The following is a 60,948-nucleotide window of genomic DNA, read 5'->3' on the forward strand; positions in this document are numbered from 1 at the left end:
TCGCGCTCGGCGACCGCTCACACCTCATGTTTGCGGCTGAATGTTCGTAATTGATGGATGGACATCTATGCCTGGGTATAGGACATCAGCAATCCGGCACAGAGAAAAAGAAAACTAAAGAAAATAAAACAGGCATAAAGTTGTCTTGACATTGGACTTTCTAGAGTCTCAAATTTAGGGCCGGTGTCTCTAAAGTTACATGTGATATTGTATATACACTTTCTAACGTCAGTAGCATTTGAAGAGAATGACTTACAGTCATAAAAACAACTGTAATTGTTCATCTAGGTGACAGCTATAATGCACAATTAAATTGAATGTTTGATATTTATTACAACAAACTGTAAGTCATATGTAAATTATGCTACTTTTTTCACATGGGCTCAAATGCAAATTTGAAGCTCAATAGCATTTGAGAAGAAAGACTTGCAGTCACAAAGCGATTGTAATGTGTTCATATAGGTGTCAGCTACAATGCACACCTTATACATTTTTTATAAATATTAAAATAAAGTGTTACTAAAGTTATTATATATTGTTCTGTGTATGTGATTTCAAAGTCTAGATTGGTCGGATTAACCCTTTAACTGCCGCATCCCTTAAAACTGATTGTCAGAGGGTTACTGTAAATGCTTATGCCCGCTGGGCACAGTTATCCTGATGCCACCGGGGTGGGGTTGCACTGATGGCTTGAGCCCGACATCGCTGCTTGCAGCTATATTTCTTATTATTATTATTATTTTTTTTTATTTTTATTAAACCTTCCGGGGGTTTTTGGGGGCCTTAACATGCTCAAAAACTCTTGAAAATTGGCACACACATTGGAATCTGCGGCCATCAGGACGCCACAGAGACTGGGACCCGGGCGTGGCACAGGGGCTCTACAGCGCCCCCTGGAACACAGTCAGAAATCTTGAACCATAGCTCACACACACTTGCATATATTTATATGAAACTCAGTACACTTGTAGATCTCATTGAGCTGAACAACTTTCGCGCTCTATGTCAAAGGCTCCGCCCAACAGGAAGTCAGCTATTCATGGCTGTTTAAAAAAAGCATGTTCTGGAATTTGATATACTTGTCATAGGTTTTTTACATGATTGCCACCAAACTCGGTGAACATGATCTCAAGACATTGGGGATGAAAAATTGCGAGGGGATTTTTTATATCTCGAACGGTTTGCCCGTGGCGAGGCGTTGAAATTAGGGCAAAAAGTGAGAAACAGGAAATGCCTAATAACATCCACATACATTGCCTGAGTTTGATCAAACTTCATCGGTTTGTTCGATGTATGATACCGATCGTATATATGTGATTATTAAGAGTCAACGTTATAGCGCCACCAACTGGCAGCAGGAAGTGAGTCATTTTCAAAATGCTTTGAATTCAGCATCTTATTTTTACTCGATTTGCTTCAAACTTCATCAGAATAATGACAAAACATGGCCGATGTAAATCTGTTGTGGGGATATTGATATCTTATATATTGTTGCCATGGCAACGTGTCAAACTTGAATATTCTGTTATGGTGATTTTGAGGCAGATAACAACCTCAGATTTACATGAAACTCAAAACACATATCAGTATTCTTGATAGCTAGACAATGGAAAAAGCTTTTAAAAGGGCGTGGAAGAGGCACTCTATAGCGCCACCTTTTGTCAAAAGTGGGGGGGTTAGTTTTAGCTACAGACACCAAACTCGGTACAAAAATTGTTCTTATCAACACGGACAACTTTCTAATTCACAGTCATCAGCTACGATCAACAGGAAGTCAGCTATTTTGATTTGAATGTGGATTTTTTTTTTTACATTTAGCTGTGAATTAATGCATACTGCTCAGAGGAGAGTAACACTATACACACCAAACTTTGTCTACATGATGCCAAAACATTTTAAACAACTTAAATTGCCAATGGATTTTGGATAGCTTGAACGGTTTTGTCATGGTGATTTTTTTAAATGACAATAAAAATGGAATTATTAATTGTCCTGCATTTTTAAATTCCAAACACTTCAAAACCTTTTTTCATACAGAAAAAAAGTCATTCTGAGTAAATATGGATAGTTTCACGACTTTACAACACTGTATGGATAACAGAAAATTAAAAAACTGTCAGACATCTCATCTCACTCTGTCCCTCTGTTTGAGTATATGTGCTTCAGACTTCCATTGTCTGAGAGAAATAGCGCCCCTACAGGTGCAATTACCGGACTTTTACTTTCACTTTTAAATCGGTTAAAAATACAAATACATACTTAGATTTAATTCACACTGACAAGCTAAACCAACATATCTGATTATTACCGGTTCAGGGCTCATGGATAAATAATTTCTGGCCAGAGATACGTGAGAAATAGGAGAGATGAATCACCGCTGTGATCACGAGCGTCTGGAGTAAAGAGCTCAGAAAAAACGAATTTATTCCTGTTTTAAAGCTTTTAAAAATAAATTATTACAGCGATATCACACAATCAACCAATTAGAACACACCAAGAGCTAAATTCAGATGTTTTTGAACTGTTTGTGTGAAAATTAAATATTTGTGGCTGCCTATCTGAAATCACCGCTCCGATCAGCGCTTACAGTGTCGAGCTCAAAACAAACGAATTTATTCTTGTTTAAGAGCTTTTTTAAATAAAATATTACCACAAATGCACACAATAAACCCATTGTAACACTGCAAGAGCTAAATGCAGGTGTTTGTGACTCGTTTAAGTGTGAAAGACTATTTGACACCGCCACTGGCAGAATAACATATATCTCTCGAGCTGCAGGATTCTGCCTTTCGTCGTACGAACGAACACATAACGGACAAGATTATTTCAAAATAGCTTGGCGAATATGAACGAAAACAGCCAATTGAACATAAAACTGTTGAGAAATAAATCTGAAGTGGATCTACTGGATTTGAATATTAAGTGACCGCATATACCAGCTGCTTCTGTCTTCAATTTGAATCTATAAAAAAAATGAAACTCATTCATCTTGGCTGCTTTTTTAATGTGTGTACGTATGTATTTATTATTTTGCTCTAACAAGAATTAATCTATATTTAATTAAATCAATTACATTTTATTTTACATTTTATTTGTCCATTTCTGCATCTAAACGCCTAAAAACATAAAACATGATCTATTATACTATTGTTAGCAATTTCTTTATCGTCCAATTTTTCTGGTGTACACACTTTTATTTTCATAATAAACTTGTTTGTTAGATTATACACAGTTACAGTGGTCTATAATAAATATTGACAGGTTTTATTCAAGCTGTTTAGAATGATTGCAGTAGGCTAATTTTTTTAAATGTAAATCAAAAAAAAAAAAAAAAAAATTAATAAAAAACATTGGAAAACAATAACTGTTGTACTTTTTTTATACATTTTGTATAATTTCATAGTTTATGCATTATAGTTATAAAAACAAATAAATGTAGCCACTCACATAGAAATAGGCCTTATCCTTTTCTGACAGTTTTAGGGATTTTTAAAAATCCTAAAAAACCTTATTTGTGCTGCAAATAATAATTTCAAACTCAAAAAGTAAATAGTCAGTTCATGCTTTATAAAGCCTTGTCCCAATATTAATAGTCAGTAGTAAGCAGTTTATAAATACAGCTATAAATAGCTTGTTTTTGGTTTATAAGCACATTTGTTAAAAAGGAGAGTAAAGGGTCAGTTATCTTCCTATGAAAAATAAAAAAATAAAAATAAACAAACAACAACACAGATTGATACAGAACTCAGAAATTCTATTGTGGATTTATGATAAAATCAGCCTGTAAATGATTTCATACTCCTCCAAGAAGACACAAGTAGTTCACACCAAACTTTTTTTAACATGAAGCCAATATACTTGAAGGAAGCACAGTAAGTTTAATAGCTTTATCATTTTCAAGAGCCAGCATAAAATTAAAACTATCATAACTTATAAATGAAGCTTGCAATTCTTAGTACCAATAATGGCCACCAGATGGAGGTATAGGATTACTTTTAAATAATTATTGTAGAAACAAGTATGATTTAAATCATTTATAGAAATCTTTCAAAGAAAAATAATATGAATTTTATGTATTTACTGATAAAATGACCCTCACTTTATTAGAATAACAAGCTGAAATATTGTGAACTGTATATTAAGAATAATTCTTTATAGGCTTTATGGACAGACACGTTTTGAGTGACTCTTGAAGGATCAGCACCACATCCTCTTTTACCACTGTTTAAAGAATTTATCTTACAGAACAGATGCAAATTAATTTTGGATAGCTTGAATGGTTTTGTCGTGGTGATTTTTTGAAATAACAGTAAAAAAGTAACCAGTAAATGTCTTTTATTTTTTTAAAGTGCAGCTTCTAAACACTTCAACAAAATGTACACATAGAAGTCATGCTGAGGAAATATGCATAGTTTCATGACTATACAACACTATATGGATGATAGAAAATTAAAAAACTACCATACATCTGATGTCACTCTGTCCCTCTGTCACTGTGGGTAATGTGTGTGTGTGTGTGTGTGTGTTTGTGTGTTAAGTGTGTGTGCTGAGTTTGTGTGAATGTGTGGGAGAGGGGATGGGCTTGGTGTCAGAGAGAGAGAGAGAGAGAGAGAGAGAGAGAGAGAGAGAGAGAGAGAGGGAGGGAGACTTAATCATCTCTTTAATCACCAGCAGAAAAAAAAAGCAATTTTGTGTTGTTGTTGTTCTTTCATCATTACAGCTTAAGAAATATCTTAGGCCTCAACATCAACTGTTGCTGCTTTATATAGCCATCTCCCAAAATTAATAGTCATTAGTAAGCATTTTATAAATACAGCTATAATTAAATTGTTCATGGTTTATATGCACATTTATTTTGAGGAGATTAAAGGCTGTAATCTTCCTAAAAAAAAATAAAAATAAAAAATAAAAAATAAACAAACACAGAACTCAGAAACATTTATTTCAAGATGCAATAAAAGAAAACTGTACACTATATATACATATATATACAATTGCATAAGTTTATATTTAATTTTTTTTATCAAGTGTACAGCTAATAATAATAATAATAATAATAATAATAATAATAATAATAATGCATTTTATTTAAGGCGCCTTTCAAACCACTCAAGGTCACCGTACAACAAGTAACAACAGTAACAATATTAAAACAAAAAATAACAGCAAATAACAATGTCAATAAAAAACCACAATAATATTAGAATAGCACAACATATTGTGGAATACTATATTAAGACTTTATATATAGGCTTTATGAACAGATAGGTTTTGAGAGATGCTTGAAGTACTAGCATCACCTCCTCTTGTACGACGGTTTGAGGAATATATCTTCCAGATAGTACCGCCGCTCCCTATATGCAGAATACGCAGTCTTCGTAGGGCACCAACTCCCAGAGGAGGCACCATCCCAGTAAAATAAAACATGCGCCATTCTCCCATCCGCGCTCGCGACCGCTCGGACATTTGCGGATGAATGTTCGTAATTGATGGATGGACATCTATGCCCGGGTAAAAGTCATCAGCAATCCGGCACAGAGAAAAGAAAAATAAAGTAAAAAACAAAACAAAAACAGGCATAAATTTGGCTTGACATTGGACATTCGAGAGTCTCAAATTTAGGGACCGTCTCTAAAGTTACATGTGATATTGTTATACAATTTTCTAACGTCAGTAGCATTTGAAGAGAATGACTTACAGTCATAAAAACAACTGTAATTGTTCATCTAGGTGACAGCTATAATGCACCATTAAATTGAATGTTTGATATTTATTAAAACAAACTGTAAGTCATATGTAAATTATGCTACTTTTTCACATGGACTCAAAAGCAAATTTGAAGCTCAATAGCATTTGAGGAGAAAGACTTGCAGTCATAAAACAATTTTAATGTGTTAATTTAGGTGTCAGCTACAATGTACACCTTATACATTTATATATATATTAAAATAAAGTGTTACTAAAGTTATATATATTGTTCTGTGTATGTGATTTCAAAGTCTAGACGGGTCGGATTAACCCTTTAACTGCCATATCCCTTAAAATTTGATTGCCAGAGGGTTACTGTAAATGCTTATGCCCGCTGGGCACAGTTTTCCCGATGCCACCGGGGTGGCGTTGCACTGACGGCTTGAGCCCGCCATCGCTGCTTGCAGCTATATTTATTATTTTTTTTATTTTTTATTAAACCTTCCGGGGGTTTTTGGGGGCCTTAACATGCTCAAAAACTCTTGAAAATTGGCACACACATTGGAATCTGCGGCCATCAGGACGCCGCAGAGGCTGGGACCCGGGCGTGGCACAGGGGCTCTACAGCGCCCCCTGGAACACAGTCAGAAATCTTGAACCATAGCTCACACACACTTGCATGTATTTATATGAAACTCAGTACACTTATAGATCTCATTGAGCTGAACAACTTTCGCGCTTTATGTCATAGGCTCCGCCCAACAGGAAGTCAGCTATTCAGGGCTGTTTAAAAAAAGCATGCTCTGGAATTTGAAATACTCCTCTGAGGTTTTCAACCCGTTCGCCACGAAACTCGGTGAACATGATCTCAAGACATTGTGGATGAAAAATTGCGAGGGGATTTTTGATATCTCGAACGGTTTGCCCGTGGCGAGGCGTGGAACTTATGGCGAGAAATGAGGAACAGGAAATGTCTAATAACATCCACATACATTTCCTGAATTTGATCAAACTTCATGGGTTTGTTCGTTGTATGATACTGATTGTATATATGTGACTATTAAGAGTCAACGTTATAGCGCCACCAACTGGCAGCAGGAAGTGTGTCATTTTCCAAATGCTTTGAATTCAGCATCTTATTTTTACTCGATTTACTTAAAACTTCATCAGAATAATGACAAAACACGGCCGATGTAAATCTGTTGTGGGGATATTGATATCTGATATAGTGTTGCCATGGCAACGTGTCAAACTTGAATGTTCTGTTATGGTGAGTTTGAGGCAGACAACAAGCTCAGATTTACATGAAACTCAAAACACATATCAGTATTAGTAATAGCTAGACAATGGCAAAAGCTTTTAAAAGGGCGTGAATGAGGCACTCTATAGCGCCACCTTTTGTCAAAAGTGGGGGGGTTAGTTTTAGCTACAGACACCAAACTTGGTACATAAATTGTTCTTATCAAGACGGACAACTTTCTAATTCACAGTCATCAGCTACGATCAACAGGAAGTCAGCTATTTTGATTTGAATGTGGATTTTTTTTTACATTTAGCTGTGAATTAATGCATACTGCTCAGAGGAGAGTAACACTATACACACCAAACTTTGTCTACATGATGCCAAAACATTTTAAACAACTTAAATTGCCAATGGATTTTGGATAGCTTGAACGGTTTTGTCGTGGTGATTTTTTTAAATGACAGTAAAAATGAAATTATTAATTGTCCTGCATTTTTAAATTCCAAACACTTCAAAACCTTTTTTCATACAGAAAAAAAGTCATTCTGAGTAAATATGGATAGTTTCACGACTTTACAACACTGTATGGATAACAGAAAATTAAAAAACTGTCAGACATCTCATCTCACTCTGTCCCTCTGTTTGAGTATATGTGCTTCAGACTTCCATTGTCTGAGAGAAATAGCGCCCCTACAGGTGCAATTACCGGACTTTTTCTTTCACTTTTAAATCGGTTAAAAATACAAATAAATACTTAGATTTAATTCACACTGACAAGCTAAACCAACATATCTGATTATTACCGGTTCAGGGCTCATGGATAAATAATTTATGGCCAGAGATATGTGAGAAATAGGAGAAATGAATCACCGATGTGACCATGAGCGTCTGGAGTAAAGAGCTCAGAAAAAACGAATTTATTCCTGTTTTAAAGCTTTTAAAAATAAATTATTACAGCGATATCACACAATCAACCAATTAGAACACACCAAGAGCTACATTTAGATGTTTTTGAACTGTTTGTGTGAAAATGAAATATTTGTGGCTGCCTAGCTGAAATCACGCCTCCGATCAGCGCGTACAGTGTCGAGCTCAAAACAAACGAATTTATTCTTGTTTAAGAGCTTTTTTAAATAACATATTACCACAAATGCACACAATAAACCCATTGTAACACTACAAGAGCTAAATGCAGGTGTTTGTGACCCGTTTAAGTCTGCAAGACTATTTGAAAGCGCGACTGGCAGAATAACATATATCTCTCGAGCTGCATGATTCTGCCTTTCGTCGTACGAACGAACACATCACGGACAAGATTATTTCAAAACACATAATAGCTTGGCGACTATAAACGAAAACAGCCACGTGAACATAAACTGTTGAGAAATATATCTGAAGTGGATCTACTGGATTTGAATATTAAGTGACCGCGTATACCAGCTGCTTCTGTCTTAAATTTTAATCTATATAAAAAATGAAATTCATTCATCTTGGCTGCTTTTTTAATGTGTGTACGTATTTATTTATTATTTTGCTCTAACAAGAATTAATCTATATTTAATTAAATCAATTACATTTTATTTTACATTTTATTTGTCCATTTCTGCATCTAAACGCCTAAAAACATAAAACATGCTCTATTATACTATTGTTAGCAATTTCTTTATCGTCCAATTTATCTTCTGTACACACTTTTATTTTCATAATAAACTTGTTTGTTAGATTATACACAGTTACAGTGGTCTATAATAAATATTAACAGGTTTTATTCAAGCTGTTTAGAATGATTGCAGTAGGCTAATTTTTTTAAATGTAAATCCCAAATAAAAATTATACTAATTAATTAATAAAAAACATTGGAAAACAATTGCTGTTGTACTTTTTTATACATTTTGTATAATTTCATAGTTTATGCATTATAGTTATAAAAACAAATAAATGTAGCCACTCACATAGAAATAGGCCTTATCCTTTTCTGACAGTTTTTTTTTAATTTTTAAAAATCCTAAAAAACCTTATTTGTGCTGCAAATAATAATTTCAAACTCAAAAAGTAAATAGTCAGTTCATGCTTTATAAAGCCTTGTCCCAATATTAATAGTCAGTAGTAAGCAGTTTATAAATACAGCTATAAATAGCTTGTTTTTGGTTTATAAGCACATTTATTAAGAAGGAGAGTAAAGGATCAGTTATCTTCCTATGAAAAAAAAATAAATAAAAATAAACAAACAACAACACAGATTGATACAGAACTCAGAAATTCTATTGTGGATTTATGATAAAATCAGCCTGGAAATGATTTCATACTCCTCCAAGAAGACACAAGTATTTCACACCAAACTTTTTTTAACATGAAGCCAATATACTGAGATGTTAAATTGTGAATGGGTTTAGGATAGCTTAAATGGTGTGGCCATAGCGATGTATTAAAGTAACATAAAAAATACAATAGTTATTTTACTATATCTTTAAAATGTTTCATTCTAACTCTTCATAATTTTTTATATAAGTAGAAGTCATCATTTGAAGGAAGCACAGTAAGTTTCATAGCTTTATCATTTTCAAGAGCCAGCATAAAATTAAAACTATCATAACTTATAAATCAAGCTTGCAATTCTTAGTACCAATAATGGCCACCAGAGGGAGCTATAGGATTACTTTTAAATAATTATTGTAGAAACGAGTATAATTTAAATCATTTATAGAAATCTTTCAAAAAAATAATATGAATTGTATGTATTTTACTGATAAAGTGACCCTCACTTAATTAGAATAACAAGCTGAAGTATTGTGAACTGTATATTAAGAATAATTCTTTATAGGCTTTATGGACAGATACGTTTTGAGTGACTCTTGAAGGTTCAGCACCACATCCTCTTTTACCACTGTTTAAAGAATTAATCTTACTCAACAGGTGTGAATGAATTTTGGATAGCTTGAATGGTTTTGTCGTGGTGATTTTTTGAAATAATAGTAAAAAAGGAACCAGTAAATGTCTTTTTATTTTTTTAAAGTGCAGCTTCTAAACACTTCAAAAAAAAATGTACACATAGAAGACAAGTCATTCTGAGGAAATATGCATAGTTTCATGACTATACAACACTATATGGATGATAGAAAATTAAAAAACTATCATACATCTGATGTCACTCAGTCCCACTGTCACTGTGGGTAATGTGTGTGTGTGTGTGTGTGTGTGTGTGTTGTCAGTTCTTCTTGACCTGCTTTTTTCTTCTTCTTTTCTTACCTCATGACCCAGTCAGCATTTTTTGTACAATGGTCAAGTCTTAACTTATCAATTTCTGTATTGCATTTGTGTTTGATATTTCTCATGGGTATTTCATAATTTTCGACCTTACAGTTTGAGTTAAAACTCTATTTTAGCGCATTTCATCTGTAAAAGAAAACATGCCTAATAAATCTGCACACATGAATATAAGGGCCCTATTTAAACGATCTGAAACGCAAGTGTCAAAGCGCGAAGCGCAAGTAACTTTGTGGGCGGGTCTCAGCGCTGTTGCTATTTTCCCGGCAGGATAAATGGCTCTTGCGCCCGGCGCAAATCTAAAATGGGTTGGTCTGAAGTAGCTTCATTATTCATAGGTGTGGTTTGGGCGTAACGTGAAATAAACCAATCAGAGCGTCATCCAACATTCCCTTTAAAAGCAGGTGCGCAAGTTCCATTATGGATTGCTATTATGGCGTATTTACCAGGCGCACGCCAGGAGCGGTTCACAGCCGAGGAGACTGATGTTCTTGTAAGAGCAGTGAAAGACAGAGAAGTTGTGTTGTATGAGGATGGGAGAAACCCACCCAAAATAGCGTCATGATTTCCGTCATCTCATGTGTTAATATTTTTTTAGTGTAACAATTTATGATTTGCAAAAATAACTGTTGCATCTGTGTAGATTACATGAGCAAAGTGTATGCGCGTTGTGCACGCTATACATTATGGTCAAGCTTGCGCCCTTAAAACAGCATAATGAACAACGCGTTTGACTTTAGACTAGGTTTTTCCTGGTTAGTGGCGCAATTGTTTAATGGAACAGCAAAATAGCACCAGGGATTGTTTGCGCCGGAACAAGCCTCCTTTTTTGCGCTGAACCGCCCAGGGAGCGCAAGTTCATTCACTAGTTTAGCGACGTTCTTCTGTGGAGGGAAAAGCGCGCTTTGCGCAGGTGCAAAATAGGAATGACACATGCGTCGGTGTACAAAGTCAATTGCGCTGGGTGCAAGATAGGGCCCAAGGAGTTTTTCTCTTCCAGCTTTCCTGGACTATTGTATAGCACTCATAAATGATTAAATAAAAAATAATGGTAGTTATTAAGATTGATATGGTTTGGAATTGGTAAAATGTACTTGGAAAAAAAATCACAATAAAACTATGTTTTCATGTTTAAGTTTGGAATATTAACTGACATGAATGAATGCTATATAAATATTGTTCATGTTAACATAATGTTTATAAATAAAATCTTATTGTACAGTGTTACTAAAGTTATATATATATATATATATACATATATTTACATATACATATACATATACATACATATATATATATATATATATATATATATATATATATATATATATATATATATATATATATTGTTCTGTGAATGTGATTTTAAAGTCTAGATGATTCGGATTAACCCTTTAACTGCCGTATCCTTTAAAACCTCACTGCCAGAGGGATATTGTGAATGCATGTGCCCGCTGGGCACAGTTTACCTGATGCCACGGGGGGGTTATGGCATTGGTGGCTTGAGCCCGCCATCGCTGCTTGCAGCTATATTTTATATTTATATTTTCATTGTCTGGCTATCTGGGACTTCGGTATGGAGTTAAAGGTTAAGATTATAACTTTTTCGCTAATATTCTATCACATTGTGAGTTTATATTAGCACCTTTTGTTATTTTCTCATGGTAACTGATAGAGCGTTTGGACACGGAAGCGCTGCTACGTGACGTCAGACTTAACAAACGAATACTTACAGAAAACCTTTTTCTTCAGTATTTTAATTGCAACATTTCAAATCTCAGTGACATCATGGATAACAGAAATTTGCAGTGCACGGTGAAGAACTTTGGAGAATCAAGGCTCAGTCCTGGGACCAGTTCATCTCTGGACTTAGCGAAGAAACATGGTTTAGATAAAGATCGGAAAAGTGTTGAAGTGTTGTCAATGTGATTTGTTTCTACACCTCCAGCTTGGTTTAACTCACACCATTGTATTTGTTTCTTCAGAGGTCCAAATAGAAAGACAATGTTGATCTGCATTAATATTTTATGTGACACTGGGTTCCCCTCTGAATGTCTGCAAGAACTCTACACTTCTTTTTTTACACACACACGCGCGCCAGACTGCTACAATCTTTCCCCTCTTTCGATTTTCACTCTCTGAGCCCTTATGACAGCTTTTAGTTTTTTTCAATCCAGCTCTCTGCGAATGTTAGATTATGAAGCCTTGTTTCTAGTGGAGTTGAAAGCGATCTCGGATGGCTGTGAAAGGCTAGTGCCCTCCCTAGAGCCCTGCGGTTCTCCTCTCACTCTAGCTGCTCCACAATCAATGAGGCACACCACTAACACACATTATCACTGTACACTGCAGACCACTAAAACAAGCAGTGTGTGAGAAGGTAATAACAACTCAGAATCTTCAATACACTTTTCCACAAGAGCCTAAAGCCAAAGCCCCAGCACTGAGAAAAGTAGACATGCTGGAAATGCATTGAATTTGTTTCAATGTTCATATCACATCAGTCACATTCGTTCGGCTAAATGTGGGGAAAAGCGCTAATCCTAGAGTTGATGTTGTAGGTTACTGTTATAACTGAAGTATCTATAGACAGAACAGAATTAATGTATTCACGCTGGCATTTATATGCAGCAAATATGTACGAGTTGAAATTAGGTTGTGGAGGAGTTTATTAGTGTTCTAGTATCATGAAGATGCCTAATGGTGCTGCTGAAACCTGATTTTCCAGACTCTCTCTTTCTCTCAGTCGCTCTTCCCTAGATAGACTGCACATCCTCTCATTACAAGGAGAGAATGTGAGATGTGTATTGATTTAACACACACACACACATTTTCCTTGAGCTTAGAGGATAGCTGAAGGAAATTCTCAGGGCAAAGCTTGAATTTTTATCAGCAGTTTATTCTGCTGTGGTGTGGGATTTTTCTTTGGCTCCCAACCAGTCCCACAGTGGATGGGAACAGGGCTCGGCTGTGAAAAGCTACTCTGCCACCTGTCTCTATTCTCTTAGCTTCACATTCAATCTTGCTCTCATTCTTCTTCATTAGTTGTCCCCATAGGGCTTACCTTTCAGATTAATCGATGTTATGGCAGATGATTTTAAACCAATGACTATAATTAGGTGCAAAATTACATTATTGTAACAATGTTTGTAGCTACGAGGCGGTGGGAGCTGGCGAACATTTAAACATAAAACTTTAATGATCAAATAAACAAACACGAAACTAAAGTAAAAGCAGCAGCCCCTCACAGACGACTGCTACATAAAACAACAACATAAAAACTCGCTCCGTTCCCATGGCTCTCGGCTCCGCCCAGCACGTCACAATCATATTTCAATGTTACACCGAAGGCTGTATGAGCAACATCTCATCCAACCAGCAATCTCGAAAAGAATCGCAATATCTTTGGGTAATAGTGACAAATAATAATATATTGCAAAATAATGAATCGACTTTAAAATCTTTATTTTATTTTATTATTATTAATATATATATATATATATATATATATATATATATATATATATATATATATATATATATATATATATATATATATATATATATATTGTGTATATATATATGTATATTAATTGTCACAAGACATAATCTTGATCTAACTGTTGTTAGTAAAACCTATTCATGCAGTACTTTGGATAAAACAGCAAAAAAAAAAAAAAAAAAAACCTGATGACACTTTCTTGAATCAATGCATTCAATCAAATAAATAAAATGTTTATGACTTAATGATTTTTTTTTTTTTTACTTTATACTGCATCACTCATTACTGCAAGCTTTAGATGTATAATTTGTTATTTTACATTACTTATTTGTAACCACAGACACAATCTTTAGATTTTCCTTGCATTTTTTACATCTAACTCTATGGAATATATTTTAAACGTGGTGAAAATTCTTAAACCGAGAAGATAGTACAGTTTTATTGGTACCTTAATTCATCAGCATTTATCCAAAATACTGTATTTGCACACATAAATTGGATAAAATCATAGGCTAAATGAATGCATGTAAATGCTGTGTGATACATTGTTCATAATAATCTTAGAGGACCTGATGCCCCCTTCCTGTCGGGAGGGGAAATAATAAAAGCTTAATGATATTCCCAGTGATAGTGCTTTCAATGAAACGATCACCTTTAGGCATTATCTCCATTCTCTCCACCTAATCGGACAGAATGGACTCTTGTTCGGTCTCCCTCCCAAACTGGCTGCTTATTGAGACAGAGTCATACATCATGGTGAGAAACTCTTGAGGAGCTCTGCCATTGATTTACAGCACACGCACGCCCAAATGGATGAGCCACTAAAACAATCCCGACATCACTATTGTTCAGCTTTTTTTCTTGCAGTAACGATTACAGCACACACTCATTATTCCCTCTGAGCCACTAAAGAGTCGAAACAGCCATTCCACTTCAGGTTCTACAGCACAGTGATGCCCATGTATACTGCAGGCACTAGGCTATTTTGCATTGCAGCTGTCATATTGTATGTGGATGGCTGCTGTTGTTGACGCTCATGTTGTGATTTCCATTTGACTTCATGTCTGTTCTGTGAGTTGTCTAAACCTCGTACATCAAACTACAGTTTTAGTGCAAGCCCTCCGTATAATACCTGTGCATTTATTCAGATGGTTACATGCATACAGCAGCAGAGTACAGTTGCCATTTGGGAGTATACAGTAGTTGTGCATACACAATTTTAGGTATCCCTTTACAATAAGGATCTGCATTAATTAGCATGAACAGTATATGAACAATACATTTATAACAGTATTTATTCATCTTTGTTAATGTTATTTAATGAAAATTCAGTTGTTCATTGTTAGTTAATGTTAGTTCACAGTGCATTAACTAATGTCAACAAGCGCAACTTTTGATTTTTAATAATGCATTAGTAAGTGCTGGCATTAACATAACTAAGATTAATAAATGCTGTAGAAGGATTGTTCATTGTTAGTTCATGTTTACGTAGTTAACTAATGAACTTTGTTGTAAAGTGTTACCCGATTTTGTTTTCGAGACAAACTTAAGATGCAGTCACATTTGCAAGCAAAAAAGGCTGCATTTTCTATCGTCTATAAATTTTTGAACCAGGCAGCTTTCTTTATTCAGTTGAGTTTAGTGTTGATTGAGTTCAGCTGAATACCAGTGTCAATGTTGCAATATGTGCTTTAGCTGTGAAGCAGTTATACAGAAGACAATATTGCCATCATCTAGCTTAATTCAGTTCAAGTTTTATCCTCATCAGAAAGTAGGAAAGCATGAAGGTAGAGCTGCTGTTTAGCCAGTAGAAAACAGCTGGCTTATAAGTGGGCTCAAGCACAATGAACGTCCTGGAATGACACAATCATAGCTTGCCATAGGGATCTGCACTGGGGCATTGTCTATTCACTGAGGTCTTTGCTGAAGATCTGTTCTGAGGGCTTGTCTCATTGAAGTATGAAATGCTGATATGAATGTAATCATTTTAAATCCTGAAAGTGAATCGCTGAATGACATATCATTTGGTCAAATAGCTCACTCCATTTCCTGACATGCTGGACTGCTGCATTGCAAGTGAAGAGATAAATGTATGTAATTTTTGTTTGGAACTTTTACATTAACATTCACACCAGACAGACTCAATAGCCATAGTATTGACACTTTGGAAATTTAATTTTTCCCTGCAAACATACCGCAGTTCTGACCCAAAAATACAGAGTGAACACAATCAATTTTGCCCAGTCTCTGGTTTGGACCACACATTCGACCGTGTGAAGTGTGAAGGTAAATGTGTGAATGTCCTGAATGTATATCAAAGACAGTGGCTTCGAATCCTTGAGTGTAGAGTGAAGCATTCAGGAGTGACCCAGACACAAAACGGATGACGTCTCGGTTGGAAGACAACTACAGGAATGGCTCATAAGTTACCAGTACCCCACAGGAATATGTGAAATATACACATCAAGTGTGTGTGTGTGCATTGTAGACTGTCTGTACGGTAGCACTAGGTAGTTTGTTTTTCAGTGTGATTCCATTAACCCAGTGCAGCTTAACCAAAATATAAAATTTGGGTGTGAGTAAAGATAATTTAAAGTCAGTTCATAACTCAACTGTGTAAAAGTTCCTGTGGTTCAGTGGTAGAGCATCGCGTTAGCAGCGCAAAAAGTTGTAGGTTCAATTCCCAAGGAACACACATATTGTTAAAAATAAAAACATGTATAGCCTGAATGCACTGTAAGTCGCTTTGGATAAAGGTGTCTGCTAAATGCGTAAATGTAAAAGGAAACATCCATAGCACTGTAAATGTGACTGTCTGCTGTATTCTGCTGCTGTGTGAATAGTTTCCTAGTTACTGATGTCTTTCATGTCATTGTCAAAAACAAAAACCTGAAAATTACTGAACATTTCTGCACTGTGTTCAAGAGAATCCACATTGACAATGATTGTATGTGAATAAAAGCTTAAATGAAATCTGTTCATCATACAGTGATCATGTCTATTCAGAAGACATTCATTAAACGGCTTGATTCTTATGGATTACATTTACAATAACTTTAATTGCTTTTTGAAAATGTTGAATATGTAGACTTTCAATGCATGGACAAAAAAATGAAAATATATTAAAATATAGCATATTAAAAAGATCTTCATTTGTGTTTCAAAGAGTAAACAGTCTAATGGGTTTGGAATGACATGAGGCAGAGTAAATGCTGACAGAATTTTTATTTCTGAGTGAACTAACCCAAAGTTAACCTCACATTTCTGTTTTTCTCCCACACTGTTTTTATCTTTGTTGTTCTGTAATATTTCAGGAAAAACGTCAGTGAACTGTTTTTTTTTTTTTTTTTGTAAGTGCTGCTCTAGTTTTTGCTGCGGCATTCAAAACCCCCATCTTCCCTGAAAGAGGTTTTGTTACAGCAATGTAAATCTAAGCAGTTCAGCTGTTGCTTAATTGAAACACAATTTTATCATTTAATTAGGAGCATATTTCCTCTGAGAGACAAAAAAAGGACGCAGAATGTGTGTGTGTGAGTTATTTACTGCCTCAATTGTATCCAGATCGCGAGGGAGCAGCGAGAGAGCATCTCATAGTGATGTATTAAAAAGATCACTCCTTAAGCTGGCCTGATTAGACTCTCTCTCGCCTTTCCTCTAGAGATCAAACTCAGCATATCCTTCCCTTTAATACTTTGGACCATTGTGACAATGTATTACATACCACAAAAAGTCCTGAATATTTGGCCTGTTCACTTTTCATACAGTCATTACATATCCCAATCGAACTTGATTGAACTGCAAGTAGGGTGAATTTCAATCAAAAGCCCAACCTACTCCGTTACTTGAAGTAAGAGGCTATTACTATCATAAGTGCGTTTTTTGAACACCCTACACAAATCTGTACATATTGCTAAACCTTGATTTTAAATGGGAATGTTAATTTAGCAGCAAAATTAAGATTGTTGTGGAAAATAGATTTTTTGCTTCAAATATGGGCTCTTTGCCATTCTAATTCTCCTGATAGTCTTTGGGCACATGAGAACAACTGAGAATCTTAAAATCCTTGGTAAAATCATGTAAATGGCAAACAAATATTTCCTTAAAGGGATAATTGCTTGTAAAGTGCAATAGCCTTATGATAGAGCCCTTTGTGAAGTAATTCACTTGAAGGTTCATTCCAAACGAGAGTGAGCAAGTCATGAAAGTATCATATGAGAGCAACAGTGGGGTACTGGATGTTAAAAAATCAAATTTCTCAATAGAGAAATAGATTTTTCTACATAAAGCTTTCAAGACGGGCTAATATACGAAATATGCTTCCGTTAAGTCCTAACTCCTTAGTTTTGTTTTATTTTAGTTTAATAAAAAAGACCAAACTAATTCCAGGTAAAGCACTACACTGCCAATGTCACACATGACCAAAAATCTCTAACTTCTGCATATTTCAGAATTAAACTTCTCCAACTGTATATATGTATAAACATTTTGGTAACACTTAATACGTTTCCATTAGTAATGTAAGTTAATGTGTTAACTAGTTAGGTTTAATTAATTAAAATAAATACCTTCATATACATACATAAATAGTAGTAGGCCTAGTAAACACTGTGGTATTCATTAAGTTTCAAGTTAGCATTGCTTGTGTTATTTCTATGCTTTATATTCTGTCATTTAATATTGGAGGGTTGTAAAATTGTATATATTTTTAATGGATTTGTGTACATATTCGTATTTTGCCAGCCAGTGTATATTGGCCAATTTGAACTGGAAGTGGCTTTGAATCACACCTATGCAGGAATCAGTTTCAGTTTCTCAGTCTTTCAGGATTTCCAATGCTAGGCATTTTATTCAGTAGATACACAGAAAATGCTTGGTATTAAATGAAATGCAGTAATTACGCATGGCTGCCTGAAAAATACAGTCCTCTCAGTTCTGCTCGTACATTTGTGTTTTAAGAGGAAAGTGGGCTTTTAATTCAACATATTTTATTCAGTTTCAGCTGGTTCCAACATATGTCAGTTGCCAGGGATGCCACAACGTACTATTATTAAAAAAAAACATTCTCAGACTGGTAAATAAAAACAAACATGAAATAACCACAGTGTTGGTTTTGATGACCAGGTGGCTGCAGTTATTGAGCATCCAATGACCTACCGATGCACACCAGGTCCATGAAGCCATACATGGCGTAACAGATCTGGAAGAGCAGGTCCTGCCGTTGCCACTTGGCCGAGGGGCTGAGGGAGGACCAGACCAGCCAGGAGATACTGGCTATCAGGAACAGTGAACCCAGAACAGCTGCAGCTATCTGTACTTTCTCTATCACTGTCAACGAGATGGCCTGCCACTGGAGACACACAGAAATATGAACTAATAGATAGAACAGTACCAGTATCACATTTTAGCACACATGAAAAACACACAAATCACTGCAAAATACAGGCAAACGATAATAAAAGTGACTTATCAATTCATAATATATAGAACGATAATATATAAAAGATACAGTACTGTTCAGAGGTTTGGGCTCAGCAAGATTTAAAAAGAAATGTTTTATTAATACTTCAGTAAGGATGCATTAAGTTGATCAAAAGTGACAGTAAAGGCAATGCTACAAAATATTTCTATTTCAAAATAAATGCTATTTTTAAACTTTATATTCATCAAAGAATTATGGAAAAACAATTTATCTTTGTTTACACAAAAATATGAAGCAGCACAACTGTTTCAACACTGACACAAATAAGAAATGTGTCTTGAGCAAACAATCAGCATATTAGAATTATTTAGATTGATTAAAGTGATTAGAATGACACCGGAGACTGAAATAAAGGCAACCGAAAAGTCAGCTTTTCATAACAGGAATATATTACATTTCACAATACATTCATGAACAACGTGTCACACACTGTGTCCGAAAGAACGTTGAAGACTTCGGTCAGAAAAACATTTTTTAATAAATCCAAAAACAAGGGGTAATCCAATCTAGGAATGTGTTAGGATTATGGACTGTTTTGTGTTGTTTTCTCTCTCCACATGCCCGTTAACCAGTTTCTCCTGTGTTTCCTGCCAGTATGTGGTTTTCCTGTTCCTGGTCACGTTTTGTTTCATTAGTCATTCTGTACACCTGTGTTCCTCCCAATTCCCTTTTTTAGCCTGTTTATGTAAGCTGTTCAGTCTGTGTTTGTCGGGTCTACCAGATGTGTATGTGTGTCTTCTTTCCCTTCCAGGTGTGGATTTACCCTGTGTGTTGGATTTAATAAATGACTGTTTTGTTTATCCATGGCTCCTTCATTCCTTCCAGCAGTGTACCGTGACAGAAGACCCGACCTAATACAGTAACTTTATTTGCATTTTGCCCATTGTTTGTTTTCCGTGTTTATCCAGTGTTTTTTGTTTCCGTTGTTTTCTATGGATCCCCTCGCCTGGAAGTTTACCTTGACAAAAGAACAAGAAGACCTTTCCCTATTTTAGTATGTGGTTGAGTTCAGCCAGCATGCAGTTTTAACAGTGTTCAAATGATGATGCTATGCTGAACTCGCTGTTCTGGATCGGGGCCAATTACCATCGCCCCATCGATCTCCAAGACACCACTGGACTGAGCTGGAGGGAAACAATCATCCGGTGTCTGGAGAGTGTCTACCCCAATCTGTAACATGGCCAGACTTAGAGTGCAGAGAAGAGCTCCACCCCCTGCACAGTGGCTGAGGGTGAGCTGAAAAGGGATTTGGGAGAATGCAAAGCAAAGGAAAACTTAACTGACTTGTTTACCGATCTGCCCCACATACCTTCCTCCTCCATCTGTGAACTCTGTTCCTAACATTCCTGAGTTTAGCCCAAAGAAAATTCCTGTTCCCATGCCTAGCCCAGAAAAGGCTCCTGTTCCCAAGTCCAGCCATTAGAGGGCTCCTAGTCCCAGATTAAGCCCGGAGGCTCACTAATGTATGCCAACCCTCCCTCTCCTGCATCTTCCACCACTGTCGTCTGGCAGCTCAACAGCTCTGCCATCCTCCATCTTCACAGTGACTGCAGAATCCCTGGTCTCTGCCTCCAGCCTCTGAGACCCAGACTCTGCTCCCTTCTCTCTGCAATGGCCCATCAGTCCACTGGCTCCACTGGCTCTCCGTCTCTGCCTTGGGCATCTCTGCCACCTGCTCCACCGCAGTAGCACTCTGGAGTCGTCAACCCTTCCTCCTCCATGACTCCTTCCTCTGTCGGCTCCACTGTGGGTCGCTATTATCGCTGTGGTCTGGGTCCCACCTGGCGCCACATGCTCCAAGTCCCTCCTACTGTCTCCCTGGCTCCTCCCTCTATCTGGGCTACCTGGTTCCTCATGTTGTTTTCCTGGCTCCTTCCTCCACCTGTTCCGCCATGGCCCCCTGAACTCCCTGCTCTGCTATGGCTTCCCAAGCTCCCTGATCCGCCTTGGAGGCCTTCCTTGTCCCAGTCCTTCACCAGCCTCTAGGGCACCCGCCCTCCTCCCTGGTGGAGTTGTTATAGCGTGGGACACCCCTTCCAGGCCGGCGGAGTGATGTCAGGATTATGGACTGTTTTATTTAGCTCTTAAAAAAATCTTACCAACCCCAAACTTTTGATCAGTATTGATTGTTTTATTATTAGTACTATGGAATATCTTTGATGTAAAGATGAATGCAATTCCATTACTGATCAAGTACTTAAAAAGATCAGTTTTCAAAACACTGTTCTTGCCTTCATGATTTATATTTTGATCAATTAGCGTGGTTTTTACATTTCAGGTTTACATCATATCAATAAACACAAATTGGTCTGGCTACTTGCTCACACTACATATTCTTTCACATATGCCCTGTAGTCATTCTTGTAGCTGAACTTGATGCAGAATGAGAGATCTAATCATAAGCAAATCAACTATTGCTGGGTGGTATGACAGTATATATCATTACCCTGAAATAAAGTGTCTATCATAAAGAGATTTTGCTACATTGTGTATTCCATGGTATGCAGATATATCTGTGTAACACAGTACTGCTTAAACATTATACACTATTTGAGTGATAAGGAAACATGCATGAATAAGAAAATAAAGAGTGGGACGGACTTGGTAGAGTTATTAAGTGCAATATGCAGTTAAAAAGAATGCGGTGCTCACGCTGACGAACACACAGCCGACACACACTGAAAGCCCTTCTCTTGACAGCATGCAATGTGACGACAGATCTCTTTCATGTTTTATTGTGCATGAATGGTCAAATATGTGTGCCTGTCGTGTGAAGTATTCAAGCAAACACAGTCAGTTATATGTTAAATAAATTTAAAACAGTTGGATGAAAACCAGATGTGTTTTCAGTATAATGGATCCATGCATTTGGTCTTAAATGGACAGCAGCCTTATTTACCTGCTGATGTCTGTCATTATTCATGTTAACCTTATTTGATTGATACAATGAAGACTATGCAGCGTTTTACTTATACACTTCAATTTCTGTAATATTTCTTACTACCTATTAAATTAACCTAGACTACAGTAGCTGAATACATTAAAAGTTTATTTCATATTTATTTGTTCTGTTGTGCTTTTAATTTTCTAATTTGATTTAAAAATAAAATAAAAATAGCTATATTGAAAGTAGATATTGTTACTGCGAAATAAAATTTCTCATACCATGAAATAAGATTCTGGTCATATTGCACACCCCTAAAATCAACCATCGAAAAATAACTAATGTTAAAAAACAAACTCTGTGTGGGTAATTCGTAACTTTATGTTTCAACCAGAAATGTCAATAGAGAGGCCAAAGTTCTGTAGTGCACCTTTAAAATAGCCTATTTATCATCTGATGGTCAGATCAAAAGAAAATCAAAAGAGACTGAAAGTAAAATCAGTGAGAGCAGAAGCTTTGAACCCAGATAAGCATATAAACTAACAGTATGAAAGGAATAAGACAAACACAGTGCTACTGCTCTCAGAATTGTGGTGGTGCAAGGGCACAGGGATCATATGGCTATATTATGGTGCTGAATGACTACCGTATTCATATTTTATACATGGTAACCCAAGATGCAATATATGTCCAGAGTGTGTGACCTCACTGATGCTCTGTTGTCTGAATGAGTGCAATGTTCCTTAATGCCATGTTCTGTCATATAGCCTTGCCAGAAGAGTGGAAGAACGGACTGATGTCGTATGAATGCCCATAGTTTTGAAATGTATTGCCCATGGCGTTGCTCAACAGATACACGTGGGTGTCATGTTCAGATGTCCACACACTTTTCCGATTGCATTGATTCACAAAACACTTATTCAGTGATCTGAGCTGATCAAGTCTCAAGTTAACAAATCACTGAATCGGTCTTGTCTGGATCAAAATGAGCCAACCAGTAGTAATATGATCCTCAGAGCTCAAGTGTTCTGACTTTCTTAAAATGCATAATGTCAGACTAAGCTCTACCCACTCTACCTTATCTAAACTCTATCCTATCTGTGGGACAGGGGCATTAGACCCATCTCTTTTAAGAATTTTGAGTAGGAGAATGAAGTATATGAAATAAAATAATAAATAATATTTTTGCACCATACTTTTGCACTTTAGTACTAAATCCACATAAGCCCAGGCAGGCAGTGAGTTACCTGTAGCGGGTTCTTGGTGCTGATGGCGATGACCTGGTATTTGTAGTAACAGAGTTCACAGCTCCAGGATCCTCTCTCACTAATCCACTTAATAAGACAGGGCTCATGAGTGCAGCGTACAGAACCACTACAACGACACGGGCTCAGCAGCTCCCCCTGCAGGACACAACACATACTCACATTAGCAGTAGCTAATCTTCCGATTTTTCTAACAATCCCGGGAACCCCTGTACATGAACACCAGGCTTGTTGATAAATAAGATAAAATGCAACAATATATTTTCCTTACACCTTGAATACGCTTGTTTCCACTATGGGATTAAAACATAAAAAAGGGTAATTGCAAGTTTTAACGTCACAATTTTGACCTTTTTTTTTTTTCTTCTTACAATTGTGTCAGAATTTCAAGATATAAACTCAGACTACAAACTCAGAATTCAGACTTTTTCCTTGCAATTCTGATTTATCTCTCGCACAACCCCCCCCCCCCCCCCCAAATTGTGAGTTTACATATTGCAATTTAATAAAAATTTTCATTTCTAGCTGGCATGAAGATATGAAAACTTGTTTCTGCCACATTAATTTTTTTTACAGTTCCCTTGTTCTCAGAATTGCAAGTTTATTTCTCACAAATTTTGACTCTATATTTTGCAATTTTGCCTCTTTGCAATTAATTTTTTTTTAAATCCTTAATTAATAATGCATGTTATTGATCTTCAGTTGTGCATATGTTTGTTTCTTTTTTTTTCAGGACTCCAATCATTTAATTTCCTTAAACCCCACCCATGCAAGCTTGTGTTGATCTCAAAATCAACCAACAACCAATGCACAGAACCAAATCCCCAGCCTTCATTTTCTTTATTTTTCAATAATCCGTTACACCCTATTACACTCTATTCAAATATCATGCAAAAGTTCTCTATTTTTTGTAATATAAAATAAAGCAAACTTTCTCATATTCTAGATTCATGCACACAAACTGAAATATTTTAAGAGTTTTTTTTTCATTATGTTTACGACTTACAGCCATTAGACCTCTAGAATATTCAATTTTGAGCTGGATTAGTTTGATTAATTTTGAGTATAAATACTGGGTACCTCTTGGGCTTAGAACATACAACCTCAATTATGGGAAAGATTACTGACTTGGCAATGGTCTAGTAGACAATCATCAACACCCTCCACAAGGAAGGTAAGCCACAGAAGGTCATTGCTGAAAGGGCTGGCTGTTTGCAGAGTGCTGTATCAGAATATATTCACAGAAAGTTGACTGGAAGGAAAAGGTTTGGTAGGAAAAGGTGCACAAGCAACGGGGATGAACACAGCCTTGGGAAGATTGACATGAAAAGCTAATTCAAGAATTTGGGAGAGCATCATAAGGAGTGGACTGAAGCTGGAGTCATCGCATCAAGAGTCACAACACTCAGACAGCTTCAGAAAAAGGGCTACAGCTGTCACATTCCTAGAACCAAGCCACTCCTGAACCAGAGAATAATGTCAGAAGCATTTCACCTGGGGTAATGAGAAAGAGAACTGGACTGTTGCTCCGTGGTTCATGGTCCTCTTTTCAGATGAAAGTAAATTTAGCATTTCATTTGGAAATCAAGGTCTGGAGTCTGGAGGAAGACTGGAGAGGCACAGGATCAAAAGTCTAGTGTGGAGTTTACAAAGTCAGTGATGATTTGGGTGCCATGATGCCTGCTGGTGTTGCTCCATTGTGTTTTATCAAGTCAATGCAGCCTTCTACCAGGAGCAGAGGTGTCAAGTAACGAAATTCAAAAACTTTGTTACTGTACTGAAGTAGAAATTTGGGGTATCTATACTTTACTTGAGTAATTATTTTTCAGCCGACTTTTTACTTCTACTCCTTACATTTTCAAGCAAGTATCTGTACTTTCTACTCCTTACATTTTAAAAATAGCTTCGTTACTACTTTTTCTTTCCGGATTGTCATCATTAAAAAAAAAAAAACCTATCCAGATAAATCGCGCCATTCGGATGAAGTGAATTTGATTGTGGTTGGATGAGAAGTATAAGCATATACCATTCCGACACCCTATTGGTTTGTATGCGATCCATCGCACCACATGACACAAATCACATCACATTACAGCAAGGACATAGCCAGTTTTGGGTTTGTTTTTCAAAAAATAAATTTCTTAAAAATAGGGTTTGGTATGGAACCGATCGCCTCAGAGTCAGTCTGCTTAAATTTCAAATGAAACCGGCGTTAGACCGGTCTCCTCTCGTCTTTCAGTGCGCTCTTCAATCCGCTGACCTCGAGAGGAGCAGCGCGAGCTTAAACAGAGACGGAGGACACAAGGTATGTGTTTATCGATAAATTTTTTTGAATATCTGTATCTTTGCAGTTCTTTGTCATAAATACAGTTTACAAAAGGTCATGAGGGAGCAGTCGGTTTCCCATCTACTGTAAAGTTTTCGCTTGTCACAGCCGTTTCCTCCAGCGAAAATCTAGCCCTTAACACATATGAACGCATGCTTTAATTACACTGATTTAAATATACTTAATTTAATCATACATACTTTATACATACACTAGCTACTGTGCAAAAGTCTTAAGCACGTTAGTATTTTCACTTAAAAGAATGGTGTTCGGCCAGTTATTTATATATTTTGCTGTAGTGTGTCAGTATAAAATATCAGTTTACATTTCCAAACATTCATTTTGCCGTTGTCAGGCTGCTTGTGCATTCAAAATCGCACTTAATTATTATTAAAATGAATGGCAAACTGATATTTCCTATGGACACACTACAGCAAAAGATATAAATAACTTGCTTAAAACCCTTTTTTGGGGTGAAAATGCTATTTTTTTCTTTTCCATAAGACTTTTGCACAGTACTGTATTTTGAAAACAACATTGTTGCTACTTTATAAAGAATGAGCATACAGTAATTCACAGAACTGATTAAAGACAGTGACAGACAGCACTCATCTTAACTAAATATCAGAGTGAGTGACAGAGATACAGTAGAAACATTTTGTGTGGTTTTGTATTAAATAATGACCCAGATTGTGAAATACATTTATTAGTCTTAGAGTAAAGAAAGCACAACTTCAGAGAAATGAGAGCATCCAAGGTGAAAGCTTGGGATTTATTTTAAATATTTGTAATGTTCTTTAATGTTATCCATACTTTTTTGGAGGTTCTTTTTTTTTAAGTATTGGTTCAGGCACCGGTACCCTTTTAAAAGTATCGAAAAGGCATTGGCCCTACTTAAAAGTTATTATTTCTCAGTACTGGCTCATTTACCAAATGGGTGCTTTTCTCTTCCTCCTCCACAAATTAAGCTTCTGTAGGTAGTTCGGTAGCAAGACATTTTAATAAATTATCGTTTGCGATTGATGACGCGATTGACAATGTTGTGATAACTAGGCTTTACCAACTTTAAAAACTCATTACCCCCCGAACACTGGACATATCAGATGTATGTACCGAATACAAGAAGCTATCAATCAAGAAGGTATCAGGATTATGAGTTTTTTTTTTTTTTTTTATCACTTGGATTAATCATTTGTTTTGACAGCACTATAATGTTTATTGTATATAGACAATCATACAAATGTAATTGTTACTAAGCCTGCACCAATGTTCTTGTCCATTGCCCTCGCAGATTCCGGCAGCTAAGCTTGGGTGTACATTTACATTCCATTAAAGGTTATTCATGACATGCCTATGAAGTTTGACTTTTTGCACCATAACAATACTTATTGGCAACTAGTCATCATATCTCTAGCTCTTTAATGTATTTGCATTGTACTAAAATGAGTTCATTTTCAATGGGCATATATGTGGCTGAACAGGTAGCCTACTGCATCCCAAATTTTTCAACATGAACATTTTAATATAACATTATAGTCATTATGGCCTTTAGACATGGCCCAAGCTTTTGTTCTTAATGGCATTTTTCCCTTACATTACTTTTTACTTTTATACTTTAAGTAGCTTTATAAACCAGTACTTTTACACTTTTACTTGAGTAAAAAGCTTGGGTTGATACTTCAACTTCTACAAAAGTCTTTTTAAACCCTAGTATCTATACTTCTACTTGAGTAATGAATGCCAGTACTTTTGACACCACTGACCAGGAGATTATGGAGCACTTTATGCTTCCACCTGCGGACAAGCTTTATGGAGATGCTGATTTCATTTTGCAGCTCACCTGACCTGAACCTCACATAGAATCTATGGGGTATTGTGAAGCGGAAGATAAGTAACATCTGACAAACAATACAGAAGAGCTGGAGGCCGCTATCAAAGCAACCTGGGCTTCAATACCACCTCAGCAGTGCCACAGGCTGATCGCCTATGTGCCACGCCGCACTGAAGCAGTATTTCATGCAAAAGGAGCCCCAAGCAACTACTGAGTGCATAATTAAACCTGCTTTGGAGGTCTTTTGGAGATCTTTTTTTATCTCTGAGAAAATATTCTAATTCTAATTTTTAAGCTGTAAGTGATAACCATCAGAATTAAAACAAAAAAAAAACTCTTGAAATATTTCAGTTTGTGTGCAATGAATCTAAAGTTAGCTTTTTTTTTATTAAATTACAAAAAATAAAGAACTTTTCCATGATACTCAAATTTTTTGAGATGCACCTGTACATCACAGGATGGAAGATCTTTCGCTATTTCCATTTCATTGTGACTTTCAGAGGCGGACACGTTTACAAAATCCAGTCTTTTTAAAAGGAAATCCATGCCATTAGTAGTCAAAAAAATCGCCCCTTGCACAATTTGATTGTGTTCAAGTTAGTCAATTCGTCAAGTTAAACATCTACATTACTGAAAATAGACAATTTCAACAAAAATAATATATTACAAAATCATAAATATTAGACATTTCACAACCTAAACTAACCTTGCCATTTTTGCGAAAAGGTCAAAATAGCAAGTTTTTCAAATAATAATAAGCAGTGAAGCAATTACAACATCATAATTATTATGGCATGACAGTATTGTATCATCCTAACATTTTAGACATTATGCCCCATTGCCCCTTAAAAATGTAAATACTTCAAAAACATGCGTATCATAGAAGAGGTATATTAAAGCCACTGAAGGCATGTATTGCATTATTAATGTATTTTCAAATAATGAGAACCACTTAAGAGTTACTTGGGACATGCCCTAGTGACCTTCACATAAACCATACCCAAGGGACATTCATTTGGGAAAGATGGTTTAACAGTGTAGCTTGTCTTTTTAAAAAACTGTCCCCAGTTTGACTTCAATAAATAATGAAAACTCCAGAATCTCTTTTCAGCGGCAAAGGGACATAATTTGATTGATTACCGCTTTGCAGTCCATGTGACTCATGCATAAACTGAGACAACAAACCTCCTGCCTCGAAATCATACGTCCACTGCAGGCTGAAACATTTCAAGTGCTGCATGTCAAAATATCTTCACAGAAGCCTTACAGCAGTAGTTACGATGTTTCAAAACAGCTCGTGTTTCAAACGTGCCTCTAGTGAGATTTGTGTGGGTGAAAAATAGTTGTCTAATCCAGTATGTGTTTATTTTGACTCATTTAACTAGTATGAGGAATATCTTTACATCCGTCGAACTGGTTACATCGGTAAGATCGGTACTGTCAAAATCACAAAATTAATTGCACAAGTGTGAACATTCATCACAGGAAATTCCATTGTTTTATAAATAGGAACCACAATGACGGCATCTATCATTTGGCCTTATATACACATACAAGTACACGTACACATGCACATACCGTAATGAGGGATGATCAGATAAATGGTCACTGGCAACAGTGAGTCGGGACTTGCTCACTGTTTGGAGCTGCGTCAAACTGACCCCTATGGCACTAATAGAAATTACCTTCCTGCACTGATTAGAGTCAGTGAATTGTCTGTTTTATATTGCCTCAGCTTAGCACCTATAAGGGGTACTGGATTTCCATCAGCATAAAGTATGAATTATTTACCCACAGCGTTCTCAGAAGGAGATATTTAAGGAGAGATCAGGATGTCAACTTAAATTCCCTTCAAGTTGTGCTGGGAAAGAAAACAGAGATCACTACTTTGCCCTGGAGCTCTGAGGAGCGGCGCTAATGAGCGTCGTTTCCAGCAGTCAGCTTGATGTTCCTCACTGAACTGACAAACTCATTTAGCTCTGCATGCGCAGGGTTTTGTCCAACTCTTTAACATGACGCTTGTAACCGCTCCTGAAGGTTTTCTTCTGATTAAAAGGATCACACTTCAACTGATGTGTTAACGTTTAATGTTTTTTTTTTTGTTGCAAAGAGTAAGCATCATCGTCATTACGTCATCTTGATCATATTTCGGCACCGCCTTTGGATATCATTCAACAACTTGACATCTTATGTCATGACACTGTAAAAAACTGAAATAAAATAAAATGACATTCCATCCATGTTACAGTTTAACCAAGTCGGTAGCTTAATGAACAGTAACAGTCAATAACACACTTCATTAACTTGCAAATGAACAGATGAAATCCAAAGAATAAACAAACATACGGTGTGCATCTTCTAAGCAGAAATCCAGGAGACATTAGGAGACATTTAGGCATTCTTTCTAACCAATAATCTTCTTGGTCAAAAACTTAAAAAATGACTTAAATATTTAAATAAATACATCTTTTCCTGTGACAGCTACAACGCTCGTTCACAAACCTCTGAAAACTCAGTCCCGATCTGGCTCACATCTGAGCAGCTGTTTATCCGGTCTCATGGGAAAAATGTGAGAATGTGAAACCTGAAATATGTTGCACCAGGTACAAACTGCAGCACTTTTTGCACAGTTTTATTCTTACTGACACAAATCAAGACCAAAGGCGAAAGTAAATCATAATAATTTTTTGTCTGTTCCTTACATAAGTGTGTTGCATGGCTTGAATATTTATTTATTGTCAACTATTCCAATGCAAAACTTTTGTCATAGACCTAATTTAAGATTTTAATGTAGTTTTCCTAAGTGAGCATGGCACTTGTAATGGAAATGCTAAGGTCATGGGATCAACTTCCATAAACACATAAACTGATCAAATGTAACTTAAGTGACTTAAATGCAACAGCAGGTGCTGTGGTGTCTTCTGAGATTGAATTTTGTATTGCATTTGTTGGCGGCATAATGTCATTCCGGCTGCCTCAATTGAGAAAAGTATTATATTCCAAAGTAAGAAAAAAAAAGTCAAATATTTACACAAGTTTTATAATGGTTTCTTTTCTGAAATGTCACATTCTCAATGTCATATGCAGCCAACATATGAGACGCTTATAACATATAAAATATGCTTATAGTCGCTAATAACGCTACAGTTTCGCTGGTGAGGTGCAGAAACACACCTACCAGAAAGTCAATCTTTTTTTAATGGCCCTCCAATAGATTTTAATGAAACTGTTGTTCTGCTCGATACATCAGAGAACTCAGCGAATTTCAACAGCACACTGAGGTCATCAATTAGCAATCCGCGGCCCAGATCCTGACTGGAGTGAGCATGTTCAAGATACAGTTTAGATGCACTAGTTTTCTCAAATACATTTAGGTCCACATATTTGATTCAGTCTTATCCAGTCAAATGTATTTATGCAAATGTTTGAGCTGTAAACAAATAGCCTACTCAGACAAAAAAAAAATAATAATGATATGAGACAGCAGATTGCCAACTACTTTGGATGAGGACCCAGTGTCATTCACAAAAAGAGAAATCTATGATGTGAATGAACAGAAGAGTTTGCTTTTATTGTCCCTGATTAATAAGTAAAAAGTGTCTCATTTGTTCAGTTCATTTCTTGTGAAGTGATAGGCTGTGCTTTTGTAAGAAACAAACCATGGTTTTATGGAGGAAGTGTTATTATGGATTATGGACTGTTAAAAAAATTACAAACGCAGCTTTTCACTTCACAAGACATGAATTGATGGACTGGAGTTGTGAGCATTGCTTCTGGATTAGTGTGACGTTTTTATCAGTTGTTTGGACTCTCATTCTGACGGCACCCATTCACTGCAGAGGATCCATTGTTCAGTAAATGATGCGATGCTACATTTCTTTAAATCTGTTCTCATGAAGAAAAAAAAACTCATCAGCATCTTGGATGGTCTCAGGATGAGTTCATTTTTGGCTGAACTATTATTTTAACAATTTACAATGAAAGTTTTCAAATAGAACAATTCCTCTGGAAATGTTGATCCTTTGCAAGTCTTTTGGCCCCTGCAAGAAACTTGCTGAAGAGAACAGGTGTTTAAGGTCATATCAGTATGTCTGCATACCTCTTTATTAAAACCAGACTGTTTTCCAGTCTAGACTTGGGCCAGACTATTCAAGGCTGGTGTTAATGTGAAGAGGATCTGATCAAAAAAATTGTCTTTGTGTTCACCCAGACTGACCTTTATCGCTGTTTTAAAGTCCATTTTAAAGTCCATTTAGTTACAGAAACAAAAGGCAACACAGCAAACATTCTCTGTACTTTCAGAGCTTTGAATAAACTTTCATTTATTTAATGAATATATAAAATATTGATTTGCTGATTAGATTTTTTATCCTTCCTCACTATTTGATTGTTATTTCCCTTGCAGTGGATTGCTCATAACTCATGGTGTTTTTTTGCAGTGGATCTTGCTTCAGGACCCAGATTTAACATTTGGATAATTAGCACTGACACAACACAAAAATAACTGGATACGTCTATAAGGTAAACTGGCTGTTTTTCTGAAAATATTTTGTAGAGTTTGACAAAGTCGCATACTCTTTGGCGTCAACTTGTGAAGGGTTATTTTCCTCCTGTTTAAAAGTTGATGACACTATTTATTTTGCCATTCTTTATCTTCTTTTTCTTGCATTTTCTCATTGGCCTGTAGCATTGCTCATTTCTGCTTTCTGCAACCCACTAGTTGCAACACACTAGGGCTACACACTAGTGTTCATCCACTGTTTGTACCAGTGGAATCTACTAGATTTATTTACTCCCTGTGAAAAATGATGCAAATTTGAGATGTGCATCTATTCTTAATCTCTAGTACAGGAACAAATTGGCTCGTAACACACACATGCGTTCCCACACAAGCTCACACATTCACTCACACATCTCCTCCCTGCTCATACTGTGGCACCTAGTGCAATTCAGTGTGGCAAATGATCCAGGTATCATTTGACAAGAAAAAGCAAGATTAGAGGCAAACTACCCTTTTACTCAGTGTACCATGCCATCCTGTAGTTATAGCACAATATCAGAAAAAAACATGTATTTCTCACCATTCAAAATCAAAATCATTCAGTATTAGTGTGGTTTCCTAAATGACTGATTTGAAATATCTAGAGTGTGGCCTCAAGAGAGTCCTTGGAAAATGTGAGTAAAACTTTTATTTATAAAAAGAAAAAGGCTGATGTTTATTGCATCCAGAAGAGAGAAAAGTCAAAAATGAGATTTCTTTAAAATCTCGAATCGAATGGAGATCTCCTGCTTCTCAAACTTGTCCCCTGAGATAAAAACTCTAGCACTCTCACATGTATCTCCTTCAAGAAAAGTATCTCCTTCAGAAAAGATCTCATCATCATCATACACTGTGCTCAGATCGTTCTCCTTAGCTATAGACACTGGATCTCTCACATATAAATTAAATTAAAATTGTATGCGTTTAGCAGATGCTTTTATCCAAAGCGACTTATATTGCATTCAGGCTAACAATTTTCTCCTAATATGTGCTCCCTGGAATTCGTACCTCCAACCTTGTGCTTGCAAACCCAATTCTCCCAAACCCAAATTGAGCTCAAGGAACATTTGTCTCTTTTGTCTCATTTGTCTCTCAACAACGTTACAAAGTGTGTAAATGTCAACTGTCTGATTATGAACTCAAACATTTCTACCATATAATTTGATTAATAATACAATTTGTCAATTAATAATCAAGACGGAGTCATAAGCAATTTATGTGCCTTTCAGTAAAGAAAAGCTCCAGGATTTTTTCTGTAAATCAGTAATCATCATAAAGGCATCAAAACTGATTACTATTCTGCACTATTACTATACTATTCACACGACTATTTCCAACAACAAATTGTGCCTAAGCACATAAACATTATCCTATTAAAAGTACATTATCCTTATTTCTTCATGATATCTATTTTAGGCTTAAACTCTGAATTTATGCCCCCCCCCCCATATTTAAAGCCTTTCATTTACTTGACTTGGTGCACACTTTGCAAAGTTGAGATATTTTATAGAGCTTTAAAGGATACACATGTGAGGGATCCAGAGTCTCTAGCTAAGGAGAAAAATGATGATGATGATTTAAATGAGACAAAAGTGAGAGTGTTAGTGTTTTTGTCTCAGGAGACAAGTTTGAGAAGCAGGAGACCGGAACTAACATTAAACTGGAACTTCTAAAGCATTTATTAATCTTAGTTAAGTTAATCTCAACATTTAATAATATATTTTTAAGATTAAAAGATTTTATTGATGCTATTACTCCTTTTTTGTTGTTAGAAATGAGTCTTAAAATATAGATGCCTTTGCAGTTCACACAATACAAAACTGCAGCAACATACTAAGTTGTCAGTGCTGCCCTGCAACTTTATTAATAAAATTGTTTCAGAGCTGAAAAGCTACATAACATTTCTCAAAGACAAGGTGGTAATGGCGATGTTCTTGAAGAAGTTAAACAATTAGAAGAGACACTGTTGCCAAACACTGTTGAGAGACACACAGACCCAAGTAATTCACACCCACAAGAGTGTTTTAAGGACAAAAACCTGATAAATGTTTTGAAATACATCATCTAAACAGTGTCTTGAGGTGTGGTTATAGTATATCCATATTATATGTATTTGGAAGTGAGTGACAAAGGGAACACTTAATCGGTTAAACAGATATGCGATAATCTCAAAATAGTTATATGTAAAGAATATATGTCTATCACTATTCAACATTAAAATCAAGATTTAAGATTAAAATCAGAAACATTTACCCTCTACAATAAAATAGTAGTTCATCCTCACCTCTTACCTCCTCTCTGTCAATCCGCACTATCTCTGACACATTGGCAATGTGTGAACATTTAAACTCCAACTTCTGTAATGTGTTTCTATCCATCCGGACAGTATCAGCACTCCTGCTATTGCTGCTACTGCCATTCATTTCCTTATGTGTTTTGAAGCTGTTTATACTTCCATTAAATTAATGAGACAAGCCTGTAATGATAGAGAGATATCTCACACAATCAGTACAACTGTCTACCTTCACGAAGAAGAGTCAAGTTTCCCGGTATTCTGAAGCACATATGTAACACACTTGAAGAAAGGAGTTAAGTGTGTGGATCATCAATACTGTCAGTCACGCTAAACGTAATGCGCACAATGGTTAACCTTTTCTTTTCCAAGTCTGCTTTGGGGTTCTGTACCTGGTGGCTGCCTCCTACTGGATACCCACCACAGCTGTAAAAATACTACAAATATACATAAATCAATCTGTCAATATATTCTATATTTCCCCACATATAAGTGTTCACATGTGAATTTGAGAATCAGAGTATGGATGTATTATATGCAACCAAAGTACACTTATCAAAGGTACAGTGGTCATCCATGCTGGTGTTGTCATTGAATGTACAGCTAAGGGTGTGTGAGTGTGTGTCATTCCAGAAAAACACCATTATAAACATTTGTTGAAATGTACTAAACAAAAAAATTAATTATTAAGTGCTTTAATATATTTATTATGAATCAATTATTGTTTAAAAACAAATAACTTTGGATGGTGGTTATTCTTATAAACATTTTACAAGTATATGTATATGCATTTTTTAATTACTGGTCTTTTGCCTTGTTATATAGGACAGTGGAGAGCTGAGAGAGAAGGGAGAGAGAGGGGAATGCGTTCGGGACATGACCCAGATCAGGCTTGATCTTGGGTCCCCATGAGCTCAATAGTCACTTAAACATCATGAGTGACCTACACCTCTGCCTCAACAGTATATGTATCTTTAGATGTCTGTACAGCTATGCTGTAGAGATTCTGCTTAAAGGAATATTCTGGGCTCAGCTGACAGCATTTCTGGCATTTTCATTACCACAAAACAATGATTTCAAGCTGCTCCCCTTTTTATAAGCAAAAATTGACATTGCAGTGAAGCACTGTAAAAATGTGAATCTTATAATCTAATAAAAGCACTTTGATTGATTAATGCTTCTGTTAAATTACTGTCATTGCGGAAGCTGCATAGAAGACATTAGTGAAATCATGTTAACATGCATACTGTTTATGTCTTGTAACTGTGCCTATTCAGTCTTATTCACACTTAACATTATAAATGTTTCCCTTTAACACACCAAAAAAGTAATGTAAAGAAAAGGAAGGCATTAACTTTGTGATAATCAACATTATGACAAAAAGTGTTTATTGAAATGTACCTTTAACATTCATTTAAAATATATTAAAAACAAAAGTATCATGGCATAATGGCAAAATGTCAGCAGGCTTACCATTTAATAAACGTTTGGATTTGGTCTTTTTTTTTTTTTTTATGAAGAAAACAGTAATATTGTGATATAAAGTTTCTATGTGAATATATTTTAAAATTTCATTTATTAATGTAATGCAGCATTGAATTTTCAGCATCCATTACGCCAATATGCTGATTTGCTGCTCAATAAATATTTCTTATTATTATCAGTGATGAAAACAGTTGTACTGCTTTACATTTTGAGGAAAAGACAAAACCTCTCATTTGTCTGATTAGTCTGATCCCTAAGGTTTTGGCCTTAAAAATTCCTTAGGACCTCCCAGGATACAGTGGCAGTGACTAAAACTTTAGTGACACTTTTCTAACTTTGGAAACAGCCAATCACAGCATGGAAATGGAGAAGCGCCAAATTGAAATCTCCTCATTATCCAAAAGAAACACCTTGTTCTGAGTCTCAGTCCTGTAAGGAGAGATACAGATACCAGATACTATCACTTTTAATTAATTTAATGTGTCCTTGCACAATAAAAGTATTAATTAAAAAAATCTTACTCGTCCCCAAACATTTGAATAGTAGTAACATTCTAAACATGAAAAGATATGTATGTGTTAAAGTGAAAGTCAATATAAATAAAAAGGAGTTCTCAACTTAAATTTGGTAATATAGTGAGCATGCATTCACATTTATGGATAACAAATCAATAAAGCATCAGTGCATTCACATTACTCCACAACAAACTGCTGAAGGTTTTACAATGAAAAAGCTTGATTTTGCTTTAAAAGATTCAAGTTACACTCTTCTGGTTATTGGCCCACTTATCCAATCACTGCCGTGTTTATATGTGTACTGTGTGTTCTGTGTCAAGGCCATCACTTCCTCTCTTTCTGAGAGGATTAGAGTTTCTTATGAGGCTCCAGGTTGACAAGCACAGTATGATTGTGTGTGTGTCATTTCATCCGTCATGAACAAACTTCAATTAACAGGATTATCATGTTAGGCCTTAATCTCAGCACGAGTCTCTGCTCTAAACAGATTAAATTAGCTTTGGGGAAATCTGTGTCTTTGGTGCAGTTTAGTTCCACAGTTATGAAACCTGTATCAAATATGGACACTGCTATTCAGATTCACTCGACTGATTCATCAGTGATCAAATATCCATACTGCAGGGCAATTAAAACTGAATGCGGATATTTCCCAGCATAAAGGCCCTCTGATTTCATTTGACATGCATTATCATGAGTCTAATCCAAGGATGTGGAGATTTTGGAATTGAATGTACATCCATTTGTATGAAGAATTTCAGTCAGGTTTCAGGCCCCACTATAGCACAGAAACTGCACTTATAAAAACTATAAATGACTTGCTTCTTGCGTCAGATCAAGGCTGCATCTCATTGCTAGTTTTACTTGATCTTAGTGCTGCATTCGACACCATATATCATGACATACTCATAGATCGATTACAAAACTATACAGGTATTCAAGGGCAGGCTCTAAGATGGTTTAGATCCTACCTGTCCGAACGCTACCATTTTGTTTATTTAAATAGGGAGTCATCTCATTTATCACCAGTAAAATATGGAGTGCCACAAGGATCCGTCCTAGGTCCCCTTCTATTTTCAATATACATGTTGGTAATATTATTAGAAAATACAGGATTAGTTTCTACTGTTATGCTGATGATACTCAGCTTTCTATCTCAACGAGACCAGATGAAACTTCTAAATTATCTAAGATAAACAGAGTGTGTTAAAAATGTAAAAGATTGGATGTCCAATAATTTTCTCCTATTAAATTAGGATATAAGACAAAGATATGAATTATTGGACCAAAAAACAGTACACAGAATCTAGTCGACTACAGTTTGCAACTAGACAGATGTACTGTTACTTCCTCTACAGTACAAATCTGGGTGTTATTAGACAGCAACTTGTCTTTTGAAAACCATATTTCCCATGTTACAAAAACTGCATTCTTCCATCTTAGAAACATTGCCAAGCTACGAAATATGTTACCTGTTTCTGATGCAGAAAAGCTAGTTCATGCATTCACGACCTCTAGACTGGAATATTGTAATGCACTTCTAGGTGGCTGTCCTGCACCTTCAATAAACAAGTTACAGGTAGTCCAAAATGCAGCAGCTAGAGTCCTTACCAGGTCTAGAAAATATGATCATATTTCCCCAATTTTACAGTCTCTGCACTCGCTACCTATTAAGTTATGTATCAGTTATAAATTATCATTACTTACCTATAAGGCCCTAAATGGTTTAGCCCCGGCATTCCTAATTAGTCTTCTACCACATAACAATCCATCATGCTCCCTAAGGCCACAAAACGGTGGACTTTTGGTAGTTCCTAGGATAGCAAAGTCCACCAAAGGAGGTAGAGCTTTTTCACATTTGGCTCCCAAACTCTGGAATAGCCTTCCTGATAATGATTGGGTTTCAGACACACTCTCTCTGTTTAAATCTAGATTAAAAACACATCTCTTTCATCAAGCATTCGAATAAAGCATCTCATAAATTGTGACTGCAGTTGTATCTGATCAAATGTGCATTCTTACTCTTTATCTTTGGTTAAACTAATTATTTTTATTTTGTTGGAACAGCAGCTACGTTAATTATGTCTCTATTTGTTTCTCTGTTTTGCCACGGAAGCTCCAGTCTGGATCCAGAACACCTGAGAAGAGATGATGCTAGAACTAACTAATATTGTGATTGCATCATATAATAATTGCTGTTAATAATGTTCATCATCTGGTTGAATACGTCTTGTATTAATTATTTTTTTTAATTCCTGTCATATGCATGTAAACTGACAGTCACCACTTATAAGCTACAAATAAATATTGTAGAAACATAATTTTCTGTAAAGTTGCTTTGCAATGTTTTGTATTGTAAAAAGCGCTATACAAATAAACTTGTATTGATTTGAATCCATTTGCCGAATAAATACAGATTCACTTTCTACATTAATTATACATGATGGTTTGCGTTTTTAATGATATGTTGTGCAGCAGAGATGTGTGATGGGAGATCAGAGTGCAACTCATAAGAGAGGAAGAAGAGGCCAGTTTATCTAATTGTGGTATTAAAGCAGAACTATCAATAAAATCTGAATGGCTGATCCTTTATACATAACCCCTAACAGCCTTTGGCGTTGAGTGCAGCTTCAATTTATTGCGCTGGATGTTAGGTCAGCATTACACAGCAGCAGATTCATGGGAGCAGAAAGAAACAAGCCGTCAGTAAGAACCGAGCATGGTGTTTTATAATGAGAAGGATGCAATACCTATGCACGACTTTGTGAGTTAAAGAGGCCCAAAGGGATAGAAAACAAGGAAAAGAGAAACAGTAAAAGAGACAGCAAGCCTAGGCCAGAGTGAGAGGCAGAGCAATGAAAGAGAGAATCCTTGTAAACAGCCTTGAGCGGCGATAAAATAAATCGTATTTCCTGTCATTAGCATTCTTGAAGGGTGGTGAAAAAGTGAGACAGCGAGAATAAAGGGAAGTGCAGTTCTCTTGCTTTTTGCATTGGACTATGTGTAATGTGCTTTCTAAAAGCATACTGCAATGCAAATTTGAAGTGATTCTTTTTAACCAAGGTCATTTTCTATTAAACACACACACTGCCAGAGAAAGATGCAGTGTTGGTAGCTAGTAGAAGTGGCTGTAGTCAAGGATGGACTGGGACTCAAAAACAGCCTGAGATGTTTACTGGCACAAAACAACCCCAAATGTATTAGATATTGCATGATTACAATGCAAACATGCCGCCTGTATTACAATGTCCTCCAAAAGTTTGGAAACACCCAAGACCATGTACAATATCCAGCCTGGGGCATTTCACAATATTTTACTATATTTGAATTGTAGCACTTTGTTTGCATTAGTGATGGGGATTTAAAGTGTATTTCAAAGTTACTCAACAGATTCCTCCAAAACCTCTAATTCCTTCAGAAACAAATCAAGTGGCCGTTTTTAATAGTGAGTCGTTGAATCATTAACTCAGTTAGGTCATTCAAAAACACTGATTCATTCAGGAAGAAAGTAACAAAGATAATTCTGCTCTGACTTAAAAGAAAATGGTTTTGCAGGCAGAGTGTAAATATACAAAGCCCCACATGTGAAACAGAAAAATTATAAATAATTGGTGCCCCTGACTTATTAGTTTGTGGCCTTTTGTCATTAGTTCACATCCTTTGCACACAGAATTCCAGCTTCTACCCTCTGGGCGTAGGTTTATAATCCCCAGGTGTAGAACAAAAAGACACAAAAACAGTTTTGTTCCTGCAGCCATTACTTTGAGGAATAAGTTATAGCTTATAGTGTACTTGGTTTTTATGTATTTTACTTCCTATTTTTTGTATGAGGAGACTACTGAAACAAACAAAAAAAAAAACAACAAAAAAAACAAAAAAAAACAAAAAAAAAACAAAAAATATATATATATATATATATATATATATATATATATATATATATATATATATATATATATATATATATATATATATATATATATATATATAATGTATGTATGTATTATTTATTCTGGACCGATAAGAATTTTTTGATGATGTAGTTTTTGATGATGTGTGATATGTGCTCTGTTTCATATGTGTGTATGTCTACTGCAAACAAAATTCTACCTTCCAGTATAAATAAAGGAACTTGAACTTGATTAATTCTTTCCCTTGTTTTAATTAAACTGTTGCCATTGTAACAAATTCTTAATCTTGTAAATGTGCATCTCTCACAGTAACCTTTACTGCCATTATTATGTAGGGTACAGCTGTAATGGAGTACAGTTGTAAATATTTAAACATTTCTCATGCAAGCTCAAACTGTCATCATCCATGTGCACGTATACATCAGCATTCTTTCTCTACATGGAAAATCTGAATGCTGCATGGTTTTTTAAGCATGTACTCAGTCTAAACTAAATAAAAAATAAAATCTTTAATGATATTCTTTTTCCAATGATTTACTAAAAATAATAATAATAATTTAAGGTGATACTTTCCAATACTCCACTCTGCCTGAACTGAATCTAGTTGATATTTCGGCCTATTGACTATATTTTGATTTAAAGACTTTAATTATAGCAACACGAGGCTTAAAGTCGAAACTTGCATGAAACTGGCATATTTCCAAATGCAAGGGCAAGACTTGATTTTATTCACTGGTGACTGATTGGATTGTGAAGAATATGTGTGCATGTACAAATGATTAATTTCCAATTAAGACCGCTAATATGCAACAAGAACCTTTTCATGGGAATGCCAGAACTTTTCTTCCTTTTTAATTATTGCATGTTTAATTAAACTGGTTTCGACAGCTTACCCACAAGTTGACCGGGCCACTGAGAAAAGTCCTGGTGTTTCCTATTGGCCAGACTTCGCGATAGGTTTATTCTGGCACAGACACTGACTCTCATATTGGGGAGACACAAAGGCACAGCATGGCCACACTGTTCTACATTTAGTGTCTACATTTAGTGCACAAACAATCAATTCTTTAAAAGGAATTTAAGTCATGCTGACTATGTCAGTTTCAGCTATTTGTCACTTCTGTTTATTAACAACATATTAAAAATACTGTAAATGAATGCTTTTATACTTCTTCTGGTAACACTGATGGGACCATGTTTCATGTGAATGACAGATCAATGTGGGTCACAGGGATTTTACCTTGTCAGCATTCTACAGCACCAAAGCACTGCACAGTAATTCTGAAAGAGCGAGAGAGAGAGAGAGAGAGAGAGAGAGAGAGAGCAAATGGGAAAGGAGGAAAGAATGTGAGAACATTTGGAAGAGGCTGTTCTTTCTTGTTTCTTTCTCACCTAACCAACCCCTCCACCACGTTTTATTCTACAAATACCCTTTAGATTTCTTTGAATTAGTAAACAACATAATAAATGGTGATATATATGATATAACTTTGGTCAAGTTAAAATGAGACCTGACTACTTTTGGCAAAATATGGCCAGAAATGCCACTTTATTGGCATCGTCACAAGGCGTTTTGTTAATTTATATTTCTGTAGTGTCACACTTGGTAGTCAGTTGGTAGTCACTTAGTTTGTTCAAATAATGTCAGAAAAAACATAGTCCACAAAGAGTGGAACATTATTTTGAAATCAGTATAAAGCCAAATATGCCATGTGCCCACTTTCTCCACTTTAATAATGCTACACTAAATTAATGATTTAGTCTGTGTCATGTCCAATCACACGGACATGTTGCTCATTTATTCTCTCTGATGAAGGTGAAATGATGTCCAGGTAAGTGGCTTCTCACAACATGGTGTGAAAAAGAGTTAGGCTACTCAAATAACCTCCAGCATCTGTGACGATCCATTTCTTGTCTTCACACCGATTAAAATGAGACCATAGGAGGTCCACAGCATTTTTCCTCAGTGGTTTGTGGGTGAGAGAGACCAAAAGGACAAGTGAAGAAAGAGAAAACTATTATTTTGTGTCCCAAGCATGAAATTGTTCCTGCGTGTTCTGTGTACACATGAGAAAAGGACCCTTCTCGCCCTCCCTGTGGTGTTTAGGGGAACAGGAGGCCTTCCTTATCTACTACTTGGGCTTCTGGAAGTGAGAGAAAAAGGGAGAGGCAGCTGGTGAAAGTCAAAGCATGCAGTTGAGAGGAGGGTGAGAAAGAGAGGGAGTGTGTGTCTGGATTTGAGACATACACACAACTCAGTCAGAGCGAAGAGAATCTCCTCAGTCCCATCTGCTCTCTGCACAGTTCTCATTACACTCACAGGCCCATCCATCAGCCCGCAGCCACACAACTCTGCCACAGCCCACATTAATGGAAAGAGGAAAGAGAAAGAGACGTGCATGGGGAAAGTGGACAGAGCCATAAACTCTCTAATACTAAAGATGCAAAACTGTGTTACAGCATATGATCTTGAAACAGATGTAACGAGGGCAAAAATATATAACCGGTCGACAGAGGTGTCCATATGCCAGTCATATAATGTTCTGCTTAATATTTGATCGATGTTTTTTGTTCAAACCCTTGACCTTTCAGTCATGTGGTGCATTCCATTAGAACAAATCACCTAGCTGTGGATAAATGCCACTGTCATAAAACCACTGGGGCAGAGTAACAGTAAGATTTATGGACAGTTCTCTCTTCAAGAACAGCAGCAATGATGTGGAATCTCACATGCAGTATCCAGACACATTTGCTAACAATATCAAGTGCTGGCACGTGCACACATAGACATTTTATACAGCAGTTCAATAAACAAGAATTTAATATTAAGATACTTACATTTCATACAAAATATTGACTGCTTTTGTTCTATTTTGCCAATTTGCATCTCTGAGCAACATGATGGTGTTTCCATCCTGAATGAATCAACCGTTTAAATGATTTGGTTCAACTGCAATGACTCGCTTATTAACAGTACCTTGCTTCCACCTACTGGAAATTTTAATTTCACAGTATTATTATTATTTTTTTCTTTTTTCAAATAATTTCAAATATCATTATTCATTGTTTTATATTTGAAATATCAAAACAGTATTAATGCATTTTTAACTGCAAGTCCAGGCAGATTTGTGTCCTACATTGAACAGTGTATAAATGCATCTGGGTCAAAGAAGAAAAAGTGTTTAAGCATAAGAAAAAAGTGTAATACTGCTTTAATCTGTTGTAGCCCCCCCCCCCCCCCCAAAAAAAATGCAAAAAGTTTTCTGTTTTATTTAATTGAAATCTTGTTTTTGTTTTTCTGAGCAAAAAATAAATATCATACATTTTCCCCTAATTTACAGAAGACACCCAGTAAAATGTCATTCAGTGTGACAATCTTGTCAGGCATATTTACAACAAAAATCAATTTATGACAAATTAAAAGACTAATTACTTTCACCCCAAATACTAATGAGTTGTAATTTTACATTTTTAACATTTGCCACTATCCTAGGTTTTGCCCATTTATCAGTAAGATTTTTTTTCCTAATTTAAAACAAAATAAAATTTAGTATGCTCCATTATTCTTTTAGATATTTTAATAGGTACACGTCAGAATAAGCATGTTGTTTGAATTTTTGCATAAATATTGTGTTAGACTGAATGACAATGTAACATTATTTCAACCACATTTTGACATTTTATTCTCCAAAAACTTATTTGAAACCTAAAAAGTAGACATTTTACTTAGATTTAATGTGCTTTCTATGGACACAAAATCACTTTTGTACATTTCTTTTGATGCGGACATCTTAAAGGGGGGGTGAAATGCTATTTCATGCATACTGAGTTTTTTACACTGTTAAAGAGTTGGATTCCCATGCTAAACATGGACAAAGTTTCAAAAATTAAGTTGTACGTTTGAAGGAGTATTTCTGTTCCAAAAATACTCCTTCCGGTTTGTCACAAGTTTCGGAAAGTTTTTTTCGAGTATGGCTCTGTGTGACGTTAGATGGAGCGGAATTTCCTTATATTGGTCCTAAGTGCGCGCTTTTCTGCCGGAAGAGCTCGCGCTCCCATATAGCAGAGCACTGAGAGGCTGAGCACAGCCTGATCAGAGCGAGAGCGTCGCGAAAAGTCACAAAAGAAGTGTGTTTTTGGTTGCCAGGGCAAGACAACCCTGCACAGATTACCAAAAGAGAAACAGCATTAAGGGACCAGTGGATGGAGTTTATTTTTACAGAGCATCAACGGAGTTGTGCAAGTGTTTTTGTTTGTTCCCTGCATTTCGGATTGCACATCGTTTATTTCTTAAGGATAATGCAGTCCCAACGGAAAAGGGTCACGATCGTGTGTTGGAACCACATGCGGTGAATAAAACTGCTTCAAATATCTCTGTGTTGTTAACTTAGCTATCAGTGCGTAAGCACATCAAGTAAACAACAAGCGATGTTGTCATCAAACTGCACTTTCCACATGTACAGCTTAAAAAAAAAAAAAAAAAAAAAGACGACATAAAGTGGAACTTAGTCATTTTCCAAAACCGCTAAGCAAATATATACAGTTTCAGTACATACCACATAGAGACGTCGTTTGCTGATGCTGCTCTTGTTAAATTTCAGCCTCTGGATCTGTGTCACAGCTTCCACATGCGCTCAACTCAAAAGCCTACTGGTGCTTGTGATTCTTTAGCTCCGCCCACACGTCACGCCTCTAGGCGCTCGTGTTTTTCCAGGAAAAATCGGTACAGACTATCTTTCTCTTATAAATATAATAAAAATAAAGACTTTTTGCAGTTATGAAGGATGCAGTACTACTCTATAGGTACTCAAGATTAACAGGATATTGAGTGAAAACAAGCATTTCACCCCCCCTTTAACATCTTTGACCCATCTACATGCCCCTTTTAATGCAGCCTCTGTGTTTTCTCTGCATTGCAAAGATACATTTTGTCAATACTGATTTAATTTGCTTGTAACAGCCCAAATGGCTTATTAAGCAGTCGACCTAAAATATGATGCACATTTTTAGAAAAAAAAGGCCTTTATAGAGGTAAAACCCTTAAAAGTAAAAAATGTAGAAAAATTTAATAAAATAAAAATCTATTTAATATATAGGAAAACATTAATTTCTATCACTGCTGTGAACTGATCACCACACAGATTATGCAGAATATCAAAAACTTTAAGAGTCAGCTGTCCACGGTAGTCCTTATGATACCAGCACAATAACACACTCAGCAAAATATCGTCTAATTATCGTTATCGATAAAATCCCTGAAAATATTGAAATTGTCAATATCGCACACCCCTAATATTTTTTATGTTTTATTTAGAAAAGAAAATCAAATAAATATGAGAAGTTCCTTTTTCCCACTTGAGCCCATGTCCCTCAAAATGTCTGAACATGTTCCTGATAAATTGTAAAGGAATAAATGGAATATAAATCATTGCTAGAGCTGAATGCTTTTCTCAAAGCTCCACTTCTCACTTTTTCCATTTCCTCTGCAAACTGCACTTTTGGTGATTATATTTATGAAGTCATATTGTTATTTATGATGTCAGATTTGACCTTTTTTCTTGTGTGGAAAAAAAAAAAAGTATATTAAAAATAATAATAATAATTGTGTGATTTTTTTATCCATTCAATGAAAGTCAATGGGATCCAATGTTGTTTGGAGACCACTGACATTTTTGATCTTACAAAAACTAAATATTTTATTTTTTGTTCTGGAGAAGAAAGGAATGCATACAAATTTGAAACATTACGTGATTTCGAACAGAATGGTTAAATATGGATGAAATATTTGTTTTCAGGTGAACTATCCATTTAACTATTAACATTTTCAACAAAGTGACCACTGAGAAAGTATTTAAATCCATTTGCACTAGTTTTGAACAGTACTGTCTACTGTTTTGTCATATAAAATATTTTATGAGGTACTTTGCTTCAAAATGTGCTTGTGTTATCTTTGTGCAAAGTAAATGCTTTTGATATAATATTGTTATGTACTGCGATTAAATTACTGTATACATTTTGAACATCTTTTATAGTGACTTGAAAAGTGTGCTTGTGCTTTCTGTCTTTAAAATAAATTTGTTCAAACATTTTTAAGTGTGACTTAAGCAATAGTTTAAGTCTGCACTATTTTGAATATCAATTGATTATTTTTATTTTTTATTTTTTATTTTTTATACTTTCTTCAAAATACACGTCGCTTGTTTTGATGATGTATCATGTAATACAATGACATACATCTATTTTGGTTTAGGAGCAGTGTAATTGTAAATGTTCTTTTATATTAAAACTAAATCTTTGTTTTCATCTAATTCATGTGACACAATAATTGCAGTCATTCTTCTTCAGTTCCTTTACTTCATTTAATTTAAAGTTGTTTTAAAGTGCAATGAACTTGCCACTGCACGTTGTCACTTGCACTAGATTGAATTTTTCACAGTGTAGAATGTTGTATATGGAGCAAATATGTGCAATAAACAATCGACATTGATTGCCCCCCCCCCCCCCCACCAAAAAAGTGTAGCAGTATGTGGAGTCCCTACCTGCTCTGGGCCCTGGAAACAGATCCGACATAACGGAGTCCTGACTCCACTGTCCGTGCAGCTGTTCAGAGATAACCTCTCGTCCAGCTTCTCCTTAGAGCAATCTTCAGATGAGCTGCAACAGTCCAGAGTCCTCGGCGGATCCACTGCACTATGAGTCCAGTCTCCGGGCCCTCGGGTGTCCAACCCCTCACCTGTTACCGGCTGGTAATGTCCGTTGACTAAAGAGTGACTCTCCGTGGCGCTGCTCGTCGCATTGCCCTCCGCATTTAGTTCGTTCATGGGTGTGAAAGCAGGTGGCGATGCCGACGGTGGCGGTGGCCTGAGTAGGAAAACCTTCAGGTCACTGAACAAGACGCAAAAGCGGCCTTTCTGCTTGCCCTGGCGACGCAGCATCGGTCTGCGACTCAACAATCCCCAACACCATACAATGACACCGATAGCCAACAACATGTGCCCGTCTTATGAATAATGGAAAGGCGGTCTATGTTTTTAAACGGCCTGTAATGCTAGGCTATCTGTTACTGGACTCCAGCAGGTCACATAACAGAACTTACTGTTTGGTTTCTAACGTGGAAAAACACCTGTGCAGCCGCTTCAGTCCCGTGAGCAACACCGCTTTCCTCTCACCTTCACCGTTTGGACATAGACAAAGACCGGGTGTTTATTTCCAACAGTTATTCTGAGAGCTACATCATATGAGCGAGTTCTCGCGCTAGTGTTTCCATTGAGAAGCTGACGATTGTAAGCACACGTAATAGTAACTGTCAAAAGTGGTAACGTGTCGTTGTTACCTTTAGTAACCTTGTTTTTAACCAAATGTTGATTCGGTCATCTGGAGTACATCAACATAACTAGTTAATTCGGATGTTACCACGTGACGCACATTTGAGTATACCTGACTAAAAGGTTTACTGGGACTGAGGGTGTTTGCAACAACTGGATTTATGCTCAAAAGATACTCAAATCGAACATTCGAACACGAACCTGATGACAAATAACCCGATTTGAATGAAACATATCGGGGATTCCCGCGAAAAAGGTTCTGACAAAAGAGCTGCTACCCTGAGGTAATCTTGGCCAGTGGCATCTATTCAACAAAAGCAGCAAAACAGAAATGCAGGCTATTCGTCAGCAATGCCTAACAATTGGCAGCCTTGGTTTGTCTTTAATTAAACAACTGGATGTCTACCATACACACAGTACACAGTTTCTGTTATCCATGACACATCGTACTCGCTTATTAGCCATCATCCAGAAGCGACTACCGTGTAATTGTGTTAATGTGAATGCAAATTGTGTTGCGTGGAACGAAATTCATCCACAATCTTGCCAATTAGCCAGCAATTGTCATTGGCGTTCATCTCATGTTTCAGGTCCGAGCGCTTACAAACGCATCCCGCACAAGTCCCCTTCTGAAAGATATAAGGTGCCAACGTCTTGTTAGTATAGGCAGCCTATCTCCTTAAACACCCAACCCTTGTTGCAGAAATCCCAAGGCAGTTAAGCTCACTGTCCCGTGTAATGTCAGACATGTCTTTCGAAAATCATTCCAAAGAATCAGATTTGCTTTCGACGAGGAAATATTATTGCCATCCACAGTCAGTCGTTTTGTCACATCTAGTGCCTTTCCTTTGAATCAGATTGCTGGCAAAATACTGAAGTGGCTCCTGCTTGGTAATCCAAAGCGTTGCGGTTCATGCGAAGATAGGCGTTGTGCAGTTCTAACACGAGTTGTTCTGATAATCATCAGTAAAGCCGGAGGATGCTCGCTCTCGCTGCGGTTTCAGCACCATGTTGTCTGGGACAGCTCCCAGGCGCGGGCCCGTCTCCCTCCGAGACTGTGATGCAAGCAAAGGGGGCGAGCGCACGACCAATGAAACGAATTTAAGCACGTCCTTACTATTTGCGCTACGTAATAAATAAAGACCTCAGTTTCATCCGCCCGGGAATCCAGTGGGATTCAAGTCCAACTTTTTTAATGTGAATTTTAATTTGTATTTTTTTATTCGAGCATGAGGAGATCGTTCTTGTAGTAGGCATTTCTCATCTATCCGAGCCCCAAACGGATTTGGTTTCAGCTCGTTTCATGTGAGACCTGCTCACACGCACGTGTTTCTAGGTCAGTGTTACCAGAGTGCCTCTCGTCGCCTCCCTCTGTGGTCTCTGAGACGGTAAACCCGATGAACTCCACCGCAGAAGATATCAAGTAAACGCTGGGCAGACGTGAACTTTAAGTCCACAGCTGCAATTGCTGCATGACATTTCCAGCATAAATTTCCAGCAGGAAATGACTTTGGAATGACAGAGTCTAATTGCAGGTCCGAGTTTTCAATGGAAACAACTTCATTGTTAAACTTGAAGCGAAAAAAACAACAACAACATTTGTAGCCTTTAAATGTTATCTTTAGCAGCTTTTTTGTTTTGTTTTACTTAACACATAAAATGTACATTTGTTGGCATAATTCAATGCATACAAGCTGGCTCTGTCATGTTAATATTTTTGACTTAAAACTAGTCAGACATGAATAAAACACTTCGATCTGATTAAAATTTTAAGGGTTACCATTTTTTTATTATGTCAAATGCACTGCTACTAATGCAGGTGCTGTAACAGATTACTTAAAGTTCAGAAAATTTACAATTTATTTGATACCTCTCTGGTAAGGTAATCAGTCCAGAGAAAAAGCAAATTCGCTGTCAACGATAAGGAATGTTTTTACCATTCACAATCTGTACTTGTCACATTTAGTGCATTTGCTTTTTGTCAGTTTGCTACTAAAATACAGAATAAAACAGAATTTTATACTTTAAACAATATTTTACAGTAAATGTAATGTACTGTATAATTTCAGTTAATCAGTGCTTTTTTCAATAAAGGTTTATTTTATTTTAAATAAATCTTTTATTTTTTTATTATTATTATTATTATTTTATTTTTTTACAGTGCACTGAAAGATTTGCCAGATTTGTCATTCATAAGGTAATATCTAAATTACCTAGTTTTATTCAGGCCAATAATATGATTTTATATCACTAAACAACCTGAATACATTAGGTTACACTAACTAAATAATTTTAAGGGTTAAATCATGTAGTTCCTTACAGTAACAGCATCCTTTTTTTCCCCCTAGTATTTGACAGAAAATCTGTTATAAATATTATACTGACCAATGATAAATAAGCACTCTCAGTCAAGTACATTTTACTTATCAAAAAATAAATAAAAAATAAATACATTTCCATGTAGGACAAAGGATTGCCCAAGCCGTGCAAAGTATAAATTCCTTTGTCTCAAAAGTTGAGACAGTTGAGGGAAACACACAGAATAGATAGAGACATTTGTCTTCCATAAGTACTAACTGTCCCTGGCAGACTGGCCTGTATCTTTCACTGCCTGTGAGCCATTTCACCCATGATATGAAGGAGAAATTCAACTTGGAAGATCTCAGCATTTCTGCTGTAAGTGCCAAGAAGCTCCCTTTGCTCTTCATGCTCAAAAAGATAAAAAATATATTTGTTATTTAAACTTTACTTAAACTAAATACCATGGGAATTGTCCCTTGGGTTTCAGAAATTTAATTGGTTATTTATCTTAACAAAAGGCCCAGGTGTTTTAAATAAATTCATAGATTCTTAAGGTAACTGGCTTCAGGATACTACTGGCTTTCATTAAAATAACACAGAAAATGCTTTGAACAGCATTCAACAAAGTAACTAAAATAGCTATGTATCGTATTTACAGTATCTAATATGATTTTGTTGAGACAATATTGTTTCACACAGTTTGTTGTGTTTTATTAACTAGTTTCATAGTTCAAACCTTAAAGGAATAGTCCACCCCAAAATAAAAAAACTGACAAAAATGTACCCTCAGGTCATCCAAGATGTATATGATTTTTTTGACCACTGGGTGCCATCAGACTGAGAGTCTAAACAGCTAATAAAAACATCACACTACACACAAGTAATCCACACAACTCTAGTCATCAATTACTGTGACTTGTGAAGAGAAAATAACTCATGAAGTGAAAAGCTGCATGTTTGTAAAAACCAAAATATGAGTCCTCTATCCTGCTTTTCATGCTATTCTCGCCTAAATCAGTATACCACAAAATTATGAAAGATGTCATTTGATTTTTTGCACATTATTTATAAAATCATCTGATATCATTTTCAATAATAATAATAAAAATAATACTTACAAATAGCTCTTTTATGGATTGAATTGTTATTGTTGTTATAATTTGTATTATTATTATTTTTATTATTATTATTAATAAAGTATTAATATTCAGTATATTCTATCAATTTAACTGTACTCAACATTATAGAATAACACAGATTTGAATTGTGCTGAATAATGACAATCTACTAGAGCTGCTTTAAACTGAAGTAGTAATTATAACTGAATTCACTGTTTCCTAATTGAAGAATTTTGCAACATCTATGCTGTTTGTCCTGTTTATTGTTGTTGTTGTTGTTAACACTGTTGTTAAGTCATGTTGTACAACATGACTTCTGTCCCAGTTCTTTACAATAAAAACATTTGTTTTAACTATGAAGTTATTTTTGATTCAAAACAACTGAACACCTGTGGCAGTGCGATTTGTAGTTGTAGAGAAAAGCCACACATGTGTATCAGTAAATTTGAAGTCACAGAGAGAAATGTTTTAAGAGTTGCAAACCTCTAGACTTTTTTTTCTCTCCCACAAACACAACACAACAGTTACACCTTCTCAAATTCTTCTTTGCATGTGCACAAATCCTATTCTACAAATCACACATTTAGAAACTCGTACGCTCACATTTTTGAAACAATTGCTGCATTGAATGTGGTGCAAAACGCATTTACACAACCGCATCAAGAAATGTGAAGTCGTGGAGAAATGTTGAACATCCGCAAATCAATACGTGAATTCATCAAATGAGAGTTGCACACTTGAAGAATATTTTCTCAGAAATGTCTTGTATATTTTTCTAACACAAACACAAAGTACATAACTACAGCTGCTTGAATCTGCTGCGATGAATCTCAAACAATGTTTTTCGCTTTCAAGCGACAAGTTTCGCGCTCTCCCTTTTGCACCGAGATATTTGGTTCAAAAGTGATTTGTGCATCTGTAGAGGTAGTGGGCGGGACTGTTTAGAGATTAGAGAATTTCAGCCAATCAGAAGAGCTACTTTGGCTCGTTGCTGAGTAGGTGGAGGCTTGGGAACTGTAGCCGGTAGATATAAGCCCCTAGCAGTTTTACGCCCCTGTTGTTCCACATGCGTCCAGTAGGGGGAGGCTGCAGACCTATGACCTACTGTAAACTGTATTATTAATATTTATTTATAAATATACAAGACATTTCTGAGAAAATATTCTACAAGTGTGCAACTCTCATTTGATGAATTCACGTATTGATTTGCGGATGTTCAACATTTCTCCACGACTTCACATTTCTTGATGCGGGTGTGTAAATGCGTTTTGGACCACATTCACTGCAGCAATTGTTTCAAAAATGTGAGCGTACGAGTTTCTAAATGTGTGATTTGTAGAATAGGATTTGTGCACCTGCAATGAAGAATTAGCAGGTGATTTTTTGCACATTATTTATAAAATCATCTGATATCATTTTCAATAATAATAATAAAAATAATACTTACAAATAGCTCTTTTATGGATTGAATTGTTATTGTTGTTATAATTTGTATTATTATTATTTTTATTATTATTATTAATAAAGTATTAATATTCAGTATATTCTATCAATTTAACTGTACTCAACATTATAGAATAACACAGATTTGAATTGTGCTGAATAATGACAATCTACTAGAGCTGCTTTAAACTGAAGTAGTAATTATAACTGAATTCACTGTTTCCTAATTGAAGAATTTTGCAACATCTATGCTGTTTGTCCTGTTTATTGTTGTTGTTGTTGTTAACACTGTTGTTAAGTCATGTTGTACAACATGACTTCTGTCCCAGTTCTTTACAATAAAAACATTTGTTTTAACTATGAAGTTATTTTTGATTCAAAACAACTGAACACCTGTGGCAGTGTGATTTGTAGTTGTAGAGAAAAGCCACACATGTGTATCAGTAAATTTGAAGTCACAGAGAGAAATGTTTTAAGAGTTGCAAACCTCTAGACTTTTTTTTCTCTCCCACAAACACAACACAACAGTTACACCTTCTCAAATTCTTCATTGCAGGTGCACAAATCCTATTCTACAAATCACACATTTAGAAACTCGTACGCTCACATTTTTGAAACAATTGCTGCATTGAATGTGGTGCAAAACGCATTTACACAACCGCATCAAGAAATGTGAAGTCGTGGAGAAATGTTGAACATCCGCAAATCAATACGTGAATTCATCAAATGAGAGTTGCACACTTGAAGAATATTTTCTCAGAAATGTCTTGTATATTTTTCTAACACAAACACAAAGTACATAACTACAGCTGCTTGAATCTGCTGCGATGAATCTCAAACAATGTTTTTCGCTTTCAAGTGACAAGTTTCGCGATCTCCCTTTTGCACCGAGATATTTGGTTCAAAAGTGATTTGTGCATCTGTAGAGGTAGTGGGCGGGACTGTTTAGAGATTAGAGAATTTCAGCCAATCAGAAGAGCTACTTTGGCTCGTTGCTGAGTAGGTGGAGGCTTGGGAACTGTAGCCGGTAGATATAAGCCCCTAGCAGTTTTACGCCCCTGTTGTTCCACATGCGTCCAGTAGGGGGAGGCTGCAGACCTATGACCTACTGTAAACTGTATTATTAATATTTATTTATAAACTGTTTTTATATACAGGAGACTGACTGATATATGATGTTGTGAATTTATATTAAGTTACGAGGTTTGCAACTCTTAAAACATTTCTCTCTGTGACTTCAAATTTACTGATACACATGTGTGGCTTTTCTCTACAACTACAAATCGCACTGCCACAGGTGTTCAGTTGTTTTGAATCAAAAATAACTTCATATTTAACCACATTCCAAATGAATTATTGCATCCACAGATTTTTCATTGACAACCAGATTTAAAACCTCTAATGTGTGTGTGTGTGTGTGTGTGTGTGTGTGTGTGTGTGTGTATATATATATATATATATATATATAAAATCTCAAGACTGTTCTGATGGAATAAATAAAAAATAAATGGTTAGGACAAGATGAAAAATAACAATTATGAGAGCATAACTATTAAATAAATGTGTTGAGATTTAATTAGATCTATAGTTCTGTCTACACATTATGAGCATTTTAGGTACAAAGGAAGGGCGTTGATGAATACTTTTGCCATTTATTACGTTAAAGGAGGTTGTGTTGTGTTAAAGCTCTTTTTCTGTAAGCAGTTCCAAACACTCAAAAGCATTTTCTGTCTTCGCTAATCATTAATGAGACACGTGTGATTCTGAAACAATAGGCTTTAGTTATTGCAGCTTGGAAGAGTATCCCAGCTCACATGTGAAGAGAAACCCAGCTGTGAGCACTGATGTGCAGACAGGTTTCTTTGACAAGCTGAGCGGTGAAGAAGAGAGATGCATTCAGCTGGAAAAGGTATTTAGAAGACCTCCGATCAAACCAAGGAGTTGCTCTGCACTCATACACATCTACTGAACATTTGAGCACAAACATATTTACACACTGGCATATGTAGACACAATCACACATTCTTAGAACTACAAAGATACAAAAAAAAAGGGTATCTGGATATAATGGTCTGTATTTAATGCTCAGAAACTATTGGCTGATGGTATTAAAAATGTTTTTCCTCTGAAGTCTTATAAGAAAAGGCTGTCAGTCGTGAATGACAGATTCTTAGGGTTCTGTGGAAATGGTGTTCTCTTTCAACTTAATGAAACGCACTTCTCTAAGAATTGACAAATGGACCTGGTAGACATTTTGAGACACCGTGAGGTACAACATAGAAATTGATCATGCTTACATACAAATCAGGTCCACATTTGGATAATTATTTAGTCTAAATTTTTTTATAGATGTTCTTTTCCTGCCCTATAAAAAATGTAATTGTCAATTCAGCACAACTAGACGCATTTATATTTTTAGGTTCTCTCAGTCTTATGTGATCTTAAAAAAAATAGCATGGTAGACTTTACTTTGAGCACGAAAAAATATGTCAATAATCTGTCAAAATGTTCCTACATGTCTACCGCCACATCTTCATGTCTGGCATGGAGGAAAGGGACTTTTCAGTTTTCAGGTGACAGCATCAGTTTGTACACTTCAGTCAGTCACACGAAAAATTGAAGTTGCTGATTGGTCATCAAATAACAGAATCAAACAAGAAATCCGTTAAGTAGCATCAAACCATAATGTTGTAGTTATTAAGGTAGAGTCTAAACAACAGAAACATGGCAAAATATAGGAGAAATACAGAACATCTCTACGGCCTATTTTTCCAAAATTATGCGTGACTGAATTCCCAGTATTCATAAAACAGTAGTCGGTGAGTACCCGGATGACCTACTACCTGCAATTTTGAATTATGCATATGAAGGACGCTTTTTATCCCATGAAGCCTAGGGAAAGGATTCATAATTGGATGGAAGCAGCATCAGTTATACTGTAAGTCACATAAAAAAGCCAACATGGTGAATGCAGCATGTCTGGTTTACATTTATAGAACAGGGATTCCCTTCTCCTGGAGAGCTACCTTCCTGCAGAGTTCAGTGCCAACCCTTCTCAAACACACCTGCCTGTAATTTTCAAGGTCCCTGAATTCCTTAATTAGCTTGTTCTTGTATAGGTTTGACAATATGTGTATTTGCAATATTAATAACTGTATAGGTATATATATATTTGTTTTTACAGTGAGGTACTTTGAGAAATACTGGAGATGCTCACTTTTTTCACCATTTGTCATGCTTCATTTCATTCTGAACAGTAAAAACACTGTGAATTCTCATCTGGGTCCTTGGCATACAAGAGTGCAATGAATTACAGAATGAAGGCCATGATGTTTCTTTTCATTTGTTAAATCAGCTACATTTTTGATGGTTTGTATGCTTGTCAGTGCAAAATAAATTCAGTCTACTCCTTGCTACCAAAATGTGTTTAAATGTATCTTTAACAGTTATCTGGATATCACAACACACAGGATTACCTTTATGCAAAGATGTTCTGTTGCTGTGTTTATGTTCAGTTTATCTTCTACATACAGTGTTTACATGAGTCTAAATGATTTTGTTAGCTATTTAAGTGTAGTATTTAATTGAGTTACTATAATGTTTAGCTACTCGATGCTTGCTTATTAAGGAATAATTAATGCTACTAAGTTTTAAGTGCAAATTTGAACAACAATACAGTCAGCAATATATGCTAATAATGATCATTTTGATGTGAAGATTGCATTTTACAAACTTTTCAAGGAGTGCTTCTGAAAAATCAAATTGATGAAATTGATCCATGATATGGACAGATACTGACGTATCTTGCTGATGGAAAAATATATATATATATATATATTGTTTGCTATTTGCACTACCTTAACATTTTTCTTGTGAAACACTTTATATTATGCGGTGTATCATACAAAATATATGCTGCACAAACATCAATATCTTATTAACTTGTGAAGAACCTTGAATCAGATTTTTGAGCGAGCACGTCCCTCTTTTGAAAGATCAATGGGTTTGCCTGCTTCAGCCTTTGGTTGAAATTATAATGCTCTTTCTTTCTCTTTCTTTCTTTTTTCTTTCTTTCTGTCTATCCTTCCCTCTCTTGCTTTCTTTCTGACTCACCCTTACTTATAAACACACACGCACACACACACACACACACACACACACACACACACACACACACACACACACACACACACCTTATTCCTTCCGTTCCTCTAGGGACACTGGAAGGCCAATTAGTGCTGCTTGTATTGCTGGTCCTGTGTCAAAAACTGGCCCTGCTCAATTAACAGTCTACCAGAGAATGCTTCGTGAATTATCCAGCTCTCTTCGTTCAGCCAGATAAAATGATATCTGATTCCCTTGGGTGTTTTTCCGTTCTACATAACATTTAATGAGTTATTCTGTCTTGATGAGTTCCAATTGGAAATGTATGTTTCCGCCCCCTCTCTTATGGTGTTTTGTCTTGCAATGAATTGAGATAATGATGTTGACATTTGCCATGCCATAAGACATGTTTTGTTGCACGCCCCCGCATTAAATCTATATTATAAACTTTTGTTTTATGCCTTACAGGAACAGTTTACCCAGAAAAGAAAATTTGATGAAGATCTACTCATCCTCAGGCCATACAAAATGTAGATGAGATTGTTTTTTTTAAAGGGAATGGATTTGGAGAAATTTAGCCTCACATCAATAGCTGCCTCTGCAGTGAATGGGTGCCGTCAGAATGAGAGTCCAAACAGTTGATTAAAACATCGCAATAATCGACAAGTAATCCACATGACCCCAGTCAATCAACTAATGTCCTGTGAAATGAAAATCTGCATGTTTGTAAGAAACAAATCCATCATTAAGACTTTTTAACTTTAAACTGTTGCTTCATTCTGACGGCACCCATTCACTGCAGAGAATCCCTTGGTGAGCATGTAATGCTAGACTTGTTCCCACAAAGACACAAACTTATCTTATCCTTCATGGAAGGCCTGACAGTGAGTACATTTAAAACAAATTTTCATTCATGCATTATCATGTGCTTATTTTTGCGATTTATTACAAATATCATTGTCTTTATAAACTGAACACATACAGTGAGGTTCAATAGTCTAGAAAAAAAGCCTATTTTTTCATTTTGTCTAATTTCAAATTATATATGATTAAACATTTTGAGTGAAAAGGCAAAAAACTGAGAAATTATCATGAATTCCTGGCATTTTGAGTAGTTGATATGTGACCTTTTTGGAAAAATTCGCACAGCATGTTTATGAAATCAAGGAAATCTGATCTGTTATGACCTTTTAACATTGTCAGTGTCACGAATTTGCCTAGTGACCTATAAATGATTAATCCATACTAACATGTATATGTTGTGGTGATGATATGTCACTCACTCACTATGGCTGTAATGGCTCATTGTTTTCTAGCTCTAATTGACACTGCTTTTATTGAACAGCCCTTTGACTCTGAGCCACTCTTTCTCCCACAGATCCGTCTGCTCGCCTCTATTTTTATCAGTCTGTCCTCTGATCAGCGTTTCTGCCTCACTCATCTCTCTACTTTCTTTAATGCTGCTCTCACTTTTAGATCTCGGACTCATTTCAGGCTTTTCAGATTACATCACGCATGGCTGGTCATCACATTATTATACGGCAGTCGAGCTAAAGGGCCACTTTCTTCCACTGAGATGAACAGTCCCTGTTCTGTCAGGTGATCTACAGGTTCTGGCGAATTCTTTTGAGACTCTGAACTCGCTCATAAATAATAGATTGACTCAGCTGGCTTGATCTAGAGACAGCCAGTGAGAATAAACTTGGATGTGAATCATGAATTATGGCCAGGATATTGGCGTGTGTGTGTGTCTCTCACAACAGAGCTATTCTGAATTTCAATTTCCAATGTACCACTGACAGATTCACCTTCTCTTACTGCTGCATTGATGGCTACATCTGAAACCTGATCTTCTCTCTTGAGTGCCAGCAATCTCAAGAGATATGTAACAGCAGACTGGAACACTTCAGTTTGTCTCTCTTCAGTTATGTAAAGTTGGATTTCTGAAGAGGTTGATGGTGTTTCTAACAAACCATAACCCTGCCAGGTAAAATAAGCTTTTCAAATGAAAGAACGGCCTTGTCGTTGATATGGGTGGCTTTAACGATCTTGCATTTGGAAAAAAAACTCCTGCATACAATCATATTCTAAGACAATCTCATTTATGCTGTAAAGGTTATGAAGATCGCTGAAAGCAAGAGAAAGAGGGAAAAAGAGAAAGAAATATAAAATTGTTTAGCAGTTCTACTACAACCAAAATTGCTTTGTAGACATCATGTCTTATGATTTCTCAACTTTTAAGCAGAAACTTCCCAAAGTAGCATTATGCTAGACATTTGCAAGAGGATCTGCTAGAATTCAGTTTGATCAAAGATCAATGAATTTGATTTGTGTTGATCAAGATGAGTCACCAATATTTTTGACTGGAAGAGAAACTCTATACATAGGATACTGTATCCCATAAACAAATACAATTAATGACACATTTATCAAGAGTTATATTGCTGTCAGGATCCTGCCCTGACAGCCCTGTCCATCTTGTCTCTGTTCCATGTTTCTCTGTTTGTTTTGTGTCTAAGCACATGGTTCTGTCTTTGTTTGTGTCTGCCACGTGCTCCCCTTGTCCCACCTCCTTGTTACCCCTGGTCACGCCCCCTTGTTTAGCCCTTGTCTGCTTGATTGTTTTCACCTGATCCTCATGTGTACTTTCCTATATATTGGGGTTTCTTTCCTTGTGTCTCTGCTGGTTCGTTTTTGGTGTTTACCCGTCTCTTGGCCTAGAATTTATCCCTTTGAGCCTGATAATTATTTTGATCTCTTATCTAGTTGTTTATATTCTTTTTGGTCTTTTAGCTTTGTCTAGTTTAAAAGAAAAGGAAATATTGTGTATTCTAATCTAGTTTTGTTTCTCATTCGTTTTAAATTTTCATTTATTCTTGCTTAAGTGATTCCAGTTTTGGATTGAGTTTTGTTCTTGCTCTTGGATTATAGCTTTGGTTTTCTTTTGCTTTGTTCTAATTTTGTCTTCAATTGTCTGTGTCGTTTTGAGTCTTGTTTTTGTGTATTGTCCTGTCTTGGCCCCACTCAGATTTCCTGACCACTGAACTCCACTGCCTGGAAGCAGCTCACCTCTCTCACGTGTCCAGTCTCTGGTCTTGTGAGTCTCTACCTGGTGACTAGTCTGGTGACGTTGCAGTTTCACTTGAAGCTACGAGTTTCCTGTGTCTACCTGGCCCTTCCTCTGGAGCTGCCTACTCTGTGCTTGGGCCCGTGGTCATCTTGGACTGTCTCAGTGGTCATCCCTCCTGCCCGTATTGTTGTCTGCCCAGCCCGTCTGTTTGAACTTTCACTGCAAATTCCCCAGCTGTTCCAGTCTTCGTCTTGTTAATAAAATACCCTTGTCTGCTCATTTTGCATTTGGGTCCCATTTCTTGCAGATCCCTGACATATTGCCATATAGTTAGCTATAAAGCTATATAACGTTCATATTGTACATTCTCTCTGTAGATTAAGTTTATAACAAATACAAACTTCCCATATTTCCGATCTGAAACAACACAACGTTTTCCTGTGATGTTTGAATGCATGACAAAATTTGGAAGTTAGTCAGATTTAAAACGATTACGAAGTATTCTGTCCATAAGAGTGCTAAATTTGATCATTTGGCCAATATCAGTCATTTTTTAAAAACCAAGGAGAGGGACTATTTGTGGTCAAACCCCAAACATCTGGTATCTCTAAAAATCCCTGAATGTGTTGTGTACAGGACTTGAAACAGTGGCATATTTTAGAAATTCGCTAAAATATAATATCCTCTTAATGGCAAAAGTCTATGCCTGGGTCCCAGGAAGATATATACAAACACACACACACTATAATTTTTAATATATTGGCAGGTTTTTACATTAGTTCTTCAGTGGTTCTTGGGTGGTAAGGTGTTATAGCACCACTGACAAACAAAGAACCCTGTGTTAGTTCTTTACTGTTTCTCTTACTCTGTTGTAGTCTCTTAGTTTAGTTGGGGAAAGGGTTAAATAAAAATATAAAATACAGTGTATTTCCTGAAGATATCGTGATTCGACCTTTTTGCCCCAAAGCCACCCTATAAGGAAATATTGCCAGACTTAGAAAAGCATAAAAATGATTTAAAAGAGCTTTTGCCATATTAATGAATTCCCATTCATAGCAAACATATGAGAGTGAAGTTACATATCTGAATCCTAAGGAGGAGAATGGTGTTCCTCTTATGGTTCGACATACTGTAGCATCATTTGAAACCGTTGCTGGTTCCCCTATGACACAAACCAATGAACCACTTTTAGTTCTTTAGAGTGTATGAAATAGTTCCAATGTCTATTAGCTTTCATAAGTTTTTACTTCATATGACAATATATTTCATATATGGAAATGTAATGTATGTACATATATTACATTTGTGTATTGGACAAAAATCACCAAAACTAACACTACCAGTCCAGATAATATTTTATATTTATA

General features: G+C 36.1%; 1 protein-coding gene across 1 annotated transcript; it reads right to left on the reverse strand.

Annotated features, from left to right (window-relative positions):
* Positions 1-18,803: 18,803 nt before the first annotated feature.
* On the reverse strand, positions 18,804-48,942 carry LOC113106191 (E3 ubiquitin-protein ligase MARCH4-like). Its single transcript, XM_026267870.1, has 3 exons — positions 46,760-48,942; positions 23,305-23,460; positions 18,804-19,041 (listed from the first exon to the last, which is right to left on the reverse strand). The coding sequence occupies exons 1-3, from the start codon at positions 47,210-47,212 to the stop codon at positions 18,826-18,828; spliced, it is 825 nt and encodes a 274-aa protein (XP_026123655.1). The 5' UTR covers positions 47,213-48,942; the 3' UTR covers positions 18,804-18,825.
* Positions 48,943-60,948: the final 12,006 nt, after the last annotated feature.

This window comes from Carassius auratus, chromosome 1, assembly GCF_003368295.1.
Source record: "Carassius auratus strain Wakin chromosome 1, ASM336829v1, whole genome shotgun sequence".
Taxonomy (NCBI): Eukaryota; Metazoa; Chordata; class Actinopteri; order Cypriniformes; family Cyprinidae; genus Carassius; species Carassius auratus.

Bases quoted from the DNA above. Each gene is read 5' to 3' on its own strand.
- LOC113106191 (XM_026267870.1), bottom strand. From the start codon at position 47,212: ATGTTGTTGGCTATCGGTGTCATTGTATGGTGTTGGGGATTGTTGAGT. The intron at 23,461-46,759 runs GTAGGGACTCCA...TGTGTCCTGCAG, and splicing joins GTTTCCAGGGCCCAGAGCAG to GGGGAGCTGCTGAGCCCGTG. The intron at 19,042-23,304 runs GTAACTCACTGC...GTGTGTCTCCAG, and splicing joins GCACCAAGAACCCGCTACAG to TGGCAGGCCATCTCGTTGAC.